This window comes from Adiantum capillus-veneris, chromosome 22, assembly GCF_014529385.1.
Source record: "Adiantum capillus-veneris isolate H3 chromosome 22, ASM1452938v2, whole genome shotgun sequence".
NCBI classification, from domain to species: Eukaryota; Viridiplantae; Streptophyta; class Polypodiopsida; order Polypodiales; family Pteridaceae; genus Adiantum; species Adiantum capillus-veneris.
The window spans coordinates 20,240,900-20,312,988 of NC_140952.1; the positions used below are offsets into that span (position 1 = coordinate 20,240,900).

General features: G+C 40.4%; 2 protein-coding genes across 3 annotated transcripts; both read left to right on the forward strand.

Annotated features, from left to right (window-relative positions):
- Nucleotides 1-10,839: 10,839 nt before the first annotated feature.
- On the forward strand, nucleotides 10,840-14,177 carry LOC147429002 (rac-like GTP-binding protein 5). Of its 2 annotated transcripts, XM_086494910.1 has the most exons (9): nucleotides 10,840-10,948; nucleotides 11,358-11,438; nucleotides 11,610-11,730; nucleotides 12,087-12,174; nucleotides 12,406-12,515; nucleotides 13,087-13,150; nucleotides 13,244-13,308; nucleotides 13,601-13,666; nucleotides 13,801-14,177. In XM_086494910.1, exons 3-9 carry the CDS (start codon nucleotides 11,632-11,634, stop codon nucleotides 13,897-13,899), a joined length of 591 nt encoding a protein of 196 aa, XP_086351036.1. In that variant the 5' UTR covers nucleotides 10,840-10,948; nucleotides 11,358-11,438; nucleotides 11,610-11,631; the 3' UTR covers nucleotides 13,900-14,177. The 2 variants fall into 2 exon arrangements, with proteins under 2 accessions (XP_086351036.1, XP_086351035.1); XM_086494909.1 differs by lacking the exon at nucleotides 10,840-10,948 and having other exon boundaries at nucleotides 11,003-11,438.
- Nucleotides 14,178-42,215: 28,038 nt separating this feature from the next.
- Nucleotides 42,216-43,571, forward strand: LOC147429003 (uncharacterized). The gene is made up of 5 exons (XM_086494965.1): nucleotides 42,216-42,228; nucleotides 42,384-42,437; nucleotides 42,514-42,586; nucleotides 42,675-42,811; nucleotides 43,459-43,571. Exons 1-5 carry the CDS (start codon nucleotides 42,216-42,218, stop codon nucleotides 43,569-43,571), a joined length of 390 nt encoding a protein of 129 aa, XP_086351091.1.
- The last annotated feature ends 28,518 nt before the right edge of the window (nucleotides 43,572-72,089 follow it).

Consider the following 72,089-nt stretch of genomic DNA (forward strand, 5'->3'; position numbering starts at 1 on the left):
GGGTTAATTGGCTAAGTATGGGTGCCCAAGTGTGAATGGGATGAGCTCATATAAAAGTCACCTAAACCTAAAAATCATTCATTCTTTCATTTGTGCAATTGAAGAGTCCTCTTGCTCCATCTCCATCTTCTTCTTCTTCATCTCCTTGTGTGTGTGTGTATGCGTGAGAGAGAGAGAGTGTGATCTAGCATTGCGACGGAGGCACGATGACGGCGAGGCAATTGTGCGCGGCGTAGCGGCGTCTCCCTCTTCTTTGCGCTGAGGAATCCTCCACGACATCAAACGTAGAGTGGTGAGTGACACACCCTTGCTCTCTTGAGCTTGCTAAATTAGTCTAGTTGTGTGCTTGGAGCCATTTGTGGCTCGCACGCAGTGTATCGGCAAGTCCCTTGCATTGACACGTGCAACAAACGCTCACATTTTTGGCACCATTGTCGGGGAATCGCCCTGCACTAAGCTCAAGAGGCACTCTGTGCTGCGTTGTGGTGCAATTTCAGATGTAGGAAAGGTAGAGAAGGAAGGTGTGTGTGTTGAGAAGGAGTTTGTTTTGCTGTTGTGTATTGTTTTGTTAATAAGGTATTGAAAGGTACTATATTTTTTCTGTTCATAAGGTGTTTTCTCTGTGAAAAGGTGTTAAAATTAAGGTAGTAGATCCATAATGTTAGTTCTGTGTCAAGTAGAGTAAGTAGTTCTGTTTGCTAATGAGTTGTTGTAGCAGTGTGTTAGTGTGTAACAGTAGCTCTATTATTTGTAAGTAGGTACGTTAGGTGTGTGTGTGCTCGCGCGCATAGCGCATCTGCGGCGACCTTATCCCAAAAAAAATATTTTATTTAATTAAAAAAAAGAATTAAAGGTAGGACCGGGCTCAAGAATATTTCTTAGGCCCAAGCTCAAGCCCACGCTCAGGCTCAGGCTCAGGCTCAGGCCTCAGTCCCCCTTTAAAATTACGTATTTTAGTCTCACGCGTAGATAAAAATCGACCTTTTTGAGGACCAATGGAGCTTCGGGTAATCGAACAATGTGTTGTAAACCACACCACGACCCCCTAAGCGATACGCTTGTTTCGAGCTATCACACACTCTAATCCAAAAACCGACCATTAAAAAACATCAAAAAATGAGTGAAAACGGACGCCTAAAAAAGTAAGCGATTAGCCTTCGAGGTTATTCACCGACGCTTGTAGGGTGCTAAAGGCACATGCATCTGTGCTCTGGTCATGTGCTAGAGGCTGAGCACCTAGAGAGCATTTTGACTTACGTGAGTTCTCAATATCCATGCCACCTACCTTAGGTTACGGGCCCTCGGCGGGGACCCAAGGTACTACAAACCAAGATCCAAACATAGCGGCTAGTGACTCTTCCTCTGACTACGACGTCATGGAGGGTTTCCCAATTCCTAATCTCGATAGCTCAAGCCAAGACATGCATGCCATGGGTCCATGGTCCAGGCCGAGCGTGCTTAGCCGCTTGAAGAAACCTTAAGTAGAGCCACTCACTCCGAACATGGAGCTAATGATGTAAATGAGGGGGGTGGGGAATTAAATTCGCCATTCATGACCAACGTAAACCCCATGCTCTTAGAGAGTGTGCACGTGAATACTTCATTCACTGCACCCCCTGACTCTTCAAAGCTATTCCCCTCCGAGGTCATATTACTTGATGGTAGACGCCTTGCCGAAGTGCAAGAGGTTGATCATATATCATTGTGGCTAGGGAAAAGGAAATCGAGAGCTTACGCAAGGTGGAGCAACGAAGAGATTTAAAAGTGAAAGCTCCTATGTCAATATCATTGCTAGGAGAGCAACCGAGTTCTCCTGAATTAACGACCACTAAGGGTCAACCCATAGAGAGCAACATTGCATCTAGCTCAAAGGACACCCCTAGCACCTCAAGCCTAGATGGGGCGTTCTTAAATGAGAACTGGGAGTCTGAACTACAAAGGAAAACTCTAACCAACCTATACACAGGTCACACCTATCACGTGGGTTGGTTAGATGTCCTACAATCCACGACGGGTGCTGCTAGTGTGGAAGATCAACAACAAAGAGTTTGTGAGGTCATCCATAGGGTTATTGAGCTAGAGAGACAGAACAAGGGGATCCACATGCCTTCAATGGGTCTCATGAGATTCTTGGATACAGGGAAGGCTAAACAACCAACCTTATCGCAAATGGAGACTCCCTCGGTAAGTCCGATGGATCCTCCATATGTTGTTTCGCCAGGGGTCTCGGTGCAATCTGAGCCCACAAGTGATAGCTTTACTTTTCCAAGTCTAGATCATCTTTCCCTTGATGACACCACGGCTACCAAGCCTACCCCAATGATGGGCATGCCAAGAAACACGCCATGGACCTCATTTATTAGTAAAGCACCGCTACATGGTAGCTCAATGCCTGCACAACAGTACCTACAAGTGTGTACCAATTGTATCACCCATGGGTCCTCGTACTCATGTAGTCCCTACCCATCCCATTGTTTCAACAACCTATGCTCCACAACCACAATACCCAAGTTCTTATTTCCATGGGACCATACCCACTAGCATTAGCATGTCACATCCGACGTCTGCTATGCCTAGGGCCACATATATGAACTTTGGGCCGCCACATGGCACAACACCGTACCAAACGTGGAACCCAAGGGCTTCCTATGCGCCAAGCTCAATGCCAATATCTACTCCACATTGTAGTCTATGGAGCACCTCCACCCACGGTTGCTGCTCACTTAGGTGACTTGGCAACGTTTGCTCAAGCTATCGGTCGATCTGTTGCTGAGAATATGCGTAACACGCCTGATAGAGAACCTAGAAGTGAGGCATTACAAATAGCCAAGCTCACACAAAAATTTAGTGGAGACGAGGATGTGAGAAAGCATATCGAAGTGTTTGAACAAATATGCGGTTCTCTAGGGTAACACAATGACCTGCATAAGAGTAATGCTTTAAGCCTAACCTTAAGTGGGAAGGCTGGGGATTGGTATAGAACCCTAAGGGTGGAAGAAAAAACAATTTACCCTACCCTTAGGAGACTTTTCTTAAAAGAATACATACGAGAGGGAGTGTTTTGGATTGTAGCCTCTCAGCTCCAGAAAGCCCAACGAGAGGAGGGAGATTCGGTGAGAGATTTTATTAGTCACTTGAAGCATTTGAATTCTCATTGTAATCCAAATGAGCGCTTCAATAATAATCAATTGCTTGATAGATTCATTAGGGGATTACAACATGAGGATATCTACAATGGCCTGGTCATCAGAGGTATCACCACTTGGGAAGCAGTCACCACCAATGCAATCCAATTGGAGGATAATTTAATGATTCAAGGAGAAAGAGTGTCTGTTGAGCCTAATATATTAGCTCGCAAGCATCGGGGCATCAACCAATAACCCTAAAGCCTATTGCTAAGGAACCAAAGATATCTGAAATGACTTTAGCAGATCTCACCAAGGCCATTCAAGAGAGTCTAAGAGACAATCGTGCTCCGCAAGACAATCATATGTATCCAACAAGGGAGCAACAATGGTGCTCAGTATGCTATGGTCCGCATAGTACCAGTGAATTCCCTACTTTTCGAGTAAAATTCAATGGGAGTTGCAATGCTTGTGGGAGGTATGGTAATCAAGCTAAGGATTTCATAGTATTTAAGTGCGCATGGCCAATAGACCAACCTTAGCATGGACACACACCTCGAGTGCCTGCATTGATGCCGGCCCCACCTCTTGAACAAACATCACAACACATGGTCCCTAGGGCCCCGAATGTTGTTCAAACAACACCCTTACCACCTCCAGTGCTAGGACCGCAACCACCACATCCGAGAATCGCTTTTGTGAATCGAGTGGGTTGTGAGTCATCTATTGCTTGTTTGGAAGGCTGTGAGGAAGATATAGACCCTAATATTGTGTATGGGATAGATGTGCTTGAAGAAAGTCCACAATACTACATGGAGGACTATTGGGGACAAGTCAAACCTATCTATCAAGTGGCTGCTCTTGCTGCAAGAGGCCAAAATATCAATTACACTACTAAGAGACCACCTCTTTAATGCTATGATTATGGAGGTCCACATCGTGGGGCCGAGTGTCCAATTAGCCTACAAAAGAACGCCCCACTAATGCAAACCAATCAAGCGATCACGTCTACAATGCTAATACTCATGTGTAATCGATGTGGCATAGATCATTTGATTGCCCAATGTCCAAATAATCCAAATGCACCAAAGATCACGCCATTAAACTTGATTGAAGTTACCAAGGAGCCATCACAAAGTACACTTGTGGTACCAGTAAACATACTCACACTATCGATGCTCCAAAAACAAAATTATATTCTTGAGGAAAGAGACAAGGCATGAATTGCCCAATCTCAGAAAAAGAAGAAAACACAAAGGAAGAGATCGCAAAAAGCAGCGAAGTCAGACCCCAGTTCAAAGACCAATATAGGGACTGGTGACGACCCCATATATATGAACGACGTTGAAGAGGATTATGATTCAGGTGAAACCGTGGAGATCAAAACAACCACTAAGATAGAAACCAACAAGGAAGATCTTCATGAGCCATAACGGCGAGGATCCAAGAAGAAGATAGGAACTTATCCAAACCCTACAGAGGAGATCAAGCGAGTCAAGCAATTAAGGAGTTTGGTAGAAGCTACCCAAAGGGATCTAGAACCAGCACCTAGGCAGATCCAAATTATAGACACAGTGTTCCCTACGCAACAATAACCTCACCAAGTCCATAGACCCTTAGCCATACCTAGTGTCATTCAAGAAGAAAGTGACTTAAAGTCATGTGAAAGTGGACGTACTCACTTCTTGATGGAAAGAATGTTCACAGAGGGACGACCTGATCCTATCGAAGAAATGGAGATCCCATCTTCTCCACATCAAGGGACTGAAGCCCAAAAGGTGTCGTTAAACATTGCCAAATTGATGGATTTCATGTCTTCAAAAGTTAGAATTACCATCATGTCCAAACTATATAAAGACCCTGAGCTAGTCTCAGCTCTTCGAGCCTTCCTCAATGGAGAACTGAAGTTTGGGCTACCACAATTTGCACAGATGGATGGAGCTGGGGAGATGCCAATAGAGGAGGAACACTTAGATCCACAACCCAATATAGATGAGAACATACATGTTAACAAGTTGGGACAATACTTTGAGGGTGATGAATCCAATGCGACCATATCAATCACTACTAAGGGATTAACTGTGAAGGGAATCCTTGATGGTGGCGCTAGGGCTAGCATTGTGACTAAAAATTGATGGGAAACTATGGGAAGACCTCACCTTGCGACCACAACCATAGTAGCAAAGATGGCCAATGGGTCTATTGTTAAACCTATTGGGATGCTAGAAGATCTCAAGATCAAGGTCTTTGGACATAAAATAAGAATTACCTTCATTGTTATGGATTTTTCCAAGCACAATATGGCATCTGAGATGATCTTAGGACGTCCTTTCATGACGGAAGCAAAAATGGTGCATGAATGGTCTAAAAACCATGTCTACTTGCAGTTCCGAGATTCTGTCATTCGAGTGGATCTTGTACTAGTCGAGCACATCATTTAGGAAATAGGTTATAATTAATTATAGATTTGAAACCACAGTTCACTCGGCCCCATTGCAATATTGTTACACGTGTAAAGCGGACATTGATGTTGGGGAAGATTCTCCTTATATGGGCGTACTACCTGGAATGACTGAGTCGGAAAATGTGGATTGGGTCCACCTAGCAGCAACCATAGACACTTGGGGAAACAGGGGGACGACCTGGGTAACACCTGAGGGGGATGAAATGCCACTACTCGTATCCTTAAATATGCTAGAAGCAATGCATATAGCTTCTGACAAGACTCGTCCTAATATGACAAAGAAAACATACAAGTGGGTCCCTAAAGCTTCTTTAGCGACCATAGCTAGTGCTAGAAAACAGAAGCCTTGTAAGAAATGACCCACTCGCTCCAAGAAATGTAAGGAAACGTGGCGTTGGATTCCTAAATGACTATTGGAAGCCCAAGGCTACTATCAAGGAAATGATCAAATCTGGGTGTCAAAACGTAGATTGTTTCTTACATGTCACCTGACCCATGTGAGTCAAACCCTGTGACAACAAAGCCAATGAAAGATCGTGGGAAAGGAAAAATAACATAACAATATACACCGAATCCAGAGCTAGTATGGGTTCCCAAGCGAGAAAGGCTTATTTTGCTCAACTCAACCATAGAAAAACGAATAAAGCTTCTATCTTCTCATGTAATGCATCCATAGAGGTAAAAGCTTCTACACAACCTCCACCTACCATAGGTAGCCTCCATGAAGTTACAAAAGATTTGACACCTCCCATTGTTCAATTATTACCTGATGCACTACTTCAAGTTCGTTCATGGGAGAGTACCTTACCACCCTTGCAACTCGATGAGGCACCCAAGGTAATAGAGAACTATTGGTTAAAATCCTCACCTATTACCAATTGGAATAACTGGTTCCAAAAGGTGATGACATCCTTTTAAAGTATGATCTACCTAAGGAAGGGGGGAGTCTTCATTCACGTCAGCCTATTGATTTATTTCCCTCTTACCCTTCTTTCCCTGACCCTTGAGCTTTCCGATCTTAGGGAATGTATATATAAAGCCTTAAAAAAACAAAAAAATAGTAAAGAGCAAGAGCAATTAGCAAACGAGTGTGCACAATAAAAATCAAAACATTGACCTAGACCTACACATTCATATCCGGTACACTGAAACAGAAACCTATGTCATCAAACACCTTTGATGCTCATTACTCGAGTGATGGAGGGTAGGTAGGAATCAGGATTAGTATGATAGGAGTGTTTTTGTTTTAGAGTTTAGTGATTAGCAAAGTTCTTTCTTTCCACTGATGTGCCTCGTAGAGGTAATCTTTGTGTTTCCTAGTGTGTACACGAACGTGTTGCTGTTGTTAGAATTTGAACCTTCATGGAATATTTCTCTCGTTCACTCTTCATATCAAGCGCGATCATCAACAAAAACAGGTGTTTCTTACCCATTAACATTACCCTTTATCTTTTTTGCACCTATGTTTGTCTGCTTTAATTGTGATTGGTAGCATAATATTCAACGCATTTTCTTAGTATCAAACATTAAATTCAATGTAGTTTTTTGTCATAAGCACTTGTCTAGGTTTAAAAATCAAGCAGTCCGACTAAGCTAGTTTGACCAAGTTAGGCGTTAGAGATCTTCTCTTAATACCATGAGGAATGCCTTTTTTATAATCAATGGTTACTTAGGTTCTTAATCCAATTTAGGGAGCATTGTGTGAAATGTACTAGGGCTTAGTCCCTATTGACCTTTAGCTTAAGTATGATAAAGGGAGTTTACTAGTGTGATGAGCCTGGGGAGGGAAACAATGCTATATGACCCCCCAAAGTTACAAAATTAAAATGCTGAAAACGAACAAACAAAAATCAAAGTGCCACAATGTCAAATCTTAAGCTGGAAGAGAAATCTCAGCTTGATTTGGTACTTCACTCACATGTATCGCCTATGGTACTAGAGCCCTAGAGGTTCCTAGTGTGGACGCTTTTCCTTGAAAAGAAAAAAACCCAAGGCATACAAAATAAACACGCACATTAAATTGAATCACTGTGAAAAGACTTTGGGGGGGTCAAAGAAAAGGATATAAGTCAGGCGATGATTTCATGAGAATTCCTTTTATCGTAGCTTAACTACGAGGTCTTCTAGGTATAGCCTCTAGTTAGCCTTCGGATATGAAATACTTGGCTCTCGTGATTAAACAACTTAATCGACCAAAGAAAATTGAGAAGCTTTCCCATGGTATTAATAGTTGATCTCTAGTGCCTTTCGATCGTTAAATTAGCAACCCCAGACTTGTTTAGTTTTTGACATTCACAACTGTTTATGCGTTTGATTATATTTATATTACAATTTAATGTTTATTGTTGACAAATGGTTTACTATTCTGTTACCAATCATTTTGTCTGCCTACAACTGCATATGCTTTTTAATTGTATATGAGAATGCAATTACTGTGCCAATGTTGTTTGATTTTGCAGTGACTGAAGAAGGCTAACGACATTCATCTCAAATGCTCTTCCACCTTGACGAACAAACTTCAACTCAATAACTTCTGAGGACTGAATCTACATCAGGAAGGGGACATGTTAACCATTGGCGTCCACTTCTAGTAGTCATGGGCCAGGCTTGTCGATCCAATAGGAAAAGGGTAAGAGTGATCGTCGATGAGAGGCGCACTCTAACAGGAACATTCAAGGGTAGGTTGGCTAAGTATGGGCGCCCAAGTGTGAATGGGACGAGCTCATATAAAAGTCACATAAACCTAAAAATCATTCATTCTTTCATTTGTGCAATTGAAGAGTGCTCTTGCTCCATCTCCATCTTTTTCTTCTTCATCTCGTTGTGTGTGTGTGTGTGTATGAGAGAGAGAGAGAGAGAGAGAGAGAGAGAGAGAGAGAGAGAGAGAGAGAGAGAGAGAGCATTGCGATGGTGGCACGATGGCGGCGAGGCGGTTGAGCGCGACGTAGCGGCGTCTTCCTCTTCTTCGCGGCGAGGAATCCTCCACGATAGTAAACGTAGTGCTGTGAGTGACACACCATCGCCATCTTTGAGCTTACTAGTTTAGGCTAGTTGCGTGCTTGGAGCCATTTGTGGCTCGCACACAATGTATCGGCAAGTCCCTTGCATTGACACGTGCGACAGACGCACACAGTCGTGCTTGCCTTTGCATGCTTCCCATTTGTCTTTCTCTTTGCCTTGGAGAGTCTGCCCCCTTTTGAGAAACCTGTCCTCCAGTGTCTCTACCATGTTAAAGTCCCCAAGTAGAGTAAATGGTCCTTGAATGGTAGAGATTTTCTCCCATATCTGGGCCCTGTTAGAGGCAGTCCCTCCAGCATAAACATATATTAGTTCGCAATTGAAAGTGGAAGGGAGGGAAACATAACACCAAAATTGTTGACTTTTATTGGAGGAAACACCGTCTGCTATCTGCTTCTTGATTCCTATGTCTTTACCCCCAGTCCCTCTTGAGTAGGAAGAGGTGAACCATCTCCACTCAGGCTGGACTTCCTTTAATCTTTTGAGGAGATCTTCTCCTTCTACTTTGATCTCTTGCAGTGCACAGATATCCACAGCTTGATCTTTGAGCCAGTTGTTGATCTTTTTTGTTTTGGCGGGGTCAGTAATCTCCTTTATGTTCCAAGAGGCAATTTTCATCTATTGGTTTTTTTTCCCTTTACTCTGCAGGACCCTGGTGGGAGTCCTGGCGGCTGCTTCATGAGCTCTTTTGTTTGCCTTCTGGATTTCCATAGGCATTGGATGGATGATGGCATTTTCTTCTTGCAAGAGTGCTTGTGATGCCTGGTTGAGGTACATAACTTTATTCCTGACTTCAATTTGCATGTGACATTCTTCCTCTCTTGTACCCTCTAGCTTATCCTCTGGAGTGGCTCCTATGTCCTCAGTCTCGGCTTCTGACCAGGACTCAGGGACATCGGATTCTATCTAGTCAGGGATTTCATCCAGTAGAGCGAATCTGTTTTGATTCCTCTGCTTGGGTTTGTTGGTTTCTCTTCTAGTGCCTCTTCCATTCTTACTGGGGGGGGGGGGGGGGGGGGGGGGGGGGGGGGGTAGTGGGGGGTGTTAGGGTAGCTTCAGCTTTCTGATCGGGATTTTAAGGGGGTTCCTCATTAATGGAGGAGGGAGTTGGGTTGCAGGTGGTGGAGCTTTAGAAGGGCAATTTCTTACAAAGTGGCCAGCTCCTTCGCAATTGAAGCAGGCATTAGGCAAGTATTTGTAGACTATAGGCTGTTCCATGCAATCCCCCTCGTCAGTGGCTATTACCATTGAATCAGGAAGCGGCTTTGAGAGGATCATTTCTATCAGCATCTGAGGGTCCCATGAGGGGTTGAAGTCCCTATGGGGCTTTCCTCCTAAGACTTTTCCTTAATGCCCTCCTATCTGCCTGAGATGGTAGTGGAAATGCAATGGGAGGTTGGGTAGTTCACCCCAAACCGGGTAGTTTTCCAGGGCCAATTTGTCTAGGTTGAAATTTCGAGACCATCTGAAAAGGCACAGTGGTGACGCTCTGAGTACCCAATGTCCCGAGCTTAGGATCTCGAAAGCCATTTCTGGTGTTTTCAACATGAATAGATAGTGGTTTTTCTTGGGCAGGGCTTGGATGCTCTCTACCTCGCACCCTCTGCTGCCCCATTGATTCCTGACCCAAGCCCTCAACACTACTGGTGGATGCGGGCCCGCCACTAGGCCTATGAGGGCCCTGTTTTCAAGGTCCTTTTCTATTTTCCTAACTTGGGAGGCGGGCAGAATAACCAATGGCTTACCTCGAGGATATCCCATGTTGACAGCATCCACTCCAGGGCAGTGTCGGTGGAGAGCGCTCGGGGTACCATCGGGGGAGGACCAAGGGGGGACCTCATGAGGAGGACCCAAATGCGGGCTTGCTGGCGCTACGGGAGGGTCCTTTGGAAAGGCATCTCCGCTTTTCCAAGATTCCTGTATAGCTGCTCAACAAAACCTTGAGGTAGGTTCTGGAAAAGCTGCTGGGCTAGACGGGCAGGCCTGAAATGCAGGGCCTAGGTTTTGATTGAGTAGAGGCCTCTGTGGCAAGGAGTTGGAGGACCGCCATACATTTTCATGAGTGGTTGACGTGGGGGGAGAAGCAGGGGTACCACCCCCCCTGGATTAGGGGAGGTGATAAGACGGCATCCTACGCCATCGCTAGCTCTAGGGTTTTTTTTTTCTAAACTTTAGATCATTTTAAGTCACAATAAGTCAATTAACCATTACCAGTAGTGGGTTCTTATAGCTTCACGTTGAAACTTGAAAGTCAAGCAGCAGAGAGCAGGAACTCGAAGGAGGGAAGGGGAGTCTCTCTAACGTTCACTACGTTCATTCAAGGATCCCGTCCTCTTTACCGGTGGGCTCTCCTGTCTCTCTCTCTCTCTCTCTCTCTCTCTCTCTCTCATTTTACTTTCTTCCTTGCTCCTCTTCCTCCTGCTTTTCGTCTGCTTTTCCTGAGCTCAGCACGAGTGTACCTCAGCGCATTTCTGCTTGCAACGCACTACCTATAACCAACAAAAGCGTGCACATACAGAGACACACACACCCACAAATACGCTCATCCGCGCACCGCCCACAAGATTCAACAGAGCTCCTCACCTCTTTCCAGCTGGTGTCTGCGTCTACCCAAGACACACACACACACACACAGAGGCGCAGAAGCTACTGACCCTTTAGCTGTCTTATGTGTCGTCTCTATCATCTTCTTTAACTTTGAAAGCATTCCCTTTCTTCGCTCACTCATTCTCAGAAATTCCCGCAAGCAGAAATCTGGCTATGAGGAGCGAATTTCTGCGACTCTCTGTGGGATTCTCTGTCTGAAACCAGCGAATTGCTGCAAGTTGAAGGTAAAACCCGTCCATTTTCTGGCTAGGCGAGGAACATTTGATTTAGAGAGTGAAGGGGGGATTTGTTGTAAATGTGGGATGTGGGTTTGATGAAGCGTGCAGGAAATGTTAATTTCCCACATTATGTAAAAATGGGGACTTGAGGATAACTGTTTTCTTCCAATGTTGCAGAGTTGAGAAGTGAATCAGAGGCATGAGCACCTCCAGGTTTATCAAGTGTGTAACAGTAGGCGATGGGGCAGTTGGCAAGACCTGCATGCTCATCTCCTACACGAGCAACACGTTCCCCACTGTTAGTTCTTATGTTTCTCTCTCTGCATGTGTGTGTGTGTGTGTGCGTGCGCGTGTGCGTGCGTGCGTGGGTTTGTTTGTTTCATGCATACATATAGGCCGGCACACACGCACAGACATGCACATCCACTGTCAGAGTGTGTGTGCACAGGCACGCACATGCACACACAAACACCCACCCACACACTCGCTAGCACTCACACCCACACTCTCACGAAGATGTGTACATTCATGCAATCAAATTGCAATTCTTCGCATAATGCATCTTCATGCTTCCACATGTCCTCTTAGGTCTGATATAATCTACATTGCCAGCTGTCTTAAGGTACATGATTAACTCATTCTAAGCTTCTACAGGATTATGTGCCCACCGTGTTCGACAACTTTAGTGCTAATGTGGTGGTGGATGGGAACACAGTGAATCTTGGCCTGTGGGATACTGCAGGTATCGCATTACTAAACCACACATTGAACATTTGGTGCCCTGACATATCACCCGTACTCGACATTGCAGTTGTAGCCCACATGAGATTTGTGTAGTCAGTATTCATGCATTTGTCTGTGAATCCTTAATGCATGTAGAAATGTGTATTCCTGCAAGTAACATTAATGGAGTTGATTGCTGGGTTCGTCCCCCATATTGGCCCATGTGTTGACATGTCGTGCACCTGTGTAGGCCAAGAGGATTACAACAGATTAAGGCCACTGAGCTACAGGGGAGCTGATGTCTTCCTTCTTGCTTTCTCTCTTATCAGCAAAGCAAGCTATGAAAACATAGCTAAAAAGGTGTGACACTTACATCTTGTCTACTGAAATGTAATTTCAATCCATTATCAGAAATTGGTTTCGTTCATATTCATAAGCAATCATCCTTATGCTCTGTGCTGAATTTGTTGTATTAGCATGTCTCACTTACAAGTGAAATTGTGGCACTATTAAGGTGCACTGTTGCCAACTAGTTGCTTGCTTTGAAGGAGTCTGTCACTGCTCAAACATATGCTTGAAATAAACCTGCAATTATTAAGATCTTTGGGGAATCTGAAGGATGCAAAATGCTTGTGAACTGATCAACTTCACCGTTTTATTATAATATCAAGCCGGAGAATTTTGAAAGCAGGTATATATCGTTTCACTTGTGAGAAATCATTGAAAGGATCAAGAAGAGCTTGTTTGTAAACAATGAGGTTACTGCCATTGTATGATCTTCCAATTGATCCTTGTGTTTAGATTCTTTCTGCTACTAACCCATGTCCTGTTGTCCTTGGATCAGTGCTTGTGGTTTAAACATGCATGTAAATAAGGCTTTACTTCACTGGCATATGTTTGTAGACTCATTGATTAGTTCTCAAATTTGCAGTGGATTCCTGAATTAAGGCATTATGCACCCAATGTGCCCATTGTGCTAGTGGGAACAAAATTAGGTATGCTTTACCAAATGATTGTTGTGCTTATTATACTGATGATGATTATTCCAAAAACAAGCTCACATATGTTTTTTTTGGGGTCACTCACAGATCTTCGAGATGATAAGCAGTTTTTTACGGATCATCCTGGGGCCACATCAATAAGTTCTGCTCAAGTATACTCCTGAGCCCTTCCCTCCTTCAAATATTAAGAGAGCATTGAGCTTTGTGTATAGGATATGCCATTTATGTTATTGAAAGAATCTGAATTTTTCATTTGAAAGGCCTGCAATTTTTCATTGTCATGCTGCAATTACTGCTCATTGTGCTATCATTTATGCACAAAAGTTTCTTTTTGCATGAACTGCTTGACGTGTTTGGTTAGAAGAGGATTAAAAGAGAAAGCTTGCAGAACTTATGGTTATGTTGTTGGCTTTTGATTGTGGTGTACATGTCCATAATTGACAGGGTGAAGAGTTAAGGAGACAAATAGGTGCTGCTGCTTACATCGAGTGTAGTTCCAAGACTCAGCAGGTACAGTTGCTAGTCACTCAATAGAAATCGTTTCTATCAACATTTCTGTTCTTGTGTCTCATGGATCCTTGCCTGTGCAACAAGAAAGGGCTTTAGTATTCTGCATTTCTTGATAATCAATGTATTTGTTGCAGAATGTGAAGGCTGTTTTCGATGCAGCAATTAAGGTGGTTCTACAACCCCCGAAACAAAAGCGCCGTAAAAAGAAGCAAAAGAGTTGTATAATACTGTGACGTTTGACTGAAGCAGGAGTACTAACTCATATGATCACTATAGCTGAGACACTTGATCAATTTATCAAGAACTTTGTTTCTTATGGTTGCCGGGATCATTGCTCGCCCTATGTGGCTTTTCCTGCGCTCTTTTCGTAGAAGAAAAGGCTCAAACTTCTGACTTCCTAACTTGAATAGAACCCAGCTTTTTTTGTAATATGGGTAGATCGATCGTATACCTGGGCAGGAACTCTGTATGTAAATCTCTTGAATGTCATGTCATGGAATGCTTTTTTTCTCATGGTAGTCCTTTTCATTTTATGTGCAAAGGCCTAGTTGTTGATTTTTTTGTACTGTTTACACGACACATTTTATGTGCAAGGGCCTGATGATCGATTTTTTCTACTGTTTCACATAACACATTTTTGGGGACCAATTTCTTCCTTTCTACGTAGTGAGGCTGTGAGTAGGGCGAGTAATTGATTTAAGCTCTGATGTTGGTCATGAGATATGGAGCTGGCCAGTGCATTTTGGTGTGGGATGGGTTTTGTTTCAGCCCAAGGTTGCACACTCGCTTGGCTATTTCAGCCAGCCCAATTTTATGGCCTCCCTTCTGAGTCGATTAATTATGCCACGAGAATGGAGGCAAGCCTTGGTAGAGAAGAGGCCTGAATCAATCAATGTGGTCTTGTATCTTTAAGACCAGACGTTGTGGCAGGCAATGCAATGCCATTCTGTTTGAGTGGCCTCCTTTTTGACTGAGAGTGAGCCATGAGAATGGGGCATTGCCGCCTTTGTGGAAATTTTCAGGCCATGATTCTTCTTGGGTGCTTTGGACAAGTCTGTGTATTTAGAATATCTGAGTGATGAAGCATTTGCGCGAGTGTGCTCAAGATGGTTTGTTTGTGGGCTCATGATTCTGTCTCTGGGTTTGAAGTCCTGTTTAACACCTTGCTTGGTTTCTGGAATTCAAGTGTAGTGCACTATCCAACCCAACTAACCCTCTATGTAAATGTTGTCATGGACACATCATGATGTGCACTCTTAATGGAAATGAGGTGAAAAGCAGAGCTTTCTCCATGTGGCATATAAGATCTGTGCTGGGTCCCTAGTGCCCCTCCCGTCGACAGCCAAGCACGTCCACGGATCCCAACCCCCCATGTCAACGGAGACGGGGAAGGGAGCGGCTAATCTTGTTCTGTATAGCCTTGTCGCAACGTCACTATCAGGCTGCTTAGTTGTCCCTATAAATTTGATAGTCTCGTAAGTTTTGTGAGAGAAATGGTGCATCTTATAAGGGACAACATGAGATCGTGAAGGCTTTTTGTGTCCTCCATCAATGGCATTGGATTCCATTGAGATGGCACAACCCTCACCTACGATTTTGTTTGATGTTCCCCTACAAAAAAAGGTAAAGTTGTAGTTTTTAGTTGACTCACCGCTCATACTTCCATCTCAACATCCGCTCATACTTCCATCTCAACATCTACGTACAATGATTGTATATCCACATGATACATCTCATGGTCCTTGTTGATTTCTAGGATTGGTGCTGACTGTTGTAGTGACACCGCCATCCTTTTTGTTTCCAGTTGTTTCCCACAAGGATTGTGGCCATTGCTTGTTAACTTCAAGAATTGACCCGTTGTACATGGACTGAAACTCCCTCTGCATACACACCCTACCTTTATGCCTAGAGGCAATGCTAGCTCTCCCTTCTCCCTTTTCTATTATCTAGTTTTACACACCCACCCACCCGCATGTCGTAGGGGTTGAATCGCAAACGCTAAAAAAAGCCCCTTAGGCATGGTTTACCATGCAAGTAATTAATCTCAATCAAAAGAGGAATGTATCCCAAGCCTAACATACCTTACCCAAAGAATACATTGACATTAAAGACCACCGATTTCTCTCACAAAACTTACGAGACTATCAAATTTATAGGGACAACTAAGCAAAAACTTCAAAAAAATAGGATTGAAAATCTCTTCACAAGATATACTTATAGATGAAATCATGAAAACAGCTTGGCCAGAGATACCAAAAGTGAAGGAGAAGAAGGAAGCACTACCTTACCGCTTGAGTACAAGGGAGTTAAGGCAATACTAATATTAGATGCGAGGCTGGGGTAGTCATTGCTACAAAGGGAATCTAGGAGAATGGGAAAGATCAGTTCTCAAAAAAACGCGTATGAAGTTGCAACTAGTAGCAGTCGGATTGGTAGAGAGACCTTGGGAATGCTTGAACAAATTATTGTATCTTCTTGGAGAATCGAGTACGAGAATACTTTTGTTGTAGCATATTTCTAAAAAAGCAACTACTTTGAGGTTATTTTGGGATGTTCTGTAATGAAATTGGCCTATTTAATTTGAGAGTAGCGGAAATTAATGAGAGTACTTTTGAGAAATGACTTTGTGAGCATAGTGGGTGAACATAATTGAAGATAGCAACATAATCATAGCAATTAGTTAACTTGGCATGAACGATACTTTTGCAAGAGAAAGAATTTAGAGAACATGACAACAGTTGAGGATTGGATTTATGTGGAGCCGGTCCCCCCTCCAATAGGCATTTGTATTATGATTTCTCCCATTAAGAGAGACTTGTTACAATACAATCTTTGTGTTACTTGTGACCTAGGTGATGCAATGAAGATGGAAAGCTTCATGCATCACAAACATAACATAAACTTGAAGAAAGCTTTAACTATCTCAAGCCTCAGTCCCAAGACCTCAAATACCTTTGAAGGTGGAGAGAGCTAGCAGGGAATGAGGGTAGGGAAGAGGAAGAAGAAACATTTCGTAGGAGAAAGAATTAGTTCCTCACTTATCATAACTCTTGTTGCTAGCATACATAATAGCATAGTAATGAAGAAGAAGGAGATGGCAAGCTTAAGCATTGAAGCATGGCTCTTGGTTGGATTTGCACTCCATATCCAAGAGTGTTGGTGTATGCTCTCAACCTCTACTTGCTTGGAGAAGGAGAGGGAGCTCTTGCACTTTGCATAGCACACAATGAGAGTGTTTGTGAGTGTGTGTGGGTGAGTATACCCCCTAAGAAACTAGGGCCCCTAGCTTGCTTGGGTCGACCCCCCCTTGTAGCTCATGCTTGAAGCTCATTGGACCCCTCCAGGCCTAGATCACAAGCAGGAGGCGTTACAAGCAGCAAGGGTAGCCTTGAGACAAGTGTCCCCGTTTCCCCTTTGAGAGAGAGGGCTAGATAAATGCTAAATCAATTAATTAAATCTCCTAAATTATTATTGGACCCCTTGGGTGGCCAACCAATAGGCTTTAGGCACACCATGAGGGCAACATGAGGAGGAACTTGACAAGTGTCCCTTTTGCTTTCTTTGTACCATGCATGCCTTGTGTGAGTGTGTGGGTGTTCTCTCTCATCCCCCCTCATGTAGGGATCGCCCTCTCCTTGTAGGGATTGAATCTTTGACTTTTTGACAACTCAAGCCCCTCATGCATAGGCCCAGTTCCCACCACAATCTTGGCTCATAAGCACTTTAAGCTTGGGCTGGGTTCTCACCTCAAGTGCAAAGCTTGGGCTGGGTTCTCACCTCAAGTGCAACCATAGCATCTCAAGCATGTCAAGCACCTCAAGCATCTCAATATTTAAGCACCTCAAGCACCTCAATCATCAAGCACCTTAGTCATCAAGCATGACAAGCAGGACAAGCACCTTGAGATGGGTCGGTTTCCGCGCCTCAAGCTCAGCCCTAGCATACCTAAGGTCAAAGGCCTTTTACACACATTATTGGAGGTCTTCAATGAAGCTAACCCTAAGGTCTTATGCTCCATTTTTTAACCTTGCTCTTTGATAGACCATCTCTCATTTGGGCCCCTTTACCATTGGCCCCGTGTTGACATAGATCTATAAGATCATGTCTATATCTTAACACTTGTTCCCGTTTATTCTCTCACATTAAGTGATCAATTTAATCTGAGAAAATCATTTGGGTTGTTTAGATAGTAGATTTTATGACATTACCTCTCTCTTGAAATCATAGTCGTCCTCGACTATGAGGTAGAAGAGATAAAGCCTTAGTCATTAGTCAATTTTACTTAGCGGCGGGTAGAGGATCCCTTTTTACCCTTTGACATCTTTCCAAGATGGATGACTAATCCATTTGGTGCTAGGGAGACATAGCTGCCGCAATTATGTCTGCTCTTTAGTCCATTTCATTCTCCCAAAGTAGAGTGATAAATTCTACTTGGTGTTTGAGAGACGTCGTCATCACAAACATGATTCTAAGCATGCACACTAGTTAAATTTGTGCACAATTAAAAAGCGGACTAGTCTTATAAGACAAAAACATGAGTCATTTAAAAGAAATTTGTACATTTGCTTACTCTAATGTAGCATTGTAAGCATTGACAAGGTTTATACTATCCTTAAGCTGTATTCCTTGCATCCATCTAGCATCTTCAAAAGGATGATTTTTGAACTTAATAAGATACCGTCGGATAATCTTACCATGTCATAGTACCTTGTCTTCATGCCGAAGAACAGCTTCGGGTTGTAGCACCTCTTCTTGGTCTTCAACTTCGGGAGGGTCTTCAATAATTGGTTCAGTTGGTGGCTCTCCTTTGTAGGGCTTAAGTAGGCTTACATGAAAGGAATTGTGTATGAGCCAATGGTTGGGCACTTGAGTTGATAAGCAGTCTCATTGATGGGCTTCAAGATTTGGAAAGGACCATAGTATCTTTTTGCTAGTTTAGCATAATACTTTTGATGGCTCGTAGGATTTTTGCCCGTCGTTTGCCTTAATCGAGCCTTAGGAAACTTGAGTAAGACCCAATCATTTGAATTGAACATTAAGGCTCTTCTGTGCTTATCAGCAGAGCAGCTTTTATCCTTTGTTGAGAAATGTATATAGCCTCCTTAATCTTTTGAAAAGATTCTTGTAGGTCACGGCTATACTCATCGGCGGCGAAGATCTTCCCATGTACTTTGAGTAGCAAGGGAATTTTAGGTCTTCCTTCAATGATCTCAAAAGGTGCTTTTCCCGTAGAAGTATGTACAATATTGTTGTAGGCATATTCTACAAGAGGTAAGTACTTTTTCCATTGTGAGCGTTGATCTACTTCGGTAACATAAGTCTTGAGTAGATCGAGTATCGTAAGATTGGCCATCTCACTTTGGCCATCCGTTTGTGGGTGATACGCCGAAGAGAAATTCAATCTTGTTCCTAGATTTTCAAAGAGACATTTCCAAAAATTACTGGTCATTCTAGGATCTCTATCTGACACGATGGATGTGGGTAATCCATGGTGCTTGAAAATCTGAGATATGAAGAGAGTTGCCATTTGATGGGCCTTAATAGTCTTTTTGACATGATAAAATGTGCTTGCTTGCTAAACCTGTCAACTATTGTCCATATTCCTGTATTCCCATGGATAGACTTGGGTAATCCAAAGATGAAATCCATGGATATACTCTCCCATGATGAATTTGGGATAGGCAATGGCTGGAGTAATCCAGGTTGCTTCCCTCTATCATACTTGGTCTTTTGGCATACTACACATTTTGAAACATACTCTTGTATGTCCACTTTCATGGTAGGCCAATAGAAGTACGTCTCTACTCCTCGGAGAGTAGGTTGAATGCCTCTATGCCCTGCATATGGAGGAGCATGGGATTCATACATAACTTTCTCACGAAGGGAATGGGTAACACATAGCCTATTGCCGTGGAGAAGATAACCATCCTGCAAGGTGAATGGTTCCTCTTTCTTCCCCAAAGCAAGGGCTGACATTATTTCTCTAAAGTCAGGGTCAATAGCATACTCATCTATCATAGAGGATAGATCATTGTGAGTAGCTATAGACACCGCATTAACTTTGGGTCATCGTGAAAGTGCATCGGCCACTTGATTGTGCTTACCAACTATGTGAGCAATATGGAAATTAAATTGCGAAAGAAAATTTGCCCACCTCATTTGTTTGTCGGAAAGCTTGGTTTGCGTCATGAAATACTTGAGACTTTGGTGGTCTGTTCGTAGGATAAATGGAGTCCCCAATAGGTAGTGCTTCCATGTGTCTAGGGCATGTAGAACAGCTAAAAGCTCTTTCTCATAAATGCCCAAGATTCGTTCATCAATATTGAGCCTTCGGCTCTCATATGCTATGGCATGCCCTTCTTGAAGCAAAACTGCTCCAAGGCAATCACCACAAGCATCACATTGGACCTCAAATGGCTTTGAGAGATCCGGAAGCACGAGGACTGGTTGGGAAGTAAGCTTCTCTTTGAGCTTTTCAAAAGAATTTTGCTCCTTAGCAGTCCACACAAACTTAACGTTCTTCTTAGTTAAGTCGTGTAGTGGTCCTGCTACTTGAGAGAATTTTGCTATGAAGCGTCTATAGTATGCGCACATACCAACAAAGCTTCTTAGATCATGTAGATTTCTTGGGTTAGGCCATGCTTTTATTACCTCTAACTTTGATGGATCCATTTGGATACCATCTTTAGAGATAATATGACCTAGGTATTGAATCTCTTGTAGGAAGAATTCGCTTTTCTTTTGGTTGAGAAAAATCTTGTTCTCCCTCAATGGTTGAAAAATCACTTGGAGATGTTGCTTATGTTCCTCCAAAGACTTGGAGTAGATGATGATATCATCAAAGAACACTCCAGTGAATTTGCGGTATGGTCTAAAAATTTTCTCCATCAAACGATTGAACGTAGCTGGTGCATTAGTCAAGCCAAAAGGCATGACTAGATATTCATAAAGACCAAACGTTGTGCGAAACGCGGTCTTTAAGATATCTTCATCCACTATCCTTATTTGATGATAGCCACTCTTAAGGTCAATCCTACTGAAGTAGGTAGAGCCTTGTAGCTTATCAAACAGATCTTCTACCCGAGGTACGGGAAATCTGTTTTTGATAGTGATATGGTTTAGTGTTCGATAGTCCACACACATACGGTATGTACCATCTTTATTTTGCACTAAAAGGACTGGAGAACAAAAGGGAGAGGAACTAGGCCTCACCATCCCTTTGTCTACCAGCTCTTGTACTTGCCTCATGATCTCCTCTTGTTGAGCTTGTGAGACTCGATAAGGAGGCTTGTTAGGTGGTGAACTTCCAGGAAGGAGCTCAATGCGATGGTCATCATCCCCCCGTTTTGGAGGTAAGTCCATAGGGATATCATCGATGAACACATCTTGGAATCCTTTTAGAAAATTAGACAAGTCTAACTCTTCTTGATTCCTACCATTTACATTTGATGAAACATTAGTATCTTTTAGAGACTCTTTGACAAAAATCATGTACGCAGAAACTGAGCTCTTCATTGACTTATCAAAAGCAAAAGGATTTACAAGTGGAATAGTGCGACCACACTCGCTAGCATCTATATACATGTTCTTTCCCCTATAGGTGAAGTAGATTCTCCTTTCAGGGAACTTCATGTTGGCAGCCATGCGATCAAACCATGGTGCCCCTAGGATAACATCCTCATGTTGGAGAGGAGAGATGAAGAAGTCTTCTTTGTCGACATAGCTTTGGACATGAAGCCTCAACTTCCCAATCAAGGGAGTAACGGAGGCTTGTTGTCCCTTGAAAGCTGCATCAGCCACTACTATATCTCCCATCTCAAAAGCTTGAATGCCCAACTTGGTGGCCAACTCCATTGATATGAAGTTAAGAGTAGAGCCAGGGTCAAACAAGATGAAGGCATCATGCTCTCTTACCTTTCCCCAAGCATAGGAAAGTGATGATCCTTTTCAATGAGCATCCTCTTTTGGAGCTTCGATGGTGGAAGCCCTAGGAGTCTCATTGCGAGTATTCTTCTTGGGGCAAGAACGATAGCCATGTCCTTGCTCCCCACACTTGAAACACTTATGGTCCTTGCGAAAAGCTTCAAGCTCTTCAGGAGAGAGTTTGTTTTTACCTTTGTAAACTTCCTTCTCCTTGGACCGATTGTTGTTGTTGTTGGAATTGACTTGGGAAGTATTTTGAGCATTGGTTTTCCCCCTTTGCATAATTTTTGTCTTTGTTTTCCATGGGCTTGACATTACGTCTAGCCCCTTGATGGAAATTGATGCGTGAAGCAACCATGGTGTGATGGATTACTTCGCTAATAGTACCAGGCCGTTGAGAGTTGATGTATTCGGCCATCTCTTCAGGTAATCCCGCACAGAATTGCTGCCTTTGCTCGGCAAAGTCTATCTTTTGAAAGACAGTAGCCTTGAGATGTAAATCCCAAAACTTGTCTACATATTTGTGGATAGAATCATGGGAGAGAAGCTTCAAGCTGCGCCATTCGGTAAGCACTTTGCCCTTTGCATCGCTTGCAAGGAATTGCTTCATGATGGAAACTCCTAGAGTTTTCCATGTCTTTGGGGCTTCACCATTTCCACGAAGGCTAGCCCACCATTGACGAGCTGATTTTTGGAAGTGCATAGCTACATGGCGTAGCTTAGAGGACTCTGTGAAGCCCTCATCTCCAAAGGCCACATCAAATTGCTGGATGAAGGCCAACACTTTGTCGGTAGCACCGAAGGTGCCATCATAGGTGAGAAAAGAGATACTCTTTCCTCCCTCCTTGAACTTCTTTAGCTTTTGTGACCTTCGCCATGCAGGAAATGATTTGCGATGTCCTCCCCTCTTGTATTCTCTAGGAGAATAGCCATAACTTTCGTCGGAAGAGGAGGAAGGTGAAGAAGAAGAAGGAGAAGAGGGTGACCTCTTCCTAGCCCTTTTCTTTCTTTGTTTCCTCTCTTGCCTTTCAAAATGATGAGGAGAATGACTACGTGTTGATCTTTTCCTCTTGGGAGGAGTGGGCGATCGTCTAGACCGCCGTCTTTGTGGAGCCACATCTTCAGAGGAACTTAAACTTTCATTGCTTTCTTGCTCTTTGGATTCCTCCTCTCAAATGGGAGAGAGTCTTCTTTTGGGGGTCTCTTCAAGAGGCCTCCTAAGCTCTCTCTCCTCTTGGAGAGGAAGGGAAATTCCATAAGCACGAAGTTGTTGAGTAACTTCGGCTTGCAAAGCAGGGTTGTTTGCCCATAGCTTGCTGCAACCTAGTGGTGACGAGATAATTCACAAACATGGGAGCATCATCATTAGCACCTTCATGTGCAAAATCAAAGTTATCAATGTTCATGCCATGTTAACAAAATTTATGTATGTACTTAGTGTATGCTTTGGCAATTCAAAACCTTAGTTGCCACTCCTCTTAGCCTTTGAAAATCGGCTCTTAAGTATCTACACCCACGGCTCGAAGTGGTTAATTATAGAGAGTAGAGGAGTATGTCTAACATAGCAGAGTTGCGAATGGCTAGCTCCTTTCGGACTTCTTATGGCTCAATAATGGTAAAGCCGTAGGCAAGTCTAAAAAGACTCCATTATTAAGTCCAAAGATCGCGAGATGTGCACCATCCCCCACATAGTGGGCTCAACAAAACCGATAATAGATCCGAGTTCCACTTACCCTACTATAATTAACAACATTAACCATTTATAGTCTACTTAAGGACCTCTCTTCTTAAGCAAGAAAAGAGAAACCAAATCCTCTGATACCAATGTAATGAAATTTGCCTATTTAATTTGAGAGTAGCGGAAATTAATGAGAGTACTTTTGAGAAATGACTTTGTGAGCATAGCGGGTGAACATAATTGAAGATAGCAACATAATCATAGCAATTCGTTAACTGGGCATGAACGATACTTTTGCAAGAGAAAGAGTTTAGAGAGCATGACAACAGTTGAGGACTGGATTTATGTGGAGCCGGTCTTCCCTCCAATAGGCATTTGTATTATGATTTCTCCCATTAAGAGAGACTTGTTACAATACACTCTTTGTGTTACTTGTGACCTAGGTGATGCAATGAAGATGGAAAGCTTCATGCATCACAAACATAACATAAACTTGAAGAAAGCTTTAACTATCCCAAGCCTCAATCCCAAGACCTCAAATACCTTTGAAGGTGGAGAGAGCTAGCAGGGAATGAGGGTAGGGAAGAGGAAGAAGAAACATTTCGTAGGAGAAAGAATTAGTTCCTCACTTATCATAACTCTTGTTGCTAGCATACATAATAGCATAGTAATGAAGAAGAAGGAGATGGCAAGCTTAAGCATTGAAGCATGGCTCTTGGTTGGATTTGCACTCCATATCCAAGAGTGTTGGTGTATGCTCTCAACCTCTACTTGCTTGGAGAAGGAGAGGGAGCTCTTGCACTTTGCATAGCACACAATGAGAGTGTTTGTGAGTGTGTGTGGGTGAGTATACCCCCTAAGCAACTAGGGCCCCTAGCTTGCTTGGGTCGACCCCCCCTTGTAGCTCATGCTTGAAGCTCATTGGACCCCTCCAGGCCTAGATCACAAGCAGGAGGCGTTACAAGCAGCAAGGGTAGCCTTGAGACAAGTGTCCCCGTTTCCCCTTTGAGTGAGAGGGCTAGATAAATGCTAAATCAATTAATTAAATCTCCTAAATTATTATTGGACCCCTTGGGTGGCCAACCAATAGGCTTTAGGCACACCATGAGGGCAACATGAGGAGGAACTTGACAAGTGTCCCTTTTGCTTTCTTTGTACCATGCATGCCTTGTGTGAGTGTGTGGGTGTTCTCTCTCATCCCCCCTCATGTAGGGATTGCCCCCTCCTTGTATGGATTGAATCTTTGACTTTTTGACACCTCAAGCCCCTCATGCATAGGCCCAGTTCCCACCACAATCTTGGCTCATAAGCACTTTAAGCTTGAGCTGGGTTCTCACCTCAAGTGCAACCCTAGCATCTCAAGCATGTCAAGCACCTCAAGCATCTCAATAATTAAGCACCTCAAGCATCTCAAGCACCTCAATCATCAAGCACCTTAGTCATCAAGCATGACAAGCACCTCGAGCTGGGTCGGGTTCCCGCCCCTCAAGCTCAGCCCTAGCATACCTAAGGTCAAAGGCCTTTTACACACATTATTGGAGGTATTCAATGAAGCTAACCCTAAGGTCTTATGCTCCATTTGTTAACCTTGCTCTTTGATAGACCATCTCTCATTTGGGCCCCTTTACCATTGGCCCCGTGTTGACATAGATCTATAAGCACATGTCTATATCTTAACACTTGTTCCCGTTTATTATCCCACATTAAGTGATCAATTTAATATGAGAAAATCATTTGGGTTGTTTAGATATTAGATTTTATGACATGTTCATTCATTCGTCAACTCAAAATGGTTAAAGATTGAGGCTATGACCCCCTCTACTTACGACACAAGGGCATAACAATGAGGGTTAGCACAAAAGGCCATAGTTACAGAGACATTAATTGAACCCCGATGGAAGACTTTGATGTAGCTACAAATTTAAGAACACAACTGCCTGCTTAGTTTATGAAGGGACCACATGTTTGGATGTGCGGAGCATCGGAGTGTAGAAGCCTGAAAACTTGGAAGAGTATATCTTAGAGCGCTTAGTAGAAGATGATACTATATAAAAGAGTCATTTCTAGAGGAGTTATTTGAAGCCTTAGGTTGGGAACAGATACTAGCAACTCTAAATGTTTGCGTAAATGATGTGACTCCCATAAAATTTTGCGACAAAGATGGTTATGACATTATGTCCTTCTAGATGGTAAACGCTATCTTGGACCATAAGAGGAGTCCAAAACGACAGAATCTAATGAAAAAATCAATTGCAAATGAATAGTTGACGAGGCTTTTATTTGAGATCTGAGTGATAGCTCCATAATTTTCAGAGTGGCGACTTGGGAAATGATGCTAAAGACGAGATTTCAAGCAGGAAAACATTAAAAAAAATATCTCATTGAACGAAAAAGCGAATACCAAAAGTTGAAACGGACATTAAAAGAGGTTTGGACAACTGAGATGGAAAATAGGAGTCCAACACAGAGAAATTTGATGCACCCTCTCACTATAAAAGGTATATCATCTAAGACCGACAAATTGTGAGGAACTTAAAGAACCATGTACATCGTATGATGGGTCTGAGAATGCAAAGAGAATTGGCCTAGTTGAACCAAGGGAGAAACCAAGATTGGCTTACATAGCCACGAATCTCACAGAAGAGGAAGAGCCATTCTCAAACAGTATAGAGATGTGTTTGCTCGGTCGTACAAAGATCTTAAGGGAGTAGACCCGAGCAAATGCCAACATATAATATCCCTTAAGAGTGACATTAAGCCGTGGAAACAACATCCCTATACTTATAATAAAACATTTGCAAATAAGATAAAAGAGGAGATTAACAACAAGTAGACAACATTAAAGAGGCTGAATTTATCTATGAGATCGAGCATAGGGAGTGGGTATCTCCAATTGTGGTAGTACCCAAAAAGAACGGTAAATTATGAGTGTGTGTGTGAATCTCAAGCAGGTAAATGCTGTCATGATAAAGGACAACTATTCCTTACCCATCACTGGCCATGTGATTAAGAGAGTTGTAAGGAAGGAAGCTTACAACTTTCTTGATGGATTTTTGGACTACAATAAACTCACAGTAAAGTTGGGAATCAACTCAAAACAACCTTTGTAATAAAATATGACATATTTGCTTATAGGGTGATACCATTTGACTTAACCAATGCACATGCCACATTTTAGAGGCTGACGAGTCACACATTCAAGGAATATATAAGAAAACTCTTAGAAATCTATGTGGATGACTTGTGTGTGCATTCTCTACAAAGAAATGAACATGCTGAGCACTTGAAGAAGATCTTTGAAAAGTCTAGAACTTATCGCATTTTCTTAAACCCAAAAAACTGTGTCTTCATGGTAAGACAAGGTAAGATTTTAGGGCACATTGTGTCTAAAATTGGCATTTCCACAGAACTAGAGAATATACAAGTCATAGTTTCTCTTCCAAGACCCACCAAATTTAGAGAGGTACAAGTCTTTATGGGCCGTTGTGGCTATTATCAAAGGTTTATCTACATGTAGGCCGTTATTGCAAAGCCTCTCTATGCTCTCATCACAAAATTCGAGTGGAATGAAGAGCGCGACAAAGCGTTTCCTCAGTTGAAGCAGAGACTGATTTTTGCTCCAACTTTGAAATCTCTTGATTGAAATAAGATCTTCCATGTCCACCTGGATGCATCATCCTACATGATTGGATGCATCTTAGCACAACCTGGAAGAAACATCATGAATTTTCCAATTTGTTTCTCCAATATACAACTCAATAGTGTAGAACAAAATTACACAACCACCAAAAGAGAGAGATTAGGAATGATCTATGCAATTAAGAAGTTCCCAATTTGGTTTTCTCGTGTTGTTTTAGTGCGCTTGCATTCCCGTTTTCCGGCACATACACTACTTGCTTAAATAATTCCAATGTTTCTATCTACATTAAAGCTTGAGATGTCTCTATGAGCCTTTAACACATTTTGATTTGTTTTGTTTCTATTTCAGGTTGCAGGTATGTCCACAATATTTGTTCTAGTGTTTGGTTGTTTTTTAGCCTTGCCTCGTAGGCCTGCAACATGGCATCTAAGTCCTTGTTCACTTTATCTTGTTTGGTTTAGTTCTGTCTCCAAGGCCATCTTTTCCTTCAGCTTCTTTGCTTTCATTATTCTTGTTTTGTTTTCCATGATTTTCATTAAGTCTGCACTGACCCACTTTTAAACTTGGTTTGTTCTCGAAGTTTTAGATGGTCCGCCACTGGCTTATTTTTGGCTGCTTCCTGAGCTTGAGCTCTAGTTACCACCTACAGGAACTATTGGATCTGAATTAGATTTGCTAGAACAAGGTAAAACTCCAATGATATTCGTAGTCGCTTTTCCTTGTTGTATGGATTCTTAGCACAATTTTGGATGAGTTATCTATTGCACATCCATCAAAGAATCCAAAGATTTCTGCTCGCTGGCCCTTGTTAGGACAAACTCATGTCCAATGGTCATCTCCACATTCATAGCATGGACTCTTTGGTTCAACAACTGGTGGTGCTCCCATTGGCTATCCTATCTTAGAAGGATATCCTCGACGCTTGTAATTTTGATTTTCTATGGACATAAGTGTATTTTTGCTCATTGTGAATTGGCTTCTTACTGTTTGAGCTAGATATGAAGGCTCCATAGCTTCATCTGTGCTTGCCTAAAATGGACTATCCTTAGTGACATATGATACACCCTTAGGCTCTCTCACATGAGTTTCCACAGGCTCCTCATAATAAGTTGTTGGTGACATCATTGGTGTACTCATGAGTGGTTCTATCGGTTGCATGTATCGAACATTGGCATGGTTGTCTTGAGGCAAAGGAGGCTGTTGGAACAACACATGTTGCATTTTGTCTCCTCCATGGGTTGCATTGTTGGGTCCTATCTAGTACCTCGGAGGTGGTGGAAATGGTTGCACCGTTGGAGGTCCGGATAGCCTTTCCCTCACATAATTATAATTGTAAAAGCACTCAATTGTGTTATGGTTAGTGTATTTCTACTCAATTACACACCACTTCAATACTCTTGGAGCATTTGCTGCTTGTGGCTACTGTGGTGCGGATAGATAAAACTCAACATGATGTTTTACAGGACAAGATCAAAAGCCTTAAAGATGGATAGAGAAACATCAGTAGATTTCTATGTGAAACAAAGGGAGGAAAGAGTTGCAAAGTTGCATATTCACTTGTCAAAGAAGCATATAGAGAAGGGTGATTTGGTGATGAATTATAAGAGATGCCTCAACTTGAAGTTCCAGAAGAAGTTCAAGTGGATGTGGACAGGGCTGTATAAGGTACATCAAGATTTTCCCAACCGTACCTACCAGTTGATGAGGATGAATGGGAAATTTCTCAAACACATGGTGAATGGTGTGTGTCTCAAGCTATATTTTTGAAAGGAAATTGGTGCCTGATGTGCATCAAGTTTTGGGTGAGGGGGTTAGGCAACCAACCTCAATAGGAGTTATGTACATCAAGAATAAAACTTCATACTTATGGTAGCGGTTTTTTGTTTAGCTCACGATGTTTCCTAGTTTTGCACTTTCTAAAGCTTTATAAGCATGTTTTGGTTGAACATAAATGTTCAACAACGGGGTTCGACAATGATGGTGCAACCAAAGTTGTTTGATGCTATGAAATGTGCAAGGTAGAGATATGTCTTCTTAGAGGTACATGCTAAGGTGGCAAAGCAGATATGAAAGTCAAGGGCAAACAAAGGGTAGCAAGTGTGTATGCTTTATGTGGTTTTTCGCTCTAGTATACCTTACCAAGGTTCCAATCAAAGGTGATTGGTTAAAGTGATCAAATTATAGAAATGTAAGTCCCAAAGGTGTTCCTCAAAGTTCTTCGAGCTGGTCTAAACGGTTCAGCAATCAAAACTACGGGATGCAAGTTATGGCAGCTTGAAAGTAAGAGTGGTTTGTAGAACCCTACCTGATTGGACAGTTGCAGATGGATGTTCAAAGTGGATGTGAGTAAATGGGCCTAAAGTGCTCAACTTATGGTGCATGTCAATCTTTTTGGATTGGCAATCGGAGTTTAAACGACCGAGCTATGGGAAATTGAATTTTTATGAAGAGCTAGTTATGGGTCAGTGTGGTTGCCTCGATAGTTGTGCCATCGGGAGTTTTTCTAAGCTTAACAAGGTTTTCAGAGGTGGAGTACAACATGGGAAGCCCACCAAATGTGACGGCATGACAGTCGGGGTCGTAGGCACCAAGGTACACCCACTCAAATTCGGTAGGGCAACTACGATGGAAGGGAGTCAAGATGATATTTTTTCCATTTTTGGGCACGTCATTTGAGGCCATAGAGGGGTCAGAATGGAGCGATATTCTCAAGAATTGAAGTCCAAGATATCAAATTTTGGGAGTGTGTTTTATTTGCGAGATTTTGATTTTGAGCTTTTGTAATCAAAACCAGTTTTGCGAGCTTTCTGATTCTAGATTCATAGCCTTTTCTAACAACACAAAAAAATTAATCCAAAACAAAGACATCAGAATATGATACACACCAAAAAACATCTATCATCTTGCAAAAATTTGGCTTAAGATTTTGAGTCTCTTTTAATAATACACACAAAAAACATGTACAAGTTTCCAAAAGCCCTGGTTTTGAGCTTGTACAATCGTCTAGATAGATACCACAAAGCATGCTTCTCTTACTAAAAGGAATTCAAATAAAGTTTCATGTGTCTAGAAAAGCTACTCCACATCTAATACATGAGAGAAATCTCCTTCAATGCATACCTCTACATGACATTCTCTAAAATTTAGGTTCACTACACCACAGGCTTTATCTTGCGGGTTTTCCCTAATACAAATGCAAGGTCTGTGGAAGTTAGTGCAGGCTGATGAATGACCATGTGCTCTTTTGGTTGAAGCCCTAGCATATGCACATACACATAGTACATGTGCTTACATGCCAAAAAAGCTTTATGTGTAGATTCTCTCTTCTGAAAATCGAGACAGGTGCAACTAGGTTCTACCTTAATGTGTACATCATAACAACTCTCTATCAATACTAGAAAAACTATGTGTTGTTCACTTTCTAGTTTCTCGTCCAGAATGTTGCAACCATACTTGAAGCCGACTCCAATCTCTTTTGCGCTTCTTTGGAAATACCATGTCTCCACTTACGCTTCCTGCTACTAGAGCCTCCTTGTGTAAGAGCAGCATTTGTATTGTTCATGCAATGTAGTGGTGTTGCAAAAACTATAAATTGAAATCCACTTTGTACCAAGCTATCACTCTCTTCCTTTGATAAGTTGGTTCCAATATCCACTTGCCAAAAAGTAGGAACAATAGGGGAGAATTTAACTTGCCTTTGTACTTTTGTGTGTGGCCTACTTCATAATTGCAGAATCATATCCACTGTGCAATTGTCTTCTCTTTAAAATTTCTCTCAGACCAAAAACAAGGAGCAACCATTCCCACTTGACGGCTCTGTAATTTGTTACCACAACTTTTCTTCCCTACCATTCCAAAACATTTCCTCATGAAATTGGCTCGCATACTTCGTAAAGTCCACTCTTTGCGGGCAACTTTGACCTCTTGAATACACCTTGCTGAATTCTCCGCATGCTGCAGTGGAATGCTCTCTCCTGCTTCACTGTGCCAATGAAAACATATACGTCTTCATTATCCTCTCTATCAAAATGTATACTCCATGGTCTCCCTCTCTGGTTTTGCACTGTCTTGCTTCCAATACATATCCAAGTTTATGTGAGCTTGTATCAACTGCATTTATTTTCTTCTTTCATTGTACTGTCTCTTTGTCACCTTCCATCACATGCTTCTTATACAAAGGACTACCAGCAACCAAGCCTTTTAATGGACTCGCAAAATTAGTTGGATGTGGAGATTCTCTGCGTTTGGAACTGGCCATCATTGCTTCTATGGAAGGTCCCGTTTCAATGTATCTCCCTGTGGTGTATCCCAATATTTTTTCACATTGAATATATGCATTCAAAACGCCACTGACACATGCATCATAAAGTGATATTTTATGTTTACCACCTTCACCTGCCAGCCAACTAGCATGGATGCTCTTTGACAAGTTTATACTTGGAATTTGAGCTTTCTCCCATGGACTCTTGCTGACCTATAAATACAAAATGATTAAAACCATATATATGTTAATCTCTGTTTTCATGTATTTAATAAAAACCAAAAAATGATTGAGATACCATTTTCTCAGAGCTTCCCCAATGGGCAATCGGTTACTCCCACCAATTAAACCATCTCTCTAAAGCCTTTTTATTATCCCATGTCACATATTTCACCCACCATTCTTGTATTGTGGAAGCTATAAGGGAGGCCTCATTTGTAGTCTCTGCTAAGCGCCATGCTCCACACATTTCAATGTGATGCATTCGTCTATCTATAGCGACATGTTTTTTTGTGTGTTTGTGTAGACTATGCTCGCAATGGAAAAGACACGAGTGCTCCCTCCCCTCCATTACATTATGCTGTCCTCCATTGTATACAACTCGTATTGCCAGCCAATTAGCCCTAGCTTCATCATATATAAATCCAGCAAATTCTGTTGGTTCATGCCCACACCTCTCCATAATTGTGTTTAAATTTCTCTAAAACAAAATTTGTGTTTCTTTATCTTCTTCTTTACATTCACATATTGCAATCACCTGCAATGCTCATATGCTGTACACATAGAACAAAAAAGTAATAAAAGGTGTCTTATATCAAAACATGCTATCTAACATATTTTTACAAATTCACCTACCCAGGATCATAATCGAGCAGGACACAGTTTCTCATCCTTCAATCCGATGAGTATGATCAAAGTGCACCCAAGCACTTCTCAAATCTCCTGTCCCTCCTTGATTCATTCTATTGACTAGTTCAACTCCAGAAGCAGGTCCTTTTGTGGACATTTTGAATACATAACATTTGGCGTTAGGTCCACCCTAGCCTGGAAAACGACTTCCATGAAAGAATGGAAAAACACACCGTTTCTGTAGCAATAGTATATTGTCGTATCCATCACCAAAAACCTGACCCTGTTTAGCTTTCTCATTCGACACAATACTTTTGAATCCCCTATTCTAACCAAGGGGCATCATTTACTCAAGAAAATGGTTAAGCTTTACATCAGTGGCTTCTAAATCATCTTCTTTAGTCAAAGATTGGAATAGCATTTGAAGAGCAACTAACATCTGTACTTTTCTAGGACCCCCCTTCTCAATCTTTAAAACTGTCTTAACAAGATTGCACACCTTTTCAAGAGCTTCCCTTCCAGTACCTGGCTATACATTCTGGTCATGCACTCCCAGATGGATCATCAAACGTGTTATTGTTGTTTCCTTTGGCATCACATAATAGATCATACACTTGCGAACATTTGAACAAGTGATTGTTCTATCACAATAGTGGCATGTTATTTTAGATTTACCTTCCCATGCTGATTTGTTTGTCCAGATGTCCATGAAAGAAGGCATCATTGTATCTCCTTTTACCAAGGTAAAAAGGGCATGTCAATTTGGAACATTGAAGGCTTCCAAGAAAATAACTCAAACGCACAGTGCAATCTATGGCCATGTTGGTCGATGCTGGGCGAGACCAAAGGTGACCATCGTACTTCTGATCCATACAGAGCATCCTTTTATTGTTGTGAATTGGAGGAATCTTGAAACAAACATTGCCATTATAAAAATTTGGGAGCTCATCAACCTTTTTGGGAGGTCCACAAATCTCTAAAAGTTTAGACAACCTACACGATTTACCTTTTTCTTTCATCCATGAAATGATGGATGTATCCTTTGAGTACTCCTGCCTTGTATGCTCCACCTCGTCTTGTGTGTCTAGAAAGGGTTCTAGTGACCTGGTTAGCTCCATTGTCTCCAAAACAATTGCATATGTATCTTCATCAATATCAACACTTAAATGTGATGAAGTCAAACTTTTGTTACATGGTGTAGCGAACACAGAAGCATCACTGACTTCTTCACTTGTTTCTAAACTGTCAGCCACATAGACATAGTCATCTGAATGAAGAATGTGGTAAGCTGAGGACAGAGTATGGTCAAGGAGGTAATGATTTTGATCTTCATGATCCCATCTTGGCAACACATTGAACTTAGACTCAGAGCTCCCTATCTGAACGACCGCTTGCAAGCCTTCAAACTTAATAAGAGACAATAGGCTTTGAAGAAAATATTCACTAAGCAGAAGCTCTCCATTTTGTAATGAGACTCTATAATCCATTTGAGCATCATTAATCGTCCATGAAAGCATAGTTGTAGCTGTAGCTGTCATGTTTGAGACAGATAGGGAGGAATAATACTTGAGGTAATAAAATGATGAAAAGAGAAGGAAGAAAATGTGTATAAGGTACAAAGAAAGTGTAAAAGCATGCAACTGCAAAAAGTTAATGCGCTCATTGAAAACTATTCTAAATAGATTTGAAATACTCACTCTTTAAGATATGCACAATCATAGCTATTAAGATACATTTGAATCAGCATTTTGTCAAATCCATCTGTTAACTTATCGAACGTTCATAATCTCCCCAAATACGTGCATTTTTTTTTTATCGTAGTATGTAAAATATACGATGTTATTATATATATATATATATATATCTATATATATATATAATATATATATATATATATATATATATATATATATATATATATATATATATATATATATATATATAGATATAGATATGTATATATAGATATAGATATGTATATGTATATGTATATGTGCATATACATATGTATATATACATGTACATGTACATTTACATATACATATACATATACATATACATATACATATATATGCATATATATATATTTTATATGTATACATATATATACATATGTAAAGATATATATATATACATATACATATACAATATATACATATACATGCATGTATATACATACACACACACACACACACACACACACACACACACACACACACACACACATATATATATATATATATATATATATATATATGTATGTATATACATGTATGTATATGTATATATGTGTATGTATGTATGTATGTGTATACATACATACATACATACATACATATATATATATATAATATTTATTTTTATTATATAGTTATACTGTAAAATATATAGGTATATTATAGATACTATATGTTTAGTTTATAGTTATATTATACTGATATAATGTATACTTAATATTATAGTTATATAATACACTTATAGTTACATATATATTTATACGTTAATATAGTAGATAATATAGAGTATATAGTAGATAATAAATATACAATGTTATTATATATATATATATATATATATATATATATATATATATATATATATAGATATAGATATGTATATATAGATATAGATATGTATATGTATATGTATATGTGCATATACATATGTATATATACATGTACATGTACATTTACATATACATATACATATACATATACATATACATATATATGCATATATATATATTTTATATGTATACATATATATACATATGTAAAGATATATATATATACATATACATATACAATATATACATATACATGCATGTATATACATACACACACACACACACACACACACACACACACACACACACACACACATATATATATATATATATATATATATATATATATATATATATATATATATATATATATATATATATATATATATATATGTATGTATGTATATACATGTATGTATATGTATATATGTGTATGTATGTATGTATGTGTATACATACATACATACATATACATATACATACATGTATATACATACATACATATATATATATATATATATATATATATATATATATATATATATATATATATATATATATATATATATGTATATAATATTTATTTTTATTATATATTTATACTGTAAAATATATAGGTATATTATAGATACTATATGTTTAGTTTATAGTTATATTATACTGATATAATGTATACTTAATATTATAGTTATATAATACACTTATAGTTACATATATATTTATACGTTAATATAGTAGATAATATAGAGTATATAGTAGATAATATAGAGTATATAGTAGATAATATATATAAAGTTATACTTATAGTTATAGGCTAATACGTATAGAGTATACTTATACCTATAATATATACTTATAGTTTTAATATATACTTGTTTAATGTAATAGTATGTATCTAATACAGAGTATATAGTATATATAGAGTTATGCTTATGGTTATAATATACTTATACATGTACTTCTAATATATACTATACTTATAATATATAGCTATAGTTATACTTATACCTATACTTATAATATATAGTTATAGTTATAATAAAGTAAATAAACTACAAGCTACATATAGTATATATGTAGCATACTACATATAGTATTATATAGTACTTACTACATATTATAGTATACCACATATAGTGTTATATACTATAATCTACATTTTAACGTACGTTTTTGAAGTAGTATGTAGTCTACTTTATGTAATATATACTAATTGCAAATTATTGGTTTTATATAAACTAAAAACTATATAATATGTGTTTTGTAAATAATGGCACCCAAGAGGGATAGCAAAAAAAGAAAACCTCCAGTCTCTCCTTTTAGCAACCGTCAAGTGAGCATGAAGCTAAAGTCCGATTGTATACCAAAGGGAATTATTGATCATGAGGCATCATCATGAGTTCGATTGTGAGGGCCATACCCAAACTCGACCCTACTCACCTCCCTCAGTCCTACAGACTGTTCTAGGGAATGACGTAGATCTATCTACAGGTATCCCTCCCACTTGGGACCGACACTCAGACAGGACTTCGGTCTATCTCGAATGCCAACCCAAGGGGGTATGTCCCTTCATTCAACGATTCTATCATGATCCTCATAATCAATTTGTCCTTGACAGCTTTCCGTACCCAAAATGTGGTCCTTAGTCTTGATTCTCTTGATCTTTAACTTGAGGGTCTATTCTTGCTTTCTTGTTCTCCCTTGGTTCATGGCAATAACCCCTTTTTCCTGACAAGCAGACACGGCAGTTATCACTTTCCCCTAAGAAGAGGGATCTTGCAATCCTACCTGGTCTCGCTTGTCCTTGATTAGCCATTTTTATCCCACGTCGTCCTAGCGGTTAGCATAAAATTTTTAAATCAACATCCGGCCATCTGACCCTCTAGATCCACCCACCCACCGAACCATTTCATGAAAATCCCTTCCCGAGGTAGTACTTAACTACTACAAAATTAGGAAGACAGGAGTCTATCAGACATCATCAAACAATAAGCAGCATGTAATCTGTTGCATACCCTCGTTCAGAGAAATTCATCTGGTTGCTCCCACCAGATATTTATTTAGAAACTTTTAATTCATTTCCTTTCCTTTATCTGCTATAATTAGCTTGTAACTAATTCCCTAACTAATCAGGCAACACATTTAGTTTCAACCAATTCATCTTGCCTCCCCATTCAGGCCAAGATAATGGTTACAAGCCACCAAAATGGCAACACCTTCACAATATTTCCTAGAATTAAGTGTTTGGGAAAGGCTCATCAAGTAATTTAATCATTCCTTCCTAAGTATTTTATTTCGAGAGGTATAGCACCATCTGGTGACAGATGCACAGGATAGCCCCTATATTCCTAGCCTTTCCAGTTCCTTTTTAAGCAACCAAGTCGAACAAATTTCCTTAATTAATTTCACATCATCCTCCCTGAGTATGACCTTCTCATCCAACTATTGGCATGAGGCCATACACGGATTATGGCCGATTTCCAATAAGATACCGTGGGTACTTCGCTCGGCCGGGCAAAAATGAAACAAACCCATTCATCCCTTATCCCTCGGGCATGAATGACCTAGGTATAACAACTTGCGGGTTACATTGCCCTAGCCGAAAAGGGCCAATCTCCATTAAGTTCCCCAAGAGAATCCTCTCAATGGGCCGGCCTTTCAATCAAATTGACCCCAAGAAGACTCATCTTGGTTTCCGGTCATTTCCAGACAATCTTCAAAACTCCTAGTTAAATCTATGTTTTGCAATGGGCTATCCCTATCACCTCTCGAGATTCCTTTTTAACTCCTAGTTGGTAATTTCCATGTTCATTCATTTATCAAACTTAATTCCTACTTTCATTAATTATCTACCAGCCAAGTTTATTTAGAAAATACAAGCGAGTTTTTGCCATAGGCATTTGATGGTTAATGTCTCTTCGGAAATGCCAACTTTTTAAGTTCAATCCCCGTTTTGTTGATTCCCACGTTTTTGCAATCCTTTGTCATTCATGGAACATCTCCATGGAAGCTTGTAGAGTTTTCGGTTCAAAACAACACGGAGGTCAATTCCGCGAAGTTATCCCCTATCTCCCCCATCCTGTATTTGCAAACAAACGTGAAATTGACAACTTTAGAAATACTCTTCAATACCAAAAATTGAACTACTTCTATCAATTTTAGACAACTACTCTTTTCTTATGGTGCCTATCTTTCCATTTTAGGAAGCTAGAAGGTCGTCTTATAATTTATGAGTCTTCGAGCTTTCCATTAAAGCTTAAACCTAAAATACAAGGTAGTCACTAAAGCTTACACCTAAGTGCAAAGTTACCATTAATGCTTAGCTTAAGAGTGCAAATCTACCTTTGAAACTTAACTTAATGATGCATAGATACTCTTAGCACTTAACCCTAATTGCGAGGTTTCCATTAAAGCTTAAACCTAAAATACAAGGTAATCACTAAAGCTTACACCTAAGTGCAAAGTTACCATTGAAGCTTAGTTTACGAGAGCAAAGCTACCTTTGAAACTTAACTTTGTGATGCATTGATACTCTTATCACTTGACCCTAATTGCAAGGTTTCCATTAAAGCTTAAACCTAAAAATACAAGGTAGTCACTAAAGCTTACACCTAAGTGAAAAGTTACCATTAAAGCTTAGCTTACGAGAGCAAATCTACCTATGAAGCTTAACTTTATGATGCATAGATACTCTTATCACTTAACCCTAATTACGAGGTTTCCATTAAAGCTTAAACCTAAAAATGCAAGGTAGTCACTAAAGCTTACACTTAAGTGCAAAGTTACTGTTAAAGCTTAGCTTACAAGTGCAAATCTACCTTTGAAGCTTAACTTTATGATGCATAGATACTCTTATCACTTAACCCTAATTGCGAAGTTCCCATTAAAGCTTGAACCTAAAAATGCAAGGTAGTCACTAAAGCTTACACTTAAGTGCAAAGTTACTATTAAAGCTTAGCTTACGAGTGCAAATCTACCTTTGAAGCTTAACTTTATGATGCATAGATACTCTTATCACTTAATCCTAATTGCAAGGTTTCTATTAAAGCTTGAACCTAAAAATACAAGGTAGTCACTAAAGTTTACACCTAAATGCAAAGCATTAAAGCTTAGCTTACGAGTGCAAATCTACCTTTGAAGCTTAACTTAATGATGCATAACTACCATTAATACTTAATCCTAATTTCAAGGTTACCATTAAAGTTTAAACCTAAAATAATGCACATAAACCTTCCTAGTAATAAAACACATGGATTAATTAATCCTACTAGAAATGAAGATTACCTCCTCTAAACAAGAGAAAAGTGGGGTTGAAGTCCTTCTTGAAGAGATGTGAGGCTCAAGGAGGAAGGAAAGGGATTTATGATGAAGAGGAAGGAGAGAGGAGCTTCTTCACAAAACCCTCAAGGGTTTGGCCTTCAAGAGAGGGAGAGAGCAAGAGCAAGGTTTAATGGAAACCTTGATTTACTTAAGCATAGTCTTGAGAATGGCAAGTATGCAAGTAGCTTAGCAATATTGTGTGTGTAAAATTACAAAGGAGAGGGGGTGCTTATATAGGAAATGGTGGGTATTCTTTTCTCAATTCCTATTGGACCCCAATTCTCCTCTCAATTGCTATTGGACCCCATTTCTCTTCTCAAATGCTATTGGATGCCAATTCTCTTCTTAATTCCTATTGGACCCCAATTCTCTTCTCAAATGCTATTGGACCCCAATTCTCTTCTTAATTCCTATTGGATCCCAATTTTCTTCTTAGTTCTTATCTCTTAACTTTATCTTTCAATCAAGTTAGTCCTTTTTTTCTCCCAGTTCTCGATTTAGATCAATTTCCACACGGATCTTCACGAAGAAGTATAAAAATAATCTTAATCTTTTTGGAAAAATATAGGGATGACATAATTTCTTATCCAAAATATCCTTGTCTTTTCATTCTGGAGTAAAGTCTCGTTGTCCGCATGACTTCTTTGTTGGCCTTGCTTTTTCTAAATTAGTTTATAGGCTGAAGAAAGTTCTGAATGGCTCTAGGGTTTAGGGAGGGACCTTACATCGATATATGGACACTCCATCCAATAAAAAGAACAGGATTCTCAAAAGGTGTGTTTTCTTGATGAGGCTCAAGTCGATGACGACTCCAACAATGTCAAAGATAATGTAGAGATCACAGGTAAATTATGAGTGTATGTTATAATTTTATGTCGATACGTAGTTTGTATTATAAATTATGCAATGGTAGATGGTTAAATTTGATGGACGCTTTTTTTTGTTGAGAAAGTTTGGTAATAAATAACCATGTGGGAGATTAAGAAAGGGTGAACCATTTTTTATATACATACCATTGATGGTTGTTAGAGAAAACTTTAAGTTTTTTTTTTTGTTTATGTTGGAGAAAAGGTCCTTAAATATCATGTGAGAGCCCTATATAGGGTGTGCGTTTTTTTGTGTGAAAAAGTTGTCTCCGTACAAAGGAGACTCTGGCAAAAAATTTCCAAATTAAATACTTTAGACTATCTAATCCTAATTGCATATGTTTCTGGACAATTTAAAGTTTGTCAATTGTTTTCTGTATGCAGAGAGCAATGTTCACATTGAAGATCCTCATGACAATGAAGAAGATTGTGATCATGAAGGGGATGAGGAGAATAAGCATTACAAACACCTAGGCAAGCAAATTTCACTTAGCTTGATGAAAGATGTTCTAAGTCAGTTTTATGTCAAGAAGAAGACATTGCCTCCTCTTGTTCCACTTTGTCGATTCATGGTGCATGAGGCTATTAGGTTTGCTAGAGATGATGTAGAATGGCTCCTCATTTGATTCTGCTGGGTATCTAGAAACTATGGGGCATTTTCTTGTGTCGGGTTGGGGATTCTAGAGGAGATACCATTCCCGTGATCACATCAGATTTGGAGGAATGGGGACCACTTTGGCGGGAAAGAAATGTTGAGTTGAGAGAGCACTTGGTAGAGAGTGGCAAGAGCTCAAAGGAAAAAAGTTTCTGGTAGGGGATGGCAACCATAGGCTAAAAATATGGTGGAAGAGAATCAAAGAAGTGAGATATTTCACCTTTTTCACTCTTTTGTTGTAAAGCTTTGTTCTTGCAAAGGATGATTTTTTTTTTGGTGATAGAGTACATGGACAATGGTCAATACCATGTTAGTGTTTGTTTCCAATTCCTTGAGTTGTCGAGAGCAAAACAAGCAGAGTTTCTTCTTGCACTTGACACTTCCAATGCGTAAGTTTGTTAATCGCATGTTGACTCTCATTTTTTTTGTAAACAATGCTTGTGTTCAACTCTTTCTTTTCTATTTTTTTGTAGCATTTCTAGGGCACATGTCATGCCAAACATCACTCATGAAGTTTATATGTTTTAGCATGGAAAATAACTTAGTCAATCCTTCAAAAATTGACACCCGATATGAGAGAATGAGCTAGGGTGGAGATGACTGTGGAGGCAAGGTATTACCATGGTGCTGCACCATGGTATAACACTCTATGTGGATTGATATCTCAACTTGTGTGGAAGGTGATGCCTACTCTACATGTTGAGTAATGAATGTAAAATTTTATTATGGTTTCAATACAGTGTTTTGTATTAGGATGAGTTCACTGCATTTATGTCCAAAGAAAGAGCAAAGCTAGATGCACTTGGACTAAATGATGTTGAGAAGAAGAAGAGAATAGACAAGGCCACAAAGGCAGAAGAGGAACGATTGAAAGATAGGGTTACAAGTACCTACCAATCACCAATCCTCTTAATGGTGATGAGTGAAAAGATGCCAGAGCTTGTGTTGTCAGCTAAGAGAGTGATTTATAGGTTTGCATCTTCCACTTGCACTCTTTGCCAAAAAAGAGCATTTCATTTTTTTGCCATGGTTTGGTGACAGTGGATCATTTTGAGAATGATGAAATATCATTTTGTGTTTACAAAAAATCCTTCAATTCCCTGTTGAAGCCCGATATGGGGTGGATGGTTTTTTTGACAATACATGCGTGTATAATGTCTATGTTGAAAACACTTAAATCCCTTGTGGGAGCCCAAGATAGGGTTTATGGTTTGTTTTGAAAAAGTGTTCTCCATACAAAGGAGACTCTGGTGTTTTTTTTGGGATACATGTCCTTTATTATTCCATTGTGTGTATGTGCTTTTCAAAGTGGATGATGCTCTAAAAATTGTGTAGATGGGTTATGCAATGCATTGAGGTGCAAAAATTGAATGAAGCCCCATTATTCACCAGAGAGTGGATTAATGTGCGTGATAAGAATACAATGTTCTCTCCCTCTTTGCTTGAAAGGAATCTGACAACATGGGAATCCAATGTTTGTCCTTGGTGGTTGGATTATCCACTAGGAGTTATTCCAAAGCAAGAGTTTGAATTACGGAAGAGTAAGTACCTTAACACTTGTGGTTCTTTTCTTTTAAGAATGCACATGTCTTACTTTATTGCTAATTTATGTGATATTGTGCTATATGGTTGTTGAGTGAAGTATTTCAAAATGAGAGTGATGAGTAATTAGAGGAGACACAAGAAGAGTCTCTCCCTCCCGTTTCTTATGGAGTTACTCAAAACACCGTTGAGAGTGGCTCTCAAGGTACTCCACTAGCAAGCAATGTACTCAAGAAGGGTAAAGGGAAAATGGAGTCTCCAAGTACATCAAGGATACCCACTCCTTCTTCAATGCCTCCCATTGTGCCATCTACGGAGCCCGCCATGTTCTCTTTGGAAACCACTATACCCAATATGGCACCCTCTTCTAATGTGTCCACTACATCTCATTGGTGCACACTGCTTCATTTGTTGCAGAGTCTTCACTTGGGCAAGAGGCTTGGGAGAGAAGGCTGATCACACGATCTATTGGTAAGTTTAAGAAAATTGTTAGAAAATCTGTCTTCCATATTTTCTAATTCAAAGCTAATTTGGATAATGCTTGCAGGATTCCATCACCAGACTGTTGTAGATGTTTTTCTTATGGATATATCACAAATTGATAAGTTTGCCCTTGATAGGTAGATTTCCATATTGCTTACTTATTTGCATTTTCTTCTTGCAATGTTCTATGAGTTTGAACATGATTCATGTTTGGTTTTCTTGTAGTATCAACAAATTTTTTGCAACACAGAATACAAATCTATATAGCAAAGATGGTGTGGCATGTTGTGAGGTTGCTAGGATTATCTTTGTAGATTTTCCTACAAGTTTGCTTGTGGATGGTCTAGGACCAATCCCATTGGGTAAGTAACTTTTCTTTGGAATAGTACCTACAGCTAACTATGGTTGTATGCTTACATGTCATCATTCATGTTTGTAGAGGGCATGAGTGTTCCCAAGTGGAACTTATTTTCGAGGGGTCTAGTGACAGTGTGCATGGATGTTTCTCGTGAGTTTTTGATTGATGAGGGGTTTTTAGTCACCATGTGCGTGGCTGAGCATATTGGAGATTTTATTGCAGATGCAACTAGGGTAGTACTTGTGCTCTTACGTACATAGACCCTCATGTGTAATAAGAAGGCATATCGACATCCACTCACTAGAGAGGCGGTGCGATAACAAACTTAGTTTCATAGTTTAATTTCCTAACTAAAAACATTGTAGCTATGACATTCATTCTTTGAGTTATTTATTTATTATGAAGGTACTTGATCTTACCATGTGTCTTTGGTATCGTGGTTGCCATCCTGTGCCACACTATGATAGAGAGGCAGGGGAGAAAATTGCCAAGAGATTGTTTCCAACATATTGTTGTAGCTACATGATAGATGATGATGGTATTATTCTTAGAGGCGGGTAGAGCGGTCTTCTTTGTTCTTGTGGTAAGACTAGTAAAGTATGATACTATTTAATGTTATATATGTTTCTAATTTACTTTTTATATGGTCAGTGGTTGTTTGCACATTTACTGAGCCTCATGACTATGTTTTGGACTTGTTTGCGGAATGTGGTGGTTTGGGCCAAGCTTCTGCAGAAGATATGAGAGGCATTGCATGTGTCTAGAGCTAGATGATGTGCTCTATGAAAGAAGTTTGTCCGAAATGCATGTGGACCTCTAAAATGTTGATTGAGGATGCACACTTGGTTGAGGAAACTCTATTCTAACAGTCCACATCTTGATGTTTTGATTTATGTTTTTATGTACATGGCAGCCATATGACATTGACATGGCATTTGGTATGCTCCATACATTTCATTTGGATGTTTCATTTGTGTTTTTTTGGTACATGATGGCCACATGATGTGGAGATGACTTTGTTGGAGCTTTCCTATGTAGTTAGATTATGTTGACACCATTGGCTTGTGTGTTGATTTTTGTGAGATAACAAAATCGTTGAAGTGTGGAAATAAGAGCTTATGTGAAGGAAATCCCATGTGGGAGCCCAAGAAAGTGTGTACAATTTTTTTTTATATAGAGGTCTTCATACAAAGGAGACTCTGGCAAAATTTAAGAATCACGTTTTATGTAAAAGCTCCAAAATACATACAAATGGTGCTTTTTATAAAGTTTCATTTTGCATAAGCATAGACATGCTTCCATATTTCTTAAAAGTGTTTGGTAGTTGAAAGATTGTACTATGAGGTTTTGAGTTTTTTCACTATATAATGATACTTAAAGATATCATTAGTGTAAAATCAGGGTTCAAAAGCTCGAAAAAACAGTTCCAATTGTAAAAGCTTAAAACTGAAAGCTCGCAAAAATGAAATTCCCAATTTTTGGCTGGTTTTTGCAACTCACTCATCGGGCCACTGGACAGGAAATGGCGTACCCCTAAAGTGGTTCCAAAAAAATATGGTTTGACAGGTTTTTAGGGGGTTTTTCCAAACCCATAAGGGTGCATTTCATGGCGGACTTCCATGTAGCTAGGCAAATGTCCCATATGCAGAATGGGGGACAAGGTGGCCATATTATATGTAGTGGAAGTGACACTACTTCATTTGCATATGAGCGAGAGAGAGAGAGAGAGAGAGAGAGAGAGAGAGAGAGAGAGAGAGAGAGAGAGAGGAGATCCCTCTATGTTGCTATGGTGACGCCTTCTCCCCCACACTCGGCAATGTTGATGCTGTTCGGTGGTGTTGTTGAGATTTCAAGCTCAACATATATGACTCCTGGATGACTACCACCAACATTCATCATCATTGGTGCACCTTGGATGATACGCATATCTTTGCCAAGGATACTAAAATTTTACTACACCGAGCTGGTCTACCTACCGGAGTGATGACACACCTATCTACTCACCTCACTCACTAGTGGTTTACATTAGATCAATGTACTAGTTCCCCATTTATGTTGCATTTTTCCTTATGTTTTGTAGACCTCTTATCTTGAGTTAGTGAGTACAGTATTTTTGCCTCTATCTTTGTGTGTGTGTGTGTGTGGTTGTGTGTGTGCTTTCAAGTGCTCAATATCTCTCCTTCCCTATCTCATGACATGGTATCAGGTCTTGGTTGTGTCTGAGGATCTTGGAGCAACAAGCAAGAATAGCCTAGAAAGCGGCTTCAGTATTCTCGAGGGCCATCATCACGATCTCTGATTGAGGTAATTCCTTTTGGATATTGTGAATCTTAGGGTTCTATAAAGTCTTTTGGACTACAATTGTGCAATTGGATTTCCATTTTGGGCGCATTTCAACCCTTGTTTAGGAGTTAGAGTACATTTACATGCAAAGACGCTAAGGTTTTGGATTATACAAATCTGCATATTAGTGGCGCAAAAAGCTTCGGTTCAATTATAGTGTGCATAGACATTGTTTATCACAGTGAAATAGGTGTATGTACATAGATTGTGGTTACAAGTGGCAACTGACTAATTTTAGCAGGCTGCTCACATACTTTGTAAGGGTTGGAAACATGTCATCCAACAATGATGGGCTAAACTAAATTGTCAGGAGTGAGAAGCTAGACAAGAAAACTTCCATGCTTGAAAGTTTAAAACAAACAATTTGCTTATGGGCAAAGGTTATCTACATTGATGGAGAGCGTGAGATAGCACCACCATTACCAGAGGAAGGTGCGAGTGCTGCACAATTAAAGATGTTTAAAGATTGGATCCACGGACCTCACAAGGTTATGTACTGGTTTTTTGTGAGTGTGTAGGACACTATAATTGGGAATATAGAATATTCTCATAGCTCTAAGGAGTCTTGGGACACTTTACTATCATTGGATGTGACCAACACAAAGGCAACGAAGCTGCAGTTGAAGACTAAGCTGAATATTCTCATAGCTCTAAGGAGTCTTGGGACACTTTACTATCATTGGATGTGACCAACACAAAGGCAACGAAGCTGCAGTTGAAGACTAAGCTGAATGATGTGTAAAAGAAAAACCTATCCAGTGTCCATCAATTACTATTCGTTGAAGATAAAGAACACATGTGAGTCACTTGCATTGATTGGTGTTACAATTGATGATGATGACAAAGTAGAAGTCTGTCTGCAAGGTTTGGGTCTAGAATACAAACATTTCAAAATTGGAATCCATCTTCGAGAGAACATTCCCTCATTCATAGATTTGGTGTCCTTACTGATTGTGGAAGAGAAGGAACTTGAGAAAGACTCCTCTACGTAGGGTGGAAACAATTATTTTGTTATTGTAGAGGTAACCACCAAGCACAACAACAAAATAACAACTAGGGTCATAACATAGGTGTTTGAGGAAAATTTTGAGGAAGGAGGAATCCAAGCAGTCATGGAAATGTGCATCACAATAATTTAGGGCAACACACAAATGTAGTATGCTGGGGTTGTGGAAGACATGGTCGCTTTGAATGTTATTATCCAAACAGGAGGTAACACCACTAACAGGAATGGAGATGAGCCTGAAAGGATATTTGTGGTGCAACACATGCTGAATATTGTGTCTACAAATGTGGAAAAATCAAATGATAATGTATGGTATGTGGATTCTGGTGCATCAAATCACATGACCAGTCATGGTGAATGGTTCAAGAAAATGTAGACCATACAAAGTCCTAGCTATGTAGATGATAATGAACATCTCATTATGAATACAAGAAATGGGCCATTGTCTATGACAAATGGTAAAGTGAAGTACCTGGCTGATCTAATGCATGTACCCAACATTACAAAGAACCTGGTTTTTGTTTGGGAAATGGTTGAGTAGGGTTTGCAAGTTAGGTTTAACTTCAATGGTCTCAAGTTTGTCAAAGAGCATAAGAAGAATGGAAGGCTAGTTGTTGCCTACTAAGGTGAATGCTGCCATGTTTGCAAAACGTGCATGTGTTGTTCTAGATATTGAGATTTGGCACAAATGGATTGGTCATGCAAATTTGCAGAGGCTGAAAGTGATGCAAACTAAGGAGATGGTTATAGATCTTCCAACATTCAAAGTTGCTAAAATGCAAAAAGTTTGTGAAGCTTGTCAATTTTGAAAGTAGGCAAAAGAATCCTTTCCTCACATGATAAGCATGTAAGCAAGAATGCATTGGATTTAGTGCTTACAAATGCATGGTTTCTGGCAAAGACTGCATCTATGGGTGGATGAAAATACTATAAGAGTTCCATTAATGACCATATAAGGAAGGTATGGATTTATTTCATGTGACAGAAAAGTGAGGTGTTTATGCACTTTCAGAATTTCAAAGTTATGGTTGAAAAATAGACTAGGAAATATGTAAAGTGTCTAAGGTTAGATAGAGGGGGAGAATACTTCTCCAATGAATTCAATGGTTTTTTGAAAAGCATGGAATTCATAGGTAGGTTTCATGTGGATATACTCTGCAACAAAATGATGTTCCTAACCAGAAGAACATGCACAATGCAAAATTTTCTAGAGCATGGATGAATGAGAAGAACATGACTCACCTTTATTGGATTGAGACTATTGCTACATGTGTGTACACTATGAACAAGACCCCTACTGCTGCAATACATGATATGATACATCCCATTTTTCAATCCTAAATGTACTCTTCATATAGGTAGGTTCCCTTGAGTAGAAAGAGTACACGTGTTAGAATCCTATCATTGGTAAAGTGAGGGTGAGCAAGGATATTTTTTTTGTTGAAATGGAAAGTTGGTATGCTGATGTAAAAGATTATTTGGGGGTTGATATAAGAGAAAATGTGGTTGAAGAAAAAACAAGTGTGCAATCACAAGTTTTGAGTGGGCCACAAGATTCACCTAGTGCAAGTCATGGTGGTGAGAATCCGTGGAGTGGTAGGTTATGTGAAAAAATGAGTCCTGCTAGCTCTTCAAATGTATCAAGGAAAGGGAAGGAAAAAGTTGATGGTGCCTCTAAGTTGCCATATTTGAGTGCTGGTCATGATGATGGTGAGAGTAGTGGATCTGAGAAAAGTTTGGATGAGTTTGGAATACCCTTTGTGAAGACTCCGGGTGCAAGAAGGATGCAAGCAGGGACAAGGCACTTGGAAGGAATCCTAGATAGAGATTAGCTTATGGCAGTTATGTGGCTTGTCATTGTGTACATATGGCAAAGATGACAGAGGAGAGGATGCTATCAAAGATGAAAAATGGAAGCAAGCTATAGATGAAGAGATGGATGCACTTGATGCAAATGGAACATGGGAATTGGTGCCGTTACCAAAAGGTGAAAAGGAAATTGAATGTAAATGGGTTTACAAAGTAAAGCATCATGTTGATGGTAGAGTGAGTAGGTATAAGACTAGGCTTGTAGCCAAAGGTTATACACTGATGTATGAGATTGACTATGAGTAGAGATTTAGCCCCGTAGCCAAGATGGCTACCATTCGTGTGTTTATTGTAGTGGCTGCCACATTAAAATGGGTGCTGAAACAAATGGATGTAGAGAATGCATTTCTGAATGGAGACTTGGAGGAAGTTGTGTATATGGAGCAGCCATAAGGTTATGCAAATATGAGGCTATGTGACCTTGTATGTAGGTTAAAGAAAGCATTGTATGAGCTGAAGCAAGCACCTAGAGCTTGGTATGAGAGGATTGTGGCATTCCTGATTTCATTGGGATTTGAGATTTCTAATGTAGATAATTCATTTAATATGAGGAAGAATGAAGCAGGAATTGTGGTGATATGTATTTATGTGGATGATTTGATTGTTGGAGGCAATAATGTGGCTGAAATAGAGGCTGTATAGGATCTACTTATGTAAGAGTTCAAAATGGAAGACTTGCCATATTTCTTGGGCATTGAGATTATTTGCACAAAAGAGGGTGTGTAGTTGTCACAAAGGCAATATGCCTTGGAAATGTTGAAAAAGTATGGTATGGCCTATTGTAAGCCAATTTCAATTCTTTTAGATCAAGATTTGAAGTTGGGAAATGATGCAGGTCAAGTGCTTGAAAATGCTACCATGTACAGGAAGATTGTGGGCAACTTGATCTACTTGACTATCTCACGTCTAGTCTTGAGCTACATAGTTGGATATGTGAGTCAATTTATGCAGTTTCCCATGAAACCACACTTGGATGTGGTGAGGTGCACTTTGCACTATGTGAGTGCCAATTTAAATCATGCACTCTTTTATAGGGCTCATGTGGAGTTGTAGCTCTATGGCTACAGAGATGCGGATTGGGCTAGTAGTACATGCAATCAAAAGTCTACCAACAACTTCATGTTTTCACTTAGGAGTGCTGATATCACATGGAGTAGCAAGAAGAAAACTGCAGTTTCCCTTTCAAGTATAGAGATAGAATACATGGCTACTATAGTGGTGGCGGCATGTGAGGTGGCATGGTTGGGATTGCTACTTCAGGACTTTGGAGTACAAGGACATAGGCCAACTGTCATCTATTGTGAAAACCTTAGCAGCATACAGTTGGCACAAAACCCAATGTTTCATGCCAGGACAAAGCACATTGAGGTGAACTACCACTTCATCAGAGAGAGGTTCTTAGTAGGGGACATCAACCTTGATGCGTGGTAACAGATGAGCATGTTGCAAATATCTTGACCAAGGGCCTTAGAGCAGAGAAACTACAATAATTTTGAGCAATGCTTGACATACGAGAGATGGCATTGAGATTGAGGGGGAGTGTTGAGGTGTCAAGCTCAACATATACAACTCTTGGATGACTACCACCAACAAACATCATCAATGGTGCTCCTTGGTGGATATACATATCTTTGCCAGTGATACTAGAGTTGTACTATACCAAGTTGATCTACCTATCGGAGTCATGGAGCACCTATCTACTCACCTCACTCACTTGCAGTTTACATTAGACTATTGTGCTAGTTTCCCTTTTACGTTGTATTTTCCCTTATGTTTTGTAGACCTCTTATCTTGACTTAGTGAAAAAGAGTAAGTAAATTCTTTTTGCTTCCATCTTTGCACGTGCGTGTGTGTGTGTGTGTGTGTGCGTGCGTGCGTGCTTGCAAGTGCTTAAGCTCTTTCCTTGTCTATCTCGTGACATGGTGCTCTAGCATTCATGGGTGGTGGAAGCAACCGTGCACTATTGACATGTGTGGTGGTACTATTGAGTGTTTCACAATGGCACTTATGATGTGGGCTTGGGGTTGATTCATACAAGGGGTGCCCACGGGCCGCTCCCCTTTATATTGGAGATAAGAGGGCACTTGCTTGGGCCCTAACTCATTGTAAACCACCCTCCCAAAATAAAGGGCTTTACCTGTGTGTGGAGATAAGAAAAGGAATTGGATGCATGTTTGGAGAAGAAGAGAAGTGCTAAAAAGAAAAGGTCCACCTCCTATAAGGGGCACCCCCTTTTTGCCGTTTGGAACAATAGTTGCACAAGCTCAAGGGAGAAGAGAAAAAGCATTGTACACATTGTTTTGGTTGAGAAATCAATTGTCAATTTCCCCCTTTTATCAATCTACATGTCCCCCTTTATTTTATTCATTGTTTCTGTGCAGGTGTGTGTGTAGTTTTTGGAATATGTGTGGTGGTGTAACGAGGGAGAGAATCTTGTTGTTGTGTGACATGGAGTATTTGATTGAAGTATCATGGGTATCATGCAAGAGTGGGTCTCTAAAGGTGTGTATATGCATGTTTATGTGCAACATAAGGTGTGCATTGTGAAAATTGTGTATGAAGTGTTCATTACATCAAGGTATGAAGTTATGGCTCCCAAGGAGCTCCAAATTTCAAAGGAAGAAGCCCAAGCAAAGAACCAAGCAAGTTTAGCGCATGGGTGTGGCTATTTCTCCAAAATATTTAGCTCGGTGCTGTATTCACATACTTCCAATGAGATATGATGGTCTCGTTATGACACTCAACACTCAGGTTTGTCCAACCCCTCTTATGTTTGAAGAGCTGAGTGAAATGTTGATTGAAGAGGAGTTGTCGCTCAGGCCAGGGATGGTGGAGCTGATGTTGCCTTCATAGGCAATTCAAAAGGCAAGGAGACTATGTCAAATGCTTCTAAGAAGAAGCCCAAGAAGAGGAAATTTTCAGGTAGTTGTTTTTACTGTGACAAGAAGGGTCATGCTGTTAAAGATTGGAGAAGGAAAAAAGAATACGAGAAGAACGGCACCATGAAAGCTTCTTGGAAGGAAAGAGAATCGGCCAACAATGCCGAGATAGACCTTGAACTATGGGTCGTCATAGAAGAGGTATGCTCATCAGCACAACCTCCGCTTGTTGATGGTTCTTGGATTCTAGATAGTGGTGCATCCTGACATATGACTAGTAAGAAAGATTGGTAAAGTTCCTGGAAGCCTATTTATAAACCCATAAGTGTAGTTGCTGGGAATAATGCCAAATTTCTAGCCGAAGGTTCTGGGACAATTTCTTTTTTAGCATCTACATGTGAAACTAAAGAGCTCTCTAATGTGTTGTACGTGCTTCAAATCAAGAAGAATTTGTTGTCCATTGTTGCGATCACTGATCGTGATCTTGAAGACCGTTTCAAGAAAAGTGGAGCAGAAATCTTGGATTCCAAACGCAACACAGTGGGAAAGGACGTAAGGCGCAACAACCTCTACGAGCTTTTTGCACTTATGGTCATTACAGAAAAAGGTACAGTTCAATTATGGCATGAGAGATTTGGTCACTTAAGCATTACCGTGCTAAAAGAGATGCAAAAATCTAGGATGGTGGCACACATGCCTCAAATATCAGATATGAATGAAGTTTGTTAAGCTTGCATGATGGGAAAGCAACAAAGAAATGCATTTCCACAAGAGAGTAGTGATCGAGCTCAGTCTCCTCTAGAGTTGGTACGTAAAATGTATACGTCTACTTTGGGTGGATCTTTTTACTTTTTGTTGTTAGTTGACGACTTTAGTAGAAAGGTGTCGGTGTATTTCATTTGTGATAAGTCTAAAGCTTTTGGAAAGTTTAAAATGTGGCAAAAGCTTGTAGAAAATGAAACAGGAAAGAATGTGAAGAAGCTTCACACAGATCGAGGAGGAGAATTCATCTCAAATGAATTCAACAACCATTTCAATGAATTCAACAACCATTTCAATGAGCATGGCATATAATATCACCTTACTACAACTTACACACCACAACAGAATGGAGTTGTGGAACATCGCAATCAAACGATGGTAGAAATGGCAAGGTGTATGCTCAAAGCCAAGGGTATGTCATATTCCTTTTGGGTTGAAGTAGTAAGTACAGCCGTATACATTCTCAATCAAAGCTACACAAAGGCTTTGAAAGGGAATACACCTCAAGAAGCCTATTCTGGTAAGAAACCATCGGTCTTGCATTTCAAAACATTTGGGTGATTCTGTTATGCACATATTCATGATTCACAAAGAACAAAGTTAGAAGCCAAAAGTAAGAAGTGTGTATTTCTTGGATACAATGAAGGGTCTAAGGCTTGAAGATTCTATGATCCAGAGGCAAAGAAAGTACTCACTAGTCGGGATGTGGCATTTGAAGAAGGGACACATGCGGTGGAGAAACCAGGTTCGTCCACTTTCTCATCAAATGAAGAAATAACTCACCATGTGCCAGACCAAAGTCAAGTAAAAAATCAAGAGGAGGTATTGTCTAATGAGGACAACTCAAATAAAATTAACCAACCTGTTGTTGCAACATCATAGAAAAAGCCACTACTAAAGTGGGCTCAATCGGTTTTTGACCCTCAAAACCCTCAAGTTCACAATCCTCATGAAGAGGAGGGGGTTTGCGATGGTCAAAGAGAATAGAGGAGCAAAGTAGAGCCTCCTAACACACTGTCAACATGGCTCTCATGAAAAAAATTGTGGGCTCTGTGAAGGAGCCAGCCTCCATCGACAAGGCCATGGATGATCCAAAGTGGAAGGAAGCGATGCAGTCAAAGTACGACAACATCACAAACAATGACACTTGGGAATGAGTGAATTGGCCTCCAAAGAAGAAATTCATCGGCACAAAATGGGTGTACAAGCTCAAGCATAAAGCTAATGGTTCTTTACAAAAGTACAAAGTGGGTTAGTAGCACAAGGATTCTCTCAAGTCAAAGGGTTTGATGTTAGTGACACCTTTGCTCCCACAACTCACGTGACAACTATTAGTCTTGTGCTTGCTCTTGTTGCTATCTATTTATGAGTTGTTTATCAAATGGATGTTGTGTCTGTATTTTTGAATGGACTTCTCAAGGAGGAGGTGTATATTGGGCAACCACTAGAGTTTGAGACGCCTCATTCAAAACAAAAGGTTTGCACATTGAAGAAGGCTTTATATGGCCTAAAAATGTCTCGAGGAGACCGAGCAATGTTAGACCCTCTCCACTAGTCTTTGCAATCAACATGTATAAACCATGGGTGTGGCTGTTTGAGAACTAATTTCAAAGGTAAAGAAAAGTAGAGACTAAGGTTTTTGAGGGTAGAAAGCACAAAGTAATTCTATACATAAGTTTAATTAGCATGGCTGAAAATAACCAAGAGAGTAGAATGAACATTGATTACTTTTATTTTGCACATGAAGGTGCTAATGATGATGCCCCATGTTTGTCAATTATCTTGTTACTAGGTTGAAACAAGCTATGGGCAACCTTGCTTTGAAAGCCAAATTTACTCAACAACTTTGTGCTTATGGGATTTCCCTTCCTCTCCGAGAGGAGAGAGACCTTAGGAGGCCTCTTGATGAGACTCCCAAAAGAAGACTCTCTCCCATAAGAGAGGAGGAATCCAAAGAACAAGAAAGAAGCAAATCCCTAAATTCTTATGAAGATGTGGCTCCACAAAGACGGTGGTCTAGACGATCGCCAACTCCTCCCAAGAGGAAACGGTCAACCCACAGTCCTTCTCCTCGTCACTCCAAAAGGGAAGAGAGGAAACAAAGGAAGAAAAGGCCAAGAAAAAGGTCACACTCTTCTCCTTATTCTTCACCTTCCTCCTCTTTTGATGAAAGTACCTAGAGAATACAAGAGGAGAGGACATCACAAATCTTACCATGCATGGTGAAGGTCCCAAAAGCTTAAGAAGTTCAAAGAGGGAGGAAAGAGTATCTCTTTTCTCACCTATGATGGCATCTTTGGTGCTACCAACAAAGTATTGGACTTCATCCTACAATTTGATGTGGCCTTTGGAGACGAGGGATTCACAAATTCCTCTAAGCTACGTCATTCAATGTGAGAGAATAAACGGGAACAAGGGTTAAGATATAGACATGTGCTAATAGATCTATCTCAACACGAGGCTAATGGTAAAGGGGGCCCAAATGAGAGATGGTCCATCAAAGAGCAAGGCTAACCAATGGAGCATAAGACCTTAGGGTTAGCTTCATTTAAGACCTCCAATAGTTAGTGTAAAAGTCCTTTGACCTTAGGTAAGCTAGGGCTGAGCTTGAGGTGGAAACCCGGCCCAAGCTTGAGGTTCTTGAGGTGGAAAACTAGCCCAAGCTTAAGATGCTTGAGGTGGAAAACTGGCCCAAGCTTAAGGTGCTTGAGGTGCTTGAGATGCTTCATGATTGAGATGTTTGAGGTGCTTGACATGCTTGAGATGCTAGGGCTGTACTTGAGGTGAGAACCCAACCCAAGCTTAAAGTGCTTAAGGGCCAAGCTTGTAGTTAGAACTGGGCCTAAGCTTGAGGGTCTTGATGTGTCAAAAGTCAAAGATCAAATTCCTACAAGGAGGGGCCAGCCCTACATGAGGGGGGATGAGAGAGAACACCCACACACTCACACAAGGCATACTTGGTACAAAGAAATCATAAGGGACAGTTATCAAGTTCCTCCTCATGTTGCCCTCATGGTGTGCCTGAAGCCTATTGGTTGGCCACCCAAGGGGTCCAATGATATTTTAGTAGATTTAAATAATTGTCTTTGCATTTATCAAGTCCTCTCTCTCAAAGGGGAAAGGGGGACACTTGTCCCAAGGCTACCCTTGTTTCTTGTAATGCCTCCTTCTTGTGATTGTCTAGGCCTGGAGGGGTCCAATGAGCTTCAAGAATGAGCTACAAGGGGGGGATAGACCAAATCAAGCTAGGGGGTTTCCTAGGGGGTATACTCTCCCACACACACTCACATACACTCTCATTATGCATTGTGCAAAGTGCAAGAGCTCCCTCTCCTTCTCCAAGCAAGTAGAGGTTGAGAGCCTACACCAACACTCTTGGCTATGGAGTGCAAATCCAACCAAGAGCCAATGTCATAAAATCTAATATCTAATATCTAACCAACCCCAAATGATTTTCTCATATTAAATTGATCACTTAATGTGGGAGAATAAACGGGAAAAATTGTTAAGATATAGACATGTGCTTATAGATCTATCTCAACACGGGGCCAATGGTAAAGGGGCCCAAATGAGAGATGGTCTATCAAAGAGCAAGGCTAACAAATGGAACATAAGACCTTAGGGTTAGATTCATTGAAGACCTCCAATAATGTGTGTAAAAGGCCTTTGACCTTAGGTAAGCTAGGGCTGAGCTTGAGGCGCGGGAACCCGACCCAGCTCGAGGTGCTTGTCCTGCTTGTCATGCTTGATGACTAAGGTGCTTGAAGTGCTTGATGATTGAGGTGCTTGAGATGCTTGACATGCTAAGGTTGCACTTGAGGTGAGAACCCAGCCCAAGCTTAAAGTGCTTATGAGCCAACCTTGTGGTGGGAACTGGGCCTATGCATGAGGGGCTTAAGGTGTCAAAAAGTCAAAGATTCAATCCCTACAAGGAGGGGGCGAGCCCTACATGAAGGGGGATGAGAGAGAACACCCACACACTCACACAAGGCATGCATGGTACAAATAAAGCAAAAGGGACACTTGTCAAGTTCCTCCTCATGTTGCCCTCATGGTGTGCCTGAAGCCTATTGGTTGGCCACCCAAGGGGTCCAATAATAATGTAGGAGATTTAATTAATTGATTTAGCATTTATCTAGCCCTCTCTCTCAAAGGGGAAAGGGGGACACTTGTCTCAAGGCTTACCTTGCTCCTGTAATGCCTCCTGCTTGTGATTGGCTAGTCCTGGAGGGGTCCAATCAGCTTCAAGCATGAGCTACAAGGGGGGGTCAACCCAAGCAAGCTAGGGGGTTGCTTAGGGGGTATACTCACCCACACACACTCACAAACACTCTCATTGTGTGCTATGCAAAGTGCAAGAGCTCCCTCTCCTTCTCCAAGCAAGTAGAGGTTGAGAGCCTACACCAACACTCTTGGATATGGAGTGCAAATCCAACCAAGAGCCATGCTTCAATGCTTAAGCTTGACATGTCCTTCTTCTTCATTACTATGCTATTATGTATGCTACCCTCATTCCCTGCTAGCTCTCTCCACCTTCGAAGGTGTTTGAGGTCTTGGGACTGAGGTTTGGAATGGTTAAAGCTTTCTTCAAGTTTATGTTCTGTTTGTGATGCATGAAGCTTTCCATCTTCATTGCATCACCTAGGTCACAAGGAGCACAAAGATTGTATTGTAACAAGTCTCTCTTAATGGGAGAAATCATAATACAAATGCCTATTGGAGGGGGGACCGGCTCCACATAAATCCGGTCCTCAACTGTTGTCATATTCTCTAAATTCTCTCTCTTGCAAAAGTATTGTTCATGCCAAGTTAACTAATTGCTATGATTATGTTTCTATCTTCAATTACATTTCTCAAAAGTACTCTCATTAATTTCCGCTACTCTCAAATTAAATAGGCCAATTCTATTACAGGCCATGCTTCAATGCTTAAGCTTTCCATCTTCTCTATCTTCATTACCGGTCCTCAAGTATTGCCAATGTTCTCTAATAATCTCTCTCTTGAAAAATTATTGTTCATGCCAAGTTAACTAATTGCTATGTTTATGTTGTTCTCTTCAACTATGTTCACCCGCTATGCTCACAAAGGAATTTCTTAAAAGTACTCTCATTAATTTTTTCTACTCTCAAGTTAATAGGCCAATTCCATTACATTGGTATCATAGCATTTGGTTTCTCTTTTCTTGCTTAAGAAGAGAGGTCCTTAAGTAGCCTATAAATGGTTGATGTTGTTAATTATATTAGGGTAAGTGGAATTGGGATCTATTACCGGTTTTGTTGAGCCCATTATGTGGGCTATGGTACACACCTTGGGAGCTTTGGACTTAATAATGGAGTCTTCTTAGACTTGCCTCTAGCTTTAACATTATGGATCCATAAGAAGTCCAAAAGGAGCTAGCCCTCGGCAACTCTGCTATGTTAGACCTACTCCACTACTCTCTATAATTAAGCACTTCGAGCCGTGGATGTAGATACTTAAGATCCGATTTTCAAAGACTAAGAGGAGTGGCAATTAAGGTTTTGAATTGCCAAAGCATACATTAAGTACATACATAAACTTTGTTAACATGGCTGACAATAATCAAGAGAGTAGAATGAACATTGATAGCTTTGATTTTGCACATGAAGGTGCTAATGATGATGCCCCCATGTTCTTGAATTATCTTGTTACTAGGTTGTAGCAAGCTATGGGAAACCCTGCTTTGCAAGCTGAATTTACTCAACAACAACTTTGTGCTTATGGAACTTCCCTTCCTCTCCAAGAGGAGAGAGAGCTTACGAGGCCTCTTGAAGAGACCCCAAAAGAAGACTCTCCCATTCGAGAGTAGGAATCTAAAGAGCAAGAAAGCAATGAAACTTTAAGTTCCTCTGAAGATGTGGATCCACAAAGATGGCAGTCTAGACGATTGCCCACTCCTCCCAACAGAAAAAGATCAACACACAGTCCCTCTCCTCATCATTCCAAAAGAGAAGAGAGGAAACAAAGGAAGAAAAGGGCTAGGAAGAGGTCACCCTCTTCTCCTTCTTCTTCACCTTCATCCTCTTCCAATGAAAGCTATGGAGATTCTCCTAGAGAATACAGGAGGGGAGGACATTGCAAATCATACCCTGCATGGCAAAGGTCCCAAAACCTAAAGAAGTTCAAGGAGGTAGGAAAGAGTATCTCTTTTCTCACCTATGATGGCACCTTTGGTGCTACCAACAAAGTGTTGGCCTTCATCCAGTAATTTGATGCGGCCTTTGGAGACGACGGCTTCATGGAGTCCTCCAATCTACACCATGTAGCTATGCACTTTCAAAAATCAGCTCGTCAATGGTGGGCTAGCCTTTGTGGCAATAGAGAAGCCCCAAAGACGTGGAAAACTCTATGCGTTTCCATCATGAAGCAATTCCTTGCAAGCAATGCAAAGGACAAAGTGCTTACAGAATGGTGCAGCTTGAAGCTTCTCTCTCATGAGTCTATCCACAAGTATGTAGACAAGTTTTCGGATTTACATCTCAAGTCTACTATCTTTCAAGAGATAGACTTTGCCGAGCAAAGGTAGCAATTCTGTGTGGGATTACCTGAAGAGATGGCCGAATACATCAACTCTCAATGGCCTGGTTCTATTAGCGAAGTAATCCATCACACCATGGTTGCTTCACGCATCAATTTTCATCAAGGTGCTAGATGGAATGTCAAGCCCATGGAAAACAAAGACAAAAATGATGGAAAGGGGAAAACCAATGTTCAAAATTCTTCCCAAGGCACTTCCAACAACAACAACAACAACAATCGGTCCAAGGAGAAGGGAGTTTACAAAGGCAAAAACAAACTCTCTCCTGAAGAGCTTGAAGATTTTAGCAAGGACCATAAGTGTTTCAAGTGTGGGGATCTAGGACATGGCTATCATTCTTGCCCCAAGAAGAATGCTTGCAATGAGACTCCTAGGGCTTCCACTATCGAAGCTGCAAAAGAGGATTCTCATTGCAAAGGATCATCACTTTTCTATGCTTGGGGAAAGGTAAGAGAGCATGATGCCTTCATCTTGCTCGACCCTGGCTCTACTCACAACTTCATATCAATGGAGTTGGCCATCAATTTGGGCATTCAAGCTTTTGAAATGGGAGATATGGTAATGGATAGCATAACTTTCAAAGGACAGCAAGCCTCTATTACTCCCTTGATTGGGAAGTTGAGGCTTCATGTCCAAACCTATGTTGACAAAGAAGACTTTTTCATCTCTCCTCTCCAACATGAGGATGCTATACTAGGGGCCCCATGGTTTGATTGCATGGCTACCAATATGAAGTTTCCCAAAAGAAGAATCTAATTCACCTACATGGGAAAGAACATGTATATAGATGCTAGTGAGCATGGTCGCACTATTCCACTTGTACTAATCCTCCTGCTTTTGATAAGTCAATGAAGAGCTCAGTTTTTGCGTACATGATTTTTGTCAAAGAGTCTCTAAAAGATCCTAATGTTTCATCAAATGTAAATGGTAGTAATCAAGAACCTTGTCTTGAAATGTCAGTCTCTTTTCTTTAAATAAATTCTTAAAGACATCTCTATTTAGTGCTTTCAGCAAAGGGTCTTCTGTCTATGATAGTCTTGAGTAAAGATTCTAGCTTTGGGTTCTTGGCTAACTCATAAGTTTGTTTTCTTATTCTCCTTCGGAGTTTAAATGTCTGCAATATTTATGAGCTTATCTATTGCACTTTCCCATTTTGTTTCCTTGTGAGTTTTTAAGTATGTCTCCTTTACTGTATTTTCTATTTGACTTGAGATGCTATAAGTAGAAGTTTACTTCCAAAATCTAGAAATAAGATTGGACCATACCATATCTCTTTGGTTCTAATCCCAACTTTCTCTCATCATTGCAATCCGTAAATTACTCAATAGTTGTACGCGTTCCCATAGGGTTAACCGTGTAACTCCATTCGACCCACATGTTCTCCATTTCTTAGTAGAAATGATACTTTCCCTAGGAGAGAAAAGTTCGATAAGGTGTCTCAACATGACTAACGTGTTCTCTGGTTTGGCTATCCCCATTCTTTCAGGACTATCCTATAAACTTCTTCTTCTTGAATATTCCAAGCCATCAGTAATTTCATAACGAGTCTTGCTATATATACTTATAGCTTTATCTGTGGCTTATATTCACAAGAACTTCTTGGATTTCTTCATTATTACTCAAAATTATCTTCCAATCAATGTCCCAAAAATTAATTCTTCATGTGGTAGCTACCTTACCCAATCTTGCTCCTTATTACTAAGCTTAAGGGATAATGACAAGAAAAGCTCAATAAAAGTTTCATCCATGCCACTTTCATGTGTCTTCGCACAAGTGCATGCATCCTCATTCATTTATGCCACTTCCATGCGTCTTCGCACAAGTGCATTACCTATTCTTTCACAAATTTCTATATCGTCCATTTCCAACTTTACTCACACTTCCCACTTGCTTAAATCCCAGGGACAAGTATAGGTTTCTGGAAATAAGAGCTCCCTAAAATATTCTAGCATAGCGAGCTTTCGCTCTAGTGTAGCAGTTTCCACCCTCTCATAGATAATTCATTGAATTTCTTCTGGCAGATCCCAAGCCATCTTGATTTATTTTTTTGAATAATTATTGGAAACTCAAGACTTCATTTTGTAATATAATTGAAATTTGGGTGCTAGACTAAGTTTTTTTCTCTCATGCATTAATCTTCAATCCAAAATTCTAAATTCCAAGGTCCAAGGTTCAAAATTAGGCTCTGATACCCCTTGAGAGGGCCGTATGCAGACTCGACCCTACTCACTTCCCTCGGTCCTCTAGTTCGTTCCAGGGAATGACGTAGATCTATGTGCAAGTATCCCTCCCACTTGGGACCGACACTCAGACATTATCTTGAATGCCAACCCAAGAGGGTATATCCCTTCATTCAACGATTCTATCTGTTTCTCATAATCAATCTATCCTTGACAACTTTCCGCATTCTCTTGATCTTTAACTTGAGGATCTGCTCTTGCTTTCTTGTTCTCCCTTGGTTCATGGAGATAACACCTTTTTCCTGACAAGCAGGCACGACAATTATCACTTTTCGCTAAGAAGAGGGGTCTTGCAATCCTACTCGGTCTCGCTCGTCCCCGATTACCCATTTTTATCCCATGTAGTCCTAGCGTTTAACATAAAACTTTTAAATCAACATCCGGCCATCTGACCCTCCGGATCCGCCCACCCAACGAACCATTTCATGAAAATCCATTCCTGAGGTAATACTTAACTACTACAAAATCTGAAAGACAGCAGTCTATCAGACATCATCAGACAACAAGCAACATGCAATCTGTTGCATACCCTCGTTCAGGGAAATTCATTTGGTTGTTCCCACCAGATCTTTATTTAGAAGCTTTTGATTCATTTTCTTTCCTTTATATGCTATAATTAGCTTGTAACTAGTTTCCTTACTAATCATGCAACACATTTAGTTTCAACCAATTCATCTTGCCTCCCCATTCAGGACCAAGATAATCGGTTACAAGCCATCAAAATGGTAGCACCTTCACAAATTTCGCAGAATTAACTGTTTGGGAAAGGCTCATCAAGTAATTTAATCATTCCTTCCTAAGCATTTTATTTCAAGAGGTATAGCACCATCTGGTGATAGATGCACTGGATAGCCCCTATATTCCTAGCCTTTCCAGTTCCTTTTAATGCAACCAAGTTGAACAAATTTCCTTAATTAAATTCACATCATCCTCCCTGAGTATGACCTTCTCATTCATCTATTGGCATCAGGCCATACCCAGATCATGGCCGTTTTCCAATAAAAAACCGCGGGTACTTCACTCAGCCGGGCAAAAATAAAACAAACCCATTCATCCCTTATCCTTGGGCATGAATGACCTAGGTATAACCACTTGCCAATTATGCTGCCCTAGCCGAAAAGGGTCAATCTCCGTCAAGTTCCCCAAGAGAATCCTCTCAATGGGCTGGCCTTTCAATCAAATTGACCCCAAGAAGATCCATCTTGGTTTCCGGTCATTTCCAGACAATCTTCAAAACTCCTAGTTAAATCTATATTTTGCAATGGGCTATGCCTATCACCATTAACTATCTATCAGCCAAGTTTATTTAGAAAATACAAGCGATTTTTGCCATAGGCATTTGATGGTGATGCATAGATACTCTTGCGAGGTTTCCATTAAAGCTTAAACCTAAAATACAAGGTAGTCACTAAAGCTTACATCTAAGTGCAAAGTTACCATTAAAGCTTAGCTTACGAGTGCAAGTCTACCTTTGAAGCTTAACTTTATGATGCATAGATACTCTTATCACCACTTAAATCTAATTGCGATGTTTCCATTAAAGCTTAAACCTAAAAATACAAGGTAGTCACTAAAGCTTACACCTAAGTGCAAAGCTACTAGTAATGCTTAGCTTACGAGTGCAAATCTACCTTTGAAACTTAACTTTATGATGCATAGATACTCTTATTACTTAACCCTAAATGCGAGGTTTCCATTAAAGCTTAAACCTAAAAACAAGGTAGTCACTAAAGCTTACACCTAAGTGCAAAGTTACCATTAAAGCTTAGCTTACAAGTGCAAATCTATCTTTGAAGCTTAGCTTTATGATGCATAGATACTCTTATCACTTAACCCTAATTGCGAGTTTTCGATTAAAGATTAAACCTAAAAATACAAGGTAGTCACTAAAGCTTGCACCTAAGTGCAAAGTTACCATTAATGCTTAGGTTATGAGTGAAAATCTACCTTTGAAGTTTAACTTTATGATGCTTATTACTTAACCCTAATTGCAAAGTTTCCATTAAAGCTTAAACCTAGAAATACAAGGTAGTCACTAAAGCTTACACCTAAGTGCAAAGTTACCATTAAAGCTTAGCTTACGAATGTAAATCTACCTTTGAAACTTAATTTAATGATGCATAACTACCATTAATACTTAAACCTAATTCCAAGGTTACCATTAAAGCTTAAACCTAAAATGATGCACATAAACCTTCCTAGTATTAAAACACATGGGTTAATAAATCCTATTTGAAATGAAGATTACCTCCTCTAAACAAGAGGGGAGTGGGATTGAAGTCCTTCTTGAGAGATGTAAGGCTCAAGGATGAAGGAAGGGCATTTAGGATGAAGAGGAAGGAGAGAGGATCTTCTTCACAAAACCCTCAAGGGTTTGTCCTTCAAGTGAGGGAGAGAGCAAGAGCAAGGTTTTAATGGAAACCTTGATTTACTTAAGCATAATATTGAGCATGGCAAGTATGCAAGTAGCTTAGCAATAATGTGTGTAAAATTCAAAGGAGAGGGGATGCTTATAAAGAAAATGGTGGGTATTCTCTTCTCAATTCCTATTGGATCCCAATTCTCTTCTCAACTCCTATTGGACCCCAATTCTCTTCTCAAATCCTATTGAACCCCAATTCTCTTCTTAATTGCTATTAGATCCTAATTCTCTTCTCAATTGCTATTGGATCCCAATTCTCTTCTCAATTGCTATTGGACCCCAATTCTCTTTTTAATTCCTATTGGACCCCAATTTTCTTCTTAATTCTTATCTCTTAACTTTATCTTTCAATCAAGTTAGTCCCTTTTTCTCCCAGTTGTCGATCTAAATCAGTTCCCACGCGGCTTTTGACGAAGAAGTAGAAAAATAATCTTAATCTTTTTGGAAAAATATAGGGATGGCGTAATTTCTTATCCAAAATATCCTTGTCTTTTCATTCTGGAGTAAAGTCTCATTGTCCGCATGAGTTCTTTGTCGGTCTTGCTTTTTCTAAATTATTTTCTAGGCTGAAAAAGTTCTGGATGGCTCTAGGGTTTAGGGAGGGACACCTCCATGTAATTTTTCAAGCTTTGAGAGAGAACAAGCTTTTATTAATCAAAAGAAGAGCATATTTTTACTTCAAGAGATTCAATACCTAGGTCATATTATCTCTGAAAATGGTATCCATATGGATCCATCAAAGTTGGAGGTAATAAAATCATGGCCTAATCCAAGGAATCTACATGAGCTAAGAATCTTTCTTGGTATGTGCGCATACTATAGACGCTTCATAGCTAAATTCTCTCAAAGAGCAAGACCATTATGTGACTTAACAAAGAAGAGCATTAAGTACTCATGGAATGCTAAAGAGAAACATTCTTTTGACAACCTTAAAGAGAAGCTTACCTCTTAACTAGTCCTTATGCTTCCGGATCTCTCAAATCCATTTGAGGTCCAATGTGATGATTGTGGTGATTGCCTTGGAGTGGTTTTGCTTCAAGAAGGGCATGCCATAGCATATGAGAGCCGAAGGCTCAATGTCGATGAGCAAGTCTTCGGCATAATGAAGAAGAGCTTTTAGCTGCTCTACATGCCCTAGACACATGGAAGCACTATCTATTGGGGATTCCATTTATTTTGCAAATGGACCACCAGAGTCTCAAGTACTTCATGATGCAAACAAAGCTTTTTGACAAACAAATGAGGTGGGAAATTTTCTTTTGCAATTTAATTTCCATATTGCTCACATTGCTGGTAAGCACAATCAAGTGGCTGATGCACTTTCATGACGACCAAAAGTTAATGTGGTGTCTATAGCTACTCACAATGATCTATCCTCTATGATAGATGAGTATGCTGCTGACCTTGGTTTTACAGACATAATGTCAACCCTTGCATTGGGGAAGAAAGAAGAGACATTCACCTTACAGGATGGTTATCTTCTCCATGGAAATAGGCTATGTGTTACCCATTCCCCTTGTGAGAAAGTTATGTATGCCTCCCATGCTCCTCCCTATGCGGGACATAGAGGCAGTAGAGACATAATTCTATTGGCCTACCATGAAAGTGGACATACAAGAGTATGTTTCAAAATGTGTGGTATGCCAAAAGACCAAGTATGATAGAGAGAAGAAACATGGATTACTCCAGCCATTGCCAATCCCTAATTCACCATGGGAGAGTATATCCATGGATTTTATCTTTGGATTACCCAAGTCTATCCTTGGGAATACGCAATATATGGAAAATAGTTGACATGTTTAGCAAGCAAGCAAGCACATTGTATTCCAGTCAAAAAGACTATAAGTGAGGCACACCAAATGGAAACTCTCTTCATCTCTCAAATTTTCCAAAACCGTGGATTGCCAACATCCATCGTGTCAGATAGAGATCCTAGAATGATCAGTAATTTTTTGGAAAGGTCTCTTTGGAAATATAGGTATAAGATTGAATTTCTCTTTGGCCTATCACCTACAAACGGATAGCCAAAGTGAGATAGCCAATCTTACAATTCTTGATCTACTAAAGACTTATGTTACATAAGTAGATCAATGTTCACAATGAAAGAAGTACCTACCCCTTGTAGAGTATGCATACAATGATACTATCCATACTTCTACGGAAAAAGCACCTTTTGAAATCATAGTGGGAAGACCTAAAAGTCCCTTGCTACTTAAAGTACATGGGAAGATCTTTGCTACCGATGAGTATAGCCGTGACCTACAAGAATCTTTTCAAAAGATTAAGGAGGCTATATCCATCTCTCAACAAAGGCAAAAGGCTATTGCTGATAATCACATAAGGGTCTTAACATTCAAAGAAAATGATTGGGTCTTACTTAAGTTTCCCAAGGCTCGATTGAGGCAAATGACGAGAAATAATCCTACAAGCCATCAAAAATATTAGATACTATGATCCTTTTAAATCTTGAAGCCAATCAATGACATGGCTTATCAACTCAAGTTGCCCAACCATTGACTCATGCACAATAATTTTCATGTGTGTGGGACGCATGTCTAACCTCACCATCCTATCTTATTGTAGTATTAGCGAGAACCACGATTAATTTGTCAAACCATTGGACGAAGCTGACTCAACTAGTGCATAGAGGCTACAAGAGGTTGTCAATCTCTTGGAAAACAATTAACAACTCGCATCTAACTCAAGCTATACTCGAGTGACTGAAATCACCAAAAGGTTGTCAATCTCTTGGAAAACAACTAACAACTCGCATCTAACTCAAGCTATACTCGAGTGACTGAAATCACCAAAAGCCAATCGCTCATCGGCAAACAATTCACATCCGTTACAGTATCAAATGACATCCAAACATAACGAAACTTCTAGGGCAAGTTTATAAGACCTAAGCACCCATGCCTGTGGCCTCAAACCCCACTTTAGGTCAAGTTTCAAAATCGCGATTATTAACAGCAGTGGATTTTTGAACTAGTCGTTTTCAACCCAAAATGCATCTAAATGCTTAGCAATGATGGCCCAATATCCCGCCTATGCTTAGTTTTTTATTTGAACATGTAAATTCCTAGTTATGATTAAATTAGGCCGCGGGTTGGCGACACCAAAAGCTACAAAATACTATGAATGGCTTACGTCAATGCGTAGAGCTCTTACCTACGGTTGCAATGCAACAAACGTATTCACAATGTGACAACCGAAGAGGGAGTAGGAAGCGTGAGAAGGAGAGAAGTGAGAGCCGTTAGCTCACGCTGTGTATTTCTTATCCCAAAGCTTATATAAAACTTACAAAAATTGGCTTTTATACCTTAACCAAGGTTTTTGGGTGGTCAAAACTAATAATCTGGAGTTCTACCAAAGCTGGGAATTGAGTGGCTGATACAATCTGGAAGCTTGTAGCGCCAGCTCATTAATTACAAAGTTTATCCGAGAAAATAGGAGTTACAATATTCCCGATTTATCAAAATAATAATTGTTTTACAAGGAGAACTCCAAAAAATGGTGTTCGTGTTAGCTTAATTTGAGGGTCATTCCCCCCTCCTCGCCTGTGTCGTCCCATGACACAGCTTTATGGGCTGAAGTAGTCTTCGGGTTGACGGCGGGCGAGGCGGTCTTTAAGTGCTTCGAGTGCCTTCTGGTATTTGATTCTTCGTTCTTTGTTGGGTACTTGTAGAAATTGCATGGTGGCTTGATTCTTCACTTCCACCGTTGAGTAGCCTACAAACCTGGATGTTAGGTTGCTTATCACCGGTGCAAATATCTTCGTTCGCCAGGTGAAGAATCTAGTGTAGAATGCTTCTTCAAAGGCTAGCATATTATTTGAGGGCAGGAACATGCATCTCGCATAGAATCCGTAAAGGATTTCTTCTGAAGTTTGCCCACTCAGATCGTAGCATAAGCCTTTGTTTTCTTCCAAGAATGAGAGCCATGGGGCTCTTGTTTGCTCAGGCTCATTAAAAACTTGCATGCATGTGAGTAGCATCCTAAAGATCTTATATAACATTGCAGAGGAGAGATTTGGCAGACTCTTGAAGAATGACATGGTGCCCGTTAGGGTTTTCACCATGTATTCCTCTGTCGCTTGGCCTCTCTCTGGAGCTGGCAGCCTGGGGAAGTTGAGCCAAGTTGGCCTCTTCTTCTGCAGTGCTTCATGCGCTTGCCATATTCTTACTCTAGGTATACGACAGAATGTTGGATCTCTTTGTAGGGTTGCAGGTGCTCTTTTGAACAGAATCAAGTATCTTGGATTCTTGTTGAGCCAGCTTAACCTCCACTTTGGGTGGTCTTAATCTGCACCATCTTCTTGCATATCCTTGTATAGCCTTTCTTTTACCTGTAAAAGTTCTACTTTGATGAGAGGGTATGGCAGGGATTGTTGGTGCCATTGAGCGTTGATCTGATTGGGAGTGAGTTGAGTGACATTGACAGAGTGTAAAACTCTCAACTCCCAATCCATAGCGGCCTTCCACTGCTCATCCACCTCTAAGGTGATCTTCTCCTTCAGTGCGTCTTCTTCAGCTTTTGACAAGTGGACCATTGGCACTATATCTACATCTGTGATGTGAATCTGAAAATCTTCATCACCACTCGGCTCTGCTGTGGACTGCGTCTCATACTCACCAAACAAGACCGAGGGAATGTCTATTTGTGGTGGCTCTAAAGTGCATGCCTCTTCCTGCGTGTCTGGATTTCCATCTCTGAGGAGTTGATTTATCCGCTTGAGTTCTGCTATCTCCTTTAAGAGCTCCTTCTCTCTTTAAACCCACATAAGTGCTAGGTCCCTGCGCTGTGATTGTTCAAGCTTTAATTCCAATTCTAGGTCCTTGTTTTTCTTTTCAAGTGCCTTGTATACTTCATTAGTTCCCTTGATTGAGACCACGGCTGGGTTTCCTCTAATTTACCGTAAGAAAATGGCCCGATCATTGATTCTCTGTTCTAAATATTGCAGGGAAGAATTGGCAACATCTAACTACACTTGAATTTTTTGAACTGACGGAGAGGTCATAAGAAGTTCATTCGTGACTTCTGTCAGTTGCTCGTCTTTTACCTTGCAGGCATCAGATAATTTGGTGAGGAGGTCACCTAACTCCTCCATTTCTTTTTCTTGTTTATCCCTGGCTATCTGATGCTATTCCGCTTCTGCCTTCAGCTGTTGCACCTGCCTTTGGAGATTAGTGATGATAATCATCCTGTCTTCTAGCTCTCCTTGAAGAGCGTCGATCACCATTTCTAATTCCTTGGCCTTTGTGCTGCGGTTTAAAGCTGTTGAACAGAGTCTCTCCATTGTTTCCTGCATCTGACGTGCATATTCATTGACCTGTATTATCACTTCATCATTTGACTGCCACTCCTCCTGTTTTGCCAGTTGGGATGTGCCTGCAGTCTCGTGTGTTGCTTCTCGTTGCGTCATAATTGCTGGTGGTTCTTGTGTGGAGGTAGATGGTCGGCTTCTTGGCCATCCTGAGGCTTTGATGCCTCGACAGTTTCTAGCTGAGTATAGAAGTGGATGGTGTGGTCTCGACCCTTGCTGTCTCTTCAGGTGTCGGCCTTTCTTCCTTCTTTGACTCGGGCTCCGTCTCATGTGTAGTGGTAGGCTCTTTTTCTGTATCTGCTTCCTTATCAGTTTCTTGCTTCGATTGACTTGTCTTTTCTTCTTCCAGCTTTTGAGTCTCCTCTGTTGTCTGCTCCGGTTCTAGCTTGACTTCTTTTTCCTTTTGTCCGTCGGGATGGTCAGCTTCTTGTGTAGATTCCGTTCGTTGGGTGGACTCAAAATCTTTCTCTTTTTCAGTTTCTGCTTCTTCACTGGTACCTTTGCCTGTTGGTGATGGTGGTGGGCTAGGCAGGGGATGGTCTTGTTGGTTCCGGAGGCGGTGAGGCGGGTCGGGGAGATCCATGGCTTTGCTCTTGTGTAGCCTTTTCCTCAGGCTTTCTTTGCAGCTTCTTCTACCTCTTTCAGCTTTAAGGCTTCGGCCACTTGGTACATTCTTACTAAATATTCTGCTAGATCATCTGCCTATTTTCTGGTATGATGCTTTGTTCGAGGTCTTTTCAGTCCTATGGGTACCCACTTTTCTGGTCCTTCCTTTGTGCTTGCCTACTGCACTGGTAAGCCTATTTTTCTCTTTCAAAACGCGCTTATTTTTGAGCTGGCTCCTCTTGGTGTGTAGCCACAGCTTTCCTTTTCATCTCTTTTCTCCGAGCTCTCTTTTCTTTGTTGTCAGAGCTCTCGCTGTTGTGCCGTTCTGGTGAGCTATCAGAGCTGACTCATTATCTGATTTCTGTGACCTTTTACCTGACCTTGTAGCTCGTGGAGAGGGTTGTGCGGCCAAAATCCATGTATTCTGATAAGGGGCAGGCGGTAGGTTGTCGACCATGCCGATGGCATGATACGCTATTCAATAGTCAACACCTCTAGCGCGCCCAAGTATGTGATTTTTCCTTCCTTCTTGGTGGCCTTCAAGGTTGTCAAGACATACTGCACGTGGTCCACGGGCTGTCTTGTTGTCGGTAAGAACCTGAGTGAAGGTGATGGCCACGGTGTGATTTGGTCTAGTGTACCTTGGTGGCCTTTTTGCCAAAAAATAGAAGTGTTGATGGTACAAACGGGCTGGCTCTTCCACCTGTTTGTGGATAAGATCGACGAATGTAGCCGCAGCTGTCTCCTTGGTAAATGTGTCTGCGATTTTCTTGTCTCTTGCTCGCATGGTCATTCCTTCAGTGGACAATCTGAGTGCCTCTGCCACTATCTCTTTTGTGATTAATATCTCGACCTTGTTCCCTTGGGTGTCGGATATTTGTGCGGTTTCGTCCTCTTTGATGGTAGATAGAAGCTCGTAAGCTTTCGGAAAGTCCACTCCGCAAGGCTCTTGTTTGTAGAATTGCCTGAGCCCCAACCTGCAGTTAACCTCTTTGGTCTCTGGCTTTGGCAGCTACATCATAGACCTCTTTAGGCAGGAGTTGCAACTCCACCTTATGCCCTTCTTCACTCTTGAACCTGCCAATGAAGACCATGGTGTGGTGTTCTTCCAGCTGCTCTCTAGAAAGGTAAGATGCCTTTGCTGCTTTGACCGACTCGGGGTCTAGTTGATATGCAGACAGTTCTTGTAGTTTCTCTTTCTGGTTTAGCTTCTTCTTGGCCCTCTCTGCTGCTTGCACTGCTCCTGTTCAGTGAATAGAGTGCAAAGTTAGCAGATTTGTCGGATTTTTCTCTGGAATGTCCTTTTAGACTGAAATGCTGACAATTTGGTCCAAATTGCTTCATATCGATTTTTGAACAAGCAAAGATGCATAAAATCATGCAAGGAACAAAACTGTATGGTCAAAACAAAAATTTGCAACCAAAGTAAATAATCGCGATTATTACAGCTGAGGAAAATTTCTAACTTTTTGCAAACTTGGCTTTATAGGCTTGAAGTATATACCAAGTACATGCTCTGAGTGAAATATGGGCTCATTTGGATGCACAGGGTGAAAATGGTACCAGATTTTGGCTTTAGGTCTCTGAAACAGTAGATATAAAGGAAATTTGAGATTTTGAACTCCAAACTGATTCAAAGTTGGCTAGTGGGCTTATCAAAACATTTACTTTGGATGTATGATGGCAAAATATCAAAATTCCCCAATTTTGACCAAAAAGTAAATGATCGTGATTATTAACTTTTCTTCCAAAATAGACATTTTTTGGTACAAATTGGTTCTAGGCATGGTATAGACCTTGGGTATGAGATATGAGGTGATCAAGAAAAGTTTTTCATAACCCAAATATTGGCTTGCAAAGTCTTCTTTGCGTTTTTTGGCAATTTTACAAGTAATGGGTGGTCATTTTGGCTCATACTTGATTTTTGGCATGTAATAGGTGTGTACACATGATAGGTGAGGTGATTTGACAATTTCCAAGCAAAACTGATGCAGTGACAAAAACTTTGCAAAATCCATAAATTTTGACCTAGACATGTTTCATACACCTAATACAAGTTCTAAATTGAATTTGGTCAAGTTTGGTCATGCCGGCATCACTTTGTGCTCTGTTGACTCTGAAATCACCGTTTTTTGTGACTACTCTGTCTGTTGGGTTGGTTGGTCAACTTTGAGGCTTTGGACTTGTCCGTACCATATTCGTGAAGCAACCTGTCCAATTCTGGCTCATTTGAAGTCAGTTTGGCCTCGTATGTCGAATTTGACGCTTTGTAACCTTCGAGCCGTTTTCTGCTTTTTGAGGGCTTTGCTTGATGGATTTCACCAAACCAATCATATACATTGTATATGGACCTCATTCGCAAGCCCTCTGTGGAGTCAGGTTGGAATTCTGGCATTTGCCAAAAACCTAACTTTTCTACTGGGGACCCCCCTTGACCCCAGTCGAATGGTCATCTGATGATATAGAAAGGTTCTATTATGTTAGGGCATGCTATGGTTCAAATCCCATCCGATTTGGTCGAGCTGACAGGCCTCTATGGTCAGTTTTAGGTTGTAGGTCTTCGTGCACTGCTCGGTTTCTAGGGTTTTTTCTAAGGCTTAGGCTAGCTACCAACCATACAAAATGGATCATTAGTAAAGAACTTACCCCTCATGTCTCGTGTGAGACGACGCTGAAAATGGTCAACTGTGGGCTCCGGAAATGTCGCGCCAAAGAGGCCGAAATCTCTCTTTGCAAAGGCTCCAAGTGGAAATGAGGTGGTTTTAGCCTACCATGGATATCTATACCTGGACTTCCCGAACCAAATTTCCCCAGATTCCCCCGTTAGTCCTACTAAGACGTGAAATCTATGTTAGACTCAAAAATTTACCTGATAGGATTCCTGTAGCTCATTCTGCAAGAATTTTGCAAAAGTAGGCCTGGCTGCCTAATTTAGGCTTCCCGCTTCCATCTTTTGATTTCATTGAAATTTTTTGTGCTTGTCCGCCTTGTCTTTCTAATCACCATCGTGTCTTTCATTTTTCCATCTGAGCTTCCCTGCTATTTATTATTAATTTTGACCTGTTTATTTGAAAAAATCAAAGAAAATAGCAAAATGCTCTAAAAAAGTAAAGTAAAAACCCAATAATTAAAAAAAATCCCTTGAAAAACATAGCTTTATTGTTTTTTTGTTAGATTTCTCCATTTTTAAGCCTCCTTATAAAAAAAAATTATGAAAAAATACCCAAAAAAGGACTATTTTTTATGACTTTTTGATAGTATATACACTACTTACAC

Coding starts and splice junctions, on each gene's coding strand:
- LOC147429002 (XM_086494910.1), top strand. CDS start 11,632: ATGAGCACCTCCAGGTTTATCAAGTGTGTAACAGTAGGCGATGGGGCA. Junction 12,516..13,086: donor ATGAAAACATAGCTAAAAAG/GTGTGACACTTA, acceptor TCAAATTTGCAG/TGGATTCCTGAATTAAGGCA. Junction 13,151..13,243: donor GCTAGTGGGAACAAAATTAG/GTATGCTTTACC, acceptor GGTCACTCACAG/ATCTTCGAGATGATAAGCAG.
- LOC147429003 (XM_086494965.1), top strand. Junction 42,438..42,513: donor GCTGATCACACGATCTATTG/GTAAGTTTAAGA, acceptor TAATGCTTGCAG/GATTCCATCACCAGACTGTT. Junction 42,587..42,674: donor GATAAGTTTGCCCTTGATAG/GTAGATTTCCAT, acceptor GTTTTCTTGTAG/TATCAACAAATTTTTTGCAA.